Here is a 72,089-nt window from a genome sequence, read left to right on the forward strand (position 1 = left end):
TCGTTTCTAATTTCACTCCGGTGAAACATGGATTAAAATGTATGATGAGTAACAGAGTGTTACCCTAGGCCTAGACTGTGACGACGAGTCTTCTAAACCCATCACATCAAGCCTTTGAAAGACAGAGGTTTTCGGGACCGGTCGATTCTTTAATTAAAGATTCAATTGACTGACAACAGCAGGAATGATGAACTAAGAAATGTGACTATCGCATATTTTTTCTGCTATCGCATATTTGTTTTATGACCGATCACCACAACCCAGGTGTCCTCATTGATTACGTCTACATCCGAACTCAGATTGTTTGACACAATCATGCAAATCACTTTTACATTTTTAATACTGCTTCACAATACTGCTTCAATTTTTAATTACTGCTTCACAACAAGTGCCAGTCGAAAATGAGAGGGGAGATACATTAATTGACCAGTGTTAATAGAGCCATGATACAGTATTATTTCATAAGTGCATATTTAAACTCAAATTTAAAAGTTTAATCTACAAAAAAAAAATATCTGATCCCTCAAATAACATGACAAGACCACATTTCAAAAGTGAAAACTCTCTAATTATTCCCAACCCCCATTATCTCCAAACATAAAGCATACAAAACAGAAAGAAACAGAAGAGAATGAAGAGACACAAACACTCATAGTTTTCTTTTGGAAAACAGGATGTATTTGAATAATAGAGTAAAGAATGACATTATCTTAGTTGTTAGTAGGTATTAAAGTGTAGAGAAACTGGACCCATAAAGATCTTCCAACTTTCCAAGAAAGTGCATGTAACAGTCCGAAGGTTGTCAAACCTAATATATATTTATATTTATAAAAACACTATCATTTGTCCCCTAGCCAAGATGGGCTTTGTCTTATGAGCTTTATATGTACATTTTGTTGTGATGGAATTTCTAGTTCCAACGTCTCACATTATTTACATAGACGTCAACACATATGTTGCACTTGATGCCAATGAGGATGCTGAGGACATAGCAGCAATGTGGAAATCCAGCAGATGACCTATAGGAGAATCCCACCCACATGATTGGCTCTCTTCTCACTTCAAACCAGGAAGTGGACCTCTCCGAATTCATCATCTCCTCTAACAACACAACTGTTTTGTGTTAAACTTAACACCAAAAAGCAACAAAACAAAAAAAGATAAAGAAAAAAAATGGAACTATGGAAGAAAGAAAACAATACATAGAATAACATTAACGAACAGAACAGGTTAGGCCTACTGTAACTCTAAATAAACACTTGAAAAGCCTACTGTAACTCTAAATAAACACTTGAAATGCCTACTGTAACTCTAAATAAACACTTGAAATGCCTACTGTAACTCTAAATAAACACTTGAAATGCCTACTGTAACTCTAAATAAACACTTGAAAAGCCTACTGTAACTCTAAATAAACACTTGAAATGCTTGAATGCTTGCATTTTCCTTAAATAAAAGATCAACAGCGGTTGATAAGGAAATGACTACAGTGTAATCATAGTCCCTTGCCTGAAGTCTCAATGATTCTTTTCATGGGGGAACGTTAATACACATCTGTTAGACCATCTAGAGTAGATCAGTGTACATTATTTACAGCCATTCTGTTTCACTTATTACAGATCTAATGCATCACATGAACATCAACAGTTGTGTTAAAGCTATATACGACAGACCAAAATAACTTAATGCCAAGGTAAAGATATGCTAAAGTTTCAAAAGCTCACTTTTAGCTCATACCCATTGTGGCTGTAGAACAGAAAAAAATGAACTGTTAATGCTTCCACTTGGTTCCGAGCAAGGTTATAATCACTAATAAATAAGCTCCTTAAAACTATAACATGTTGTACATTGTACAAAAAAGCAACTTCTCTTCACACTCATGTTGGTAAAGTTTCAAAGGCAAGCCAAAGCCAAGTCATTCTTTGTCTTTGCCTGGTTCTCGTTCTCTTTTCAATCACTATGTGTGTGTGTGTGTGTGTGTGTGTGTGTGTGTGTGTGTGTGTGTGTGTGTGTGTGTGTGTGTGTGTGTGTGTGTGTGTGTGTGTGTGTGTGTGTGTGTGTGTGTGTGTGTGTGTGTGTGTGTGTGTGTACATATGAGAGGGAAAAAGTCTCTAGTTTGTGGCAATCTCTTTGTTGTCCTCCATGAAACGTGTGAATCGGAAGTGGGTCCCGTTCTCTGCGTTGGCCATTTTCTCCAGGCCAGCCAGAGCGGCATTGGATTCTGTATTGTGCAGCTTCTCCAGGTTGCCTGTGAATCCGCCCACAGGCGAGCTGCCCCCGTTCCCCATGCTCCCCGATAGAGATGGCAGGCCTCCGTTCTGGATGACAGAGATCTCATTGGTCTTCATGGCCAAGCCGCTGGAAAACGCTGCAGCGTACTGGTTCCAGAAGCTAGCTGGGTCTCCGTTGCCCAACCTAGATGCCATGTCCTTCTGGAAGATCTCTGGGAACTTGACAGGGTTGGTGCCCAGGAAGGCCATGGAGCCGTCTACAGAGAGCCGGCGGCCGCGTCTGGCAGGGGCGCTGTTCCACATGTGTGTCCCCATATGAACCTGGAAAGAGAAACAGAGATACAGAGAGAGGGAGAGATAGAGAGAGAGGGGACGCAAATCAGAAATATTTCAAACTTGGCCACGACAAAGGCACATAGTAACAGAGAAAATAATAAACAGCAAGTTAGTATTAAAAGAGTTCAGCACCCTGGGTGCAGCAGGAGGATTGGTGCAGTGAGCTGTGAACGGCGTGGGGACGTGGGCACGGTGTAACCATTTTATTATGGCTTGGATGAAATACTGCATTTAATCTGAAACCTTCATTCAAACGTCTCATGAGGGAGAGAGACCCTTGTGCTTTGTTTCAAATTGCCCTGGCCAGTATTACATCTGATGTTTACCCCTGCTATGCCCTTTGCCAACGAGGACAATGTATTTTTCTCCTTCTTTTGATCCTGAAAGGATGAGTGTTACAGATAATTCATGTTATTCTTTTTAAATCTGTAGAAACATGGAGGTGTCAGATACACAACTGAATGTGTTGTCTAGAGTGATAACATGTTTTAAAATATCACTTGCTAGAAATTATACATAATTTTAATAAAAACACACCACAAAATCATAGCATCAGCTAAATGTGAAATCTTACTACAAATAATAAGGGTATTGTTTTTTTTTATATCATCAAGGGTGTAAACTATAACTGGTGCTGATTACCCGGTAATTGCAATCTGGTTATATATTTGACAGTGCTTCCTAAATATTACACCTTTCTATGTTTCACCACCTTGATTTCACACAGTTGAGTGGTGTGATCACATTTGGCCCTTCAGTTCCTGTTTATCTCTGAGGTTTATCACCTTTTCCAAATGGTCAAAGGGAAACTGGGCTTTTCATGGGGTAAACTCTGGAAAACTGAGGATGGTTGCCTCTGGTTGCCCCTAGTAACTGTAGTTCATTCTGTTAACTGAACCATTCCCAGCTGTGCTCTGCTGATCATATTCTCAGGTTTCTACCCAATAATCATATTAATGGGGTGATTCAACCTTTCCGCTGAGCTGGTTCTTTCATCAATTATAGAACATTACTGCCTCCGAATGGCACTAACATAACACACTTCAATTTGTTGCTCAAAGTTATGGACCAAAGTTCTGGTGATTTTTATACTCCTCCTATAGATATTCATTAATAAATATGTGGACATTTTCCAATTACATTCATAATGTTTTTAAATATACAATTGCCCTGAGATATTGAATATGTGTGTATTTTACCTATTGCATTCATAATGTTTATAATCATACAATTACCTTGAGATTTCCTTTGGTGGTGAAAGCCCGACCACAGATGTGACAGGCGAAGGGCTTCTCCCCAGTGTGGGTCCTCTCGTGTATCTGCAGAGCGCTAGAGGAGGAGAAGGTCTTCCCACAAGTGTTGCAGTAGTGCTGCTTGGGTGTCCGGCGTAGAGGGGCAGAGGCTGAGAGCACCGGGGATGTAGAGTCCGAGGTGGTCACCAGGCCGTGGGGCATGTTACTTGCCATGTCCTTATGGTGATCCCGGTCCTGGTGGTCCCTGTGGTGTTCCCTGTGGTGTTCCCTGTGGTGTTCCCTGTGATGGTCGATATGGTGGTCCCTGTGGTGGTCCCTGTGGTGGTCCTGGTGGTGGTGGAGGCCATGGAGGAAGCCGTTGACCTCTGATTTGATCATGGAGGACAGGGAGTTCACAGAGAGGAGGGAGGGGGTCGGACTGGAGGAGAGGCTGGTGTTAGAGGGTTCGAAGAGCTGCGAGGGCAAGTCCCTCATCTGGTGGGTGAGCATGTGCTGCTTCAGGTTGCCCTTGGTCGAGAAGCCCCGGTTACAGGCCGTGCAAATGAACGGCCTTTCTTTGGTATGGCTTCGGTAGTGGATGTCCAAGGCACTCTGACATGCAAACGTCTTCCCACAGATGTCACAGGCTGTGTTCTTGAACGTGCCACGCTCACGGAATGGGAAGAGCATGCCCAGTGGGTCTTTAGACGGGTTGCAGGATGTCAGGTCCAGGGCCCCGATGCTAGAAGGGTGATGCTGCATGAGGCTGGCACTGATGTGATCCAGGGACATAGCCCTCTGGTGCCTCTCCTGTCTCTCCTGCCTCTCCTGTCTTTCCTCCAAGCTGGGGGATTTACGTTGATGTTGGGGGTGCCCATTGGTAGGGGATGGGGGCTGCATGGAAGAGGTAGATTCTGACACTGCTGGACTCCCGGCACTCGGGCTCTCGATGTCCCCACCCAGGGATGAGGAGTCGTTAGTGAGGCAGTCCCCTTCCATTGAACCTCTGTTCCCCATGGCCTTCATTCTGCTGGCCTGCAGCTCCTCTACCAGCCTCTGGTGGGGGTTATGGTGGCTGTTATGCTGATTGTCATGGTGGTTGTTAAGATGATTGTTATGGTGGTTGTCATGGTGGCTGTGATGTTGATTGTTATGGAGGTTGTTGTGGTGGATTCTATAGTCAATATCATGGTGGGTATTGTGGTAGGTGTTGTGATGGGCATGATGGTTTTTCTCTTGCCCGTCCTGGACGACCATCTCGGGGTGAGAGGGGGAATTGCACAGGCTGTCTTGGGAGGCATCGGCTGACTTAGGGGTGTCTGGGACGCTGCTATCAGGGCCGTCTTCCATCCCTTCCACTCCCTCCATCCCTTCCATATCATCATCATAAAAGTTGTCCAGATCATCAAAGTTCTCATCGAAGTTCCTCTCATCAAAGGAGCCAGTGTCGGAGCCCATGGACTCAGGGTAGCTGTCTGGCAGTGGGGTGTTTGGGATCTGCCCTCCCATGTGCATTCGGATGTGCTGCTGCAGGACCACTGCGTTGGTGAACTTCTTCTGGCAGATGGGGCAGGAGTGATGGACCCTGAGTGGAGGCATGGCCCGGTGGACGGTGTAGTGGGTCTTTAGGTTCCCTTTGGTGGTGAAGGCTCTGCCACACACTTTACACTTGAAGGGCCTCTCTCCAGTGTGAGTACGGTAGTGCATTTTCAGAGCGCTCTGACAGCTGAGTACACGGTGGCAGATGACACACTCATTGGGGTCCGTCAACTTCCTGTCGATGTTCTCCACCAGCTGCTGCAGCTTGGAGGTCTCTGACCCCTGGAGCGGGTCCAAGAGGCCCCCGAATGGGAACTTAGCCTTGAAATGTTCAGACATGAGGGGCATGAGAGGGTTGGTCATCATAGGCGGGCTGTTGGAGGTTGTGTATTCTGTGTTGCGCTCAGACTCAGAGCTCACACTCGGCATGAAGCTCGACGAGTGACTGCCCTCTTCAGTTTTCCCGTTTGATGTAGGCAGGGCTGCAGCTTCTTCAGACAGCCCGTCGTTGCTTTTCATTGATGGCTCAGCAGCGTCACGACCGGAGTCAGTCTTTGTGGAAAAGGAGGGGCTGGTTATGGCTACCGAATGATCTTCTTTTTTAATGAATGGTGGCAGGCTGGGCATGGTTGGTGGGAGCAGCATGCCCACTGCCGAGGTCAGAGTGGAGAGAACAGGTTTGCTGTCCAGCCAGCTGGTCACAGGCTTCTCTGGAGGCATTGACATACCATATGGAATGCCGGTGCTCGTTGGAATATTGTCTAAATGCTCGGGGACAGGGTATGGATTCATCTGAACATGTGGATACTTCTCTTTATGACGCTGGAAGTGGACCTTCAAGTTACCGCGGGTGGAGAAGCGATTGCCACAGATGTTACACTTGTACGGCCTCTCACCTGTGTGAGATCGCAGGTGGATCTGCAAGGCACTGTCACTCCCAAACACCTTGGCACAAAATCTGCACTTATGCTTGAAGAACGCTTCCTCAGAGCTGCTCTTGGGTTCAAATGAAGTTACGTTTGGTGGCTTGCCTTTCCTCTGGGCCAGTGCAGCCAGAGAGTTGAGGTCCTCCACTGTGGTGCCAATACTGGGCAGGGAGCTGGAAAATAGGTGGTTTCCAGACGAGGGCTGAGGTAGATGTGGATTAGTTACAGGGTTCAACAGGCTACCTATCCCAAAGGCTGGCATGGATGACTTAGTGTGTGATGGGTTACTGAGCTGAGAGTGGAGGTTGCTGCTGATCGCATGTATTGGCCTCTTGTCAGATGACGACTGGACGTTGTTGACTGTGGACGGTCCCAGTGAGCTGATGCTCTGAGATGATTCACCGCTGCTGGGGTTGTTGCTCTGAGGTAGCTGCGCCCTTTCAGCCAGCTGCTTCAGGCTGCTGATGCTGGCAGACTGGCTGGCCAGGCTCTGTGCTAAGCCTGCGGCTGCAGCCAGCTGCTGAGAGAGATGGGAGCTGAGCGTGGTCAGTGGGTTGGCTGACGGCCCCAATGAGCCTCCTGGTGTGGAGATGCTGGGGGGCACCTGAATTTCAGGGGACTGGGAGGCCAGTAGCAGGATCTGGTGACGGATCTGTTCAATGAGCTGCAGCTGGTGGATCTGTTGCTGCTGCAGGCCCAGGAGTTGCTCCATCAGGGCCGGCACTGCCACCCTCGGGCCCCCGGACCCAGACCCAGAGGAGCGCTGCATCTCCTGGGAGAACTGGGCCACAGCCACTTTGGTGCTCTGCAGGTTTTCGATGATGACGTTGCTGTTGATCATAGAGATGCTCCCCAGGTCAGTCAGGTTGCCGAGCGGAGGTAGCTGAGGGGCAGAGACGATCGAGGTGCCCGGTGCTGGTCCGGAGCTCTTCCTGCTGGAGCTGTGACCATTTCCCTCGCCCGTGTTCATGTTGATGTTACTGCCTCCCTCCATGTGGCTGCTGCCTCCATCATTGTCGTGACCAGGATGAGCGTTGATTTCGGAAACGTTGACGTCCATGGATTCTTCTTTGTCAAGAGCGTTATGCTCCAAAAGGTCACTGCACTCTGCTTGATCAGTGTTATTAACCATGTCATTCATCTGCTCATCAGGATTATGTGGAGGGGAGCCAGGCGAGAAGCTTCCGGAAGGAGAGGCAGGATTCTCATTCACTATCAGAACTAATTGATTCTTAGTGCAATTCTTCTGGTGTTGTTCAAGATCTGATAGTTCAAAGAACTCAGCACAACATCTGCTACAGACATGGGCATCTGACTCCTTACAGGGGGGGTCTTCCTCCGAGCAGGGCTCTTCTGTGTCCCCTGAAAAACACAGGAGGAGGAAACAGAGGATTAGTGATTAGAAATGTTTTGCAGCTGAAGAGGCAGCTTTATCTATTCAAATTCCTTTGTTGTTAATCTTAAATTAATCAGTTTTACACTTATCTGCTTGATAAGTTCACAAAAAACAACCATCAAAAAAGCAACAATAAACCAAAAAAATAGTGAAAAAGACTCCTTTTAATGTGGTGGCTCTGAGAAACAGGATAAGAAAAGAATGGAAATCAATCATACTTGTTCAAATATTGTCTAAAAGTGATCTTTGAAGATGTACATCTGGTTTCATCAAGCCAACCATCTTTTAAGTAATCATTTTCTATAGACAATCCATCAGCATATAAAATACTATGAAGTGAGGACATTGGGGCTTAATGACATTTCATAGAGAAGCATTGATTTCCAATATTTCATACTCCACCATGACTACTTGTCCATTGAGTGCAAAATCAACCATTTGAAGGACTTATTAGACTTTCAATTTGCTGTCAACTTTGCTCATTTTCAACTCAACTACAGGCGTCTTGGACAGGTTATCCCTGTCACTAAGCTAATTTGTATCCCGTCAGGCTGCAATCGGAATCTGACAGTCACAATAAACAGAACCTTTGGATTCCAGATTGTTCTCTCTAGCCACTCGGACACTCAACAAAGACAGTGCAAAATTATATATGCCATTACTGTACTGATATCACTAAGAATTATACATTTTGTTTTTACAAAAATATCTGTAATGTTTACATAACACATGTTTTTAAATAAATTACACAACATAAAATAAATAAAATAAATAAAATAAAATAAATAAAACACATAGTAAAACATAAAGTATAAAACTTTGAAACCAAAAACTGTTAATTTGTATTGATGTAAATCTGTAAGTATCACAGTGTATCACAGTATATATATATATATATATATATATATATATATATATATATATATATATATATATATATATATATATATATATATATATATATATATATATATATATATATATATATATATATACCTTCCAGGGAAAAATCAAACCAAAACATAACTACAAATGAGTCAATAAATGAGTCAAGACCTATGAGTGGAGCTGCTGTCATATATATTAGAATGAACAGCTTGCTGCCCAAAACCAAGCAACTGGCCACACCAGTTTAAGCAACAGGCAATTCAATACCAGACAATAAGAATACGCAAAATGAATAATTGTCTTTTAAATGTGCAAAGAAACTGGTCTTGGTTATGCAATTTCCATTCAACAAACACAGGGGTCAGTGTGAAAAGAACAAAAGGCGAGTCAACACCCCTGTGCCACTGCTGTGCTCCTGACTTTCCTCATTCTATCTTCTTTTTGTCAAACCAAAATCTCACTATTTAACATACAAGTTGATTTACAAATTGCAATTCTCTATGAATCCCTTTCACTGTGGGCCCCGGCGATCTACATTTTCATCATGGGTGGAAAGGGAGGAGGGTTCATTTGAAAATGAAACCCAGAGACAGAGACAGAGAGAGAGACAGAGAGACAGAGAGACAGAGAGAGAGAGAGAGAGAGAGAGAGAGAGAGAGATGAGTGCGGCCCTTCCCCACTGAGACAGGATGGCTTCCCATTGTTCACACAGCATGGGAGCGGCGGGCTCATCAGCACGGCCTGGCCTGGCCTGGTCTGCTCATCTTGGCCAACTCAAAGCAGATCCTGTTTAATTCAGGGATTATCTCCCTCAATGTTTCTCTGCTCTGGGACATCAGATAACGCAAAGTTGCCATGACAGTAAAACCCAGACTCACACCACTCTAACCATGCAAACGGAGAAGACTCGCTCGAACATTAATGGTAACTTTTTAATATCAACCATGCAGCCCCCCCTGAAAGCATCAGTAATGAAAAATGTGTTTGATTTACCTCGTGGGAAGGAAGAGTAGCTTTGTTTGGTATTGGTTGACCATGTGAACAAATGAAAGTGGATTTTATGTAAGAGGAATTACATCAATTTACACAATGTCCTGAATATATTGCTGTAGGAAACACTAATGTAGCTAAACAAAAATGTGAGAAAACTATCCAAAGTCAACAACAAAATAAAAGCGCTTGAACCGCCCTTCAAGAACTTAAAAAAGTTACCTAGAGGTTAGAGGAGCAAACTTTTACAAACATACAAAAGTGCACTATCAAAGCAAAAATGTAAACATCAAGTTCATAGCGTTAATTATTATTCTCTTGCTAGATTAAAGTGCACTGGAGTGTAGTGATGACACACATGTTGAAGCCGCAAGCTACTATTTCCACACATCACTAATAAAAAATGTAAAAAGGATTTAAGATTCCATACATCCAAACGTTTGTTTAAACTGTCCAATGGAATCTGTATGAAAACACTAAGAACAAGTGACTAGCTCAAGTTTCTTCAGAGACCTGTGGATAACTTATTTAGTTAGGCAGTCAGTAATAACTATCTTTAAATGTAACATTCTCTCATTCGTCAAGTGAATGGAAACTGGACATTGTGGATTGTATCACATTGTGGATTCTATCTAAACATGATCATGTTTAGCGACCAAAATAACTAGATCCAAAACCACAGAGAAAAATGAAACAAAGAGCATATGCCCAAATGTAACTCTGTTATCAACTCCTCATAACATTCACTGAAACCACAATATATATGTCCCTAATAATAACGTACTTGTAACAGGCTAGGATTTGACCGAACAAAGGGTAAATTGACTTTCTAAATCTCAAAGTGTGTTACTCTCAACACCCAGCACACCCCACCCCCTTCCTTCATAAATACTCTGTGATTGTAAAGCAAATAGTGGTCCAATTAAAACAATCAAATTATTCCATCTCAAATGTGCTCTTTCACAAGAAGCTATTTCCATACCACCACCTTGACTATTAACAAGTTAAAGCATCTCAGAAACATGGAGTATTTGAAAGTCTTAAATCTATAATCATGTACTGACATGTAATCATGTTTGCTTACATAAGTAGACATGCACTTAAAAAGAGATGATATTTAATATTTTGTTCATCTGATGTCTTTATGAATAAAGAAAATGAATACTATGAAAATAACACCAACAAATGAGAACAGCCACAATACACACAACACCCAAATGTCTACAGCAACAGTGCATAAATTAGTCAATGTTTAAAAAATAGCTGAGGATGATCTCTGAATAAAAATAATGCGTTACTCTGTATAAAAACTGTATAAAAATCATCATGCTACAAGGAGTCACCAGAGATCAGGGCCTTCAGGGAGGCAGAAGAGACACATGCCAAAACAGAGAGCTGTATAAAAAGGACAGAAGAGAGTAAATAATAAGTGATATAGAGATGTGGATTAGTAGAAAATATGACAGAGTAGCTTTTTGAGAGTTCCTACGTTACTTTGTAGGGACGCTGGCTTCAAGCCTCTTGACACTTGTGAATTCAGTAGGATGTCTGATGCCTGATGCATGCCTGAGCTAACCCACCTCCTCTCCAGCCCTCACACTGCTTGCCTCACTGGAAACATCCCAGTGAACACTAGATGGGGTTCCACTATAGCTGCCGTTTCCCGGATGGACAAGCCCCAGCCTTAGCAGCTCTGCCCTGGTGACATGATTAAAGCTTAAAGGGGAGGAGAAGGGAGAAAAGCAAGCAAGTCCTTCAGCCGGGATACATCTCAGCCTTCCACTTTATAAACATTGGCAAAATGACAAGTAACTGAATCCCTGTTGTTTGTCGGGTACAACAGTGCGAAGGGCTAGGGACCGCCCTGACGATCTCCCTCTGGGGGGGCTACTCTTGCAGGGTGGAAGTGGATGGCGGTCACACTGATAAGACCCCCCCCCCCCATCACAAATATAGGACAGGGTCCCTGCGAGGCCCCTGTGGTTCTGATCAGCGGGGTCAATGACGAGGTACAGGAGAACACACTGCAGCCTGAACTCTCATCAACTTCCCACAGGGAGACACAGGGGGACCCTGGCAAAGGTTAAAACAGCTGAACATCCCACCCGAGAACTCTCTCTCTCTCTCTCTCTCTCTCTCTCTCTCAGAGGGACGAGATGAGAGACAGACAGCCTTCACTTTCAACCTCATACACTAACTACCCAGTGGCAAAATGCCCTCAGCATCTCCTTAAAATGTATTAGGAATGTTAGCCTCCCTCTTTTTAATTTTGCATACAGAGACTCCTGAGGACTTTCCAGTTCCACACAAACAGGAGATCTCTCAGCCATGAGCATACATTCTAGAATGATCAACCCATTACCAGAAATGCAAGTATTCCATGTCCCTAACCCATAATTACAGGTATTGCATTTTCAGCTTGTTTAATGCATGATGCATTTGGGTTATTTATTGTGAAACTCAGTAGGCACCAGTCTGCTGACTGAGAATGACTAAAGTTACTATTCACTACTTTATTACATTTTAGGGAAAATGCAGCAGTCAAGGAAAAACAAGTATGATTCTAGGTATAGACTATGTTTTGCATTGATCCTTAGTTCCAACCAAATCATGCAACCTTTGGTAGCAGTAAATGCTTCTTATGCAAGGTTTAAGTTGGGTGAAACAGAGCATTATTTCCAGCTAGCATAACATGTTTTTTAAAGGATACTGCAAACAACATAGTTGTACACACACTGAAAGAGATTAAAACATGGACAATGTCAAATCTGTCCAAAAATATAGATTAGTTATATATGAAAAATAAGTCAAACTAAATTGACTGTCTCGATGAAAATATATTTCCATACAACTCCTCAGAAGGAAAATACATAGACAATGTGTATGGAAAAATCAGCCATTTGGGGACAATTAAAGAGCCTCTAGAGTTACCTTTCTGTAGGCTATGTCATGGCAAACACTTCTATTAAACAGATATTAATAGTAATAATAGAGGAATATGGGATACTATAGAGCAGTAACTACAAACAAGTCAAATGTAATCTGTATCAGAGATAGGAGCTTATGATTTCCTTTGAAAAAAGCTAGTGCAATGACAATATAGTCTGCAAAAAGACAAAGCCTAATCTAACTTCCATTTAAACTAATGAACAGAGAAAACGCAACACTTAAATCTACTATATATGTGAGACTTTTTAAAATACATTTACAATTCTAGAATGTTAGATAGAAACTACGACCATTCAACCATTTTGAAAATAGTTATTTCAGTAAATTGTACGTTTGAGGCAATATATCCTATACAAACCTTAATAATCTGCAAATTGCTTGATATTTTTAAGATAGTGAAACTTAAACTTTGCTGCATCAAAATACCTTACAAACACTATAGGGTGAAAGTTATGGCTATGGGTGTTGTAGGCCTATAGAAAATACTTCCATAACCTGGTTTTCACAGCAGGTCTAAAGCACATTTTTAGCAATAGAAAATTAAATCCCAGCTTGTTATAGGTCTTTTTGGAAAACATAATTTTCTCAAATGTATCAGCATAAGAGGAAACGTGACTGTTGGTGGACTTAAAAGAGATGGTCAGCTGGTCACTCCGGAGTAGTGGAAACTCGCAGGGTGACAAAGCGTTCCTAAAGCAACCAAGGTAGTTGCATAATAAAATTCATTCAACCACTGTCGCCATCTTTTTGATGGTCTCAACCACAACTTGACATATTATTTATACTCGCTAATTTTCATCACGTGAGGTAATTTGGTGCTGAGCTTTTGTTAAAGTAAATTAACATAAACCTTTTACATATTTTTGAAAATTATAGGTAGAAGTTTCAGGGAGAAGTTAACTTCTATCGTAAAATAACAGGCCCTTACTATTTCTTTCTCTCTCGTTTTCTCTCAGTGTGTGTGTGTGTGTGAGAGAGAGAGAGAGAGAGAGAGAGAGAGAGAGAGAGAGGGGGGTGCGAAAGAGAGAGAATCGGAAGCAGTATGTCATCTATTCTAACATTTAAGCTTCTAAATATTTAGAAAATTATGGTTTAGGAATATACACCGGCAGGTAGCCTAGTGGTTGAGCGTTGGACTAGTAACCGAAAGGTTGCAAGCTCGAATTCCCGAGCTGACAAGGTAAAAATATGTATTTCTGCCCCTGAACAAGGCACTGTTACTAGGCTGTCATTGAAAATACGAATTTGTTCTTAACTGACTTGCCAGGTTAAATAAAGGTTCAAAAAATACACAAGGGAAATGTAGGAAGTAAATAAAAAGTGTGCATGCGACTAAGCGTAAAACCATTATAATGTATTAACATTAAATAAGAATATACATAATAACTATAAGGTGGCGACAGGTAGCCTAGTGGTTGGGCCAGTAACCGAAAGGTTTCTAGATCGAATCCTGAGCTAACAAGGAAAATAATATGTCGTTCTGCCCCTGAACAGGCAGCTAACCCACTGTTCCTAGACCGTCCTTGTAAATAAGAAGTTGTTCTTAACTGATTTGCCTAGTTAAAAATACATTTTTAAAAAACGTCATTTTGGTTTCAGTGTGCTGGTGCATCACATTGAGATTGGGGTTTAAAAGTCATATAATTTGTAAACCGAATGTTTACCATCCGCCATTAAGACCACAAGATGTCAACAAACTGAAAATCGATAATTCAAGCAAATGTTTATATTTTCTTCTCATTTTATTTTCATCCAGCCAAGGCTTGGCAGAGAAATACCGACTTTGTAGACTAGCCTATGTACAGGACAGTCAGAAACAGTAGAAACTTTACGCGAGTATGCAAATGATTATTTATTTTCTATATAGGCCTAAACCCAAAATAGAGGGCAAACATTTAAGAAAATACTGGTTATTTCGACGCACAAGTACTTGTCCGTGCATAGAGTACAGTTGGGCAACGATTGGAGTGAAACTAAATCGACTACAAAAGCAGAAGCTTAAACGAGCCTTTCGCTGCAGCAACTTTGCTTGCAGCAGCAATAGAGGAAACTTGCTTCAAAGTGTGTAAGACAACAATGTTGATTAAAAAATCATTCTTCGTAGCCTACCACACAAAGTGTTCTAAAAGTGAATACTAAAAGTGTAGGCTACATAGAAGCCTATGTCGAAGTAAAGGTAGGCTAAGCAGCCTAATAACAAAACTATAACGCATGCACTTTTACACGGTTATATTTTGTAACATAAAGTTGAATTCTAAAGTAATATGAACAACAAAACGCAATAATATTATATTTTCAAGTATAAAAGTATTTGACTGTGTCTTAGAGCGATATAGAAAAGGCACGGGTTCGATCATAAAGTACATAGTCTATATATATATAACAAATGTGTCTTGTTATGATAAGATGCTTTTGAGACTGTAAATTGCATGAATTCATTTTTTTTTTGCCTAACTTAGAAAAGAAAGGGGGAAGAGTTCCTATCCAAAAAGAAACGATCATAAAAAGACAAAAACATCTGAAAACCAGCTATTAAAAGATAGTAGCTTGGATAAGAGCGATCCATTGCCCGAACTTACCATTGTGCTTGGATAAGGTCAGATGAGGGTCCGATTGGAAATGTTGCGGCTTTGCTTGTTTCCTCCGCGACATGCTGGCTCACACATCAGCCAAGAAAGAATAAAAAATTACTAAAAAATCTGCTGAAAATTACAAAAATCGAGTCCATCCACAGCGCATTTGTCCTATTATGATTATCAATAATGCTTTGCGATTAATCATAAGAGGGTTCTTTGAAAGGCGATTGGCACCTCGCCAGCCCCCTATTCAAATTAAGTCTCTTTAATCAATTAAGTCCTGATTTGCTGGGGACTCTTGTCTCTCTCTCAGCTCCCACCCAATGAGTTGATCCGTGTGGAAGAAAAGGCTGGGTTTTCCAACTCCCTTTAGATACAGTTTAACCCTTCTTAGCAACCAGCTGGTAGCTACGTAAAGCTTATTTTGGCTACTAGTGGAATGTCAGAGTCTTCAGTCCATGCGCGGAACCGTATCTTTCCTATTGACCAAGCAGCGATCTAACCCAGCAGAGTTAGGTCAATTTGAACTGACGAGACGCTCACCGTGAAACCTCCGTGATCTCACATACAAATACTTTCCACAACTCTGGTCGCTGTTGCTGTGCATATCCTCCTTTCAGATTTGCATCGAGGTCGTTGTAATTCAGATCTTGTATGTTGAAACACCAATACCTAATCGTTGGTTGGTGGTGCCTCAAGGCAGCGAGGAAAACGTTTATCGACTATAAGAGGTTCGTGCGTAACGGCACCGTAGGTGTCTCGGAACTCCAAGATATGTATCGAATATCCAAATCAGATTCATTTGATTATCGCCGAACGGTGTTAGTAACACGTTTTCATCACACTTCGCATTCCGCGAACAAACAAACTTTAAGGGCCCATGTAGGACTGTGAGAAATGTTGAGCCCAGCCCACCTATGACGTGATTGGTCACTGGGCTATTCTATCATAAACCGACGGAGGTGCAATCTCTCTCTCCCCTCTCTCTCTCGCTAATTCTCATACGCATGGTTCGCGAGCGAGCGAGTGTGTGTGTGAGCGTGAACGACTGGCTGACCAGTAGAGGGGACAGTAAAGAGTGTATGATTCTGTTTCGAAGGCATGGACATGTTTGTGTTGTTTATAGATGTTTACTATACATAGGCTACTTCAACACATCATGCATACATTTCACGAACTTGCGCGTCATTGAAACATGGAGTTGCTTTAATTTCATAAATTGATTGGCTTGTTTAGGGAAACTCGCTACAATCAGCGTCTTGTCCAAATTGTAGCCTACAGTAGCCCAGCATGTCACGGGTAGCCTATGTATGTTTATTTTGCTGTACGTCAAGTTTATAATTTCATCAGTTCTGTAACAAAAATGAGAACCTTATTGCGCAGTTGTAATGCAAGACAAATCCGTTGCTATTCAAGAAGTGGATTTAAATAGAATAATACTAGTAGAATAGTAGACATTTAAAACTATAGAGGTTACACTGTATAAACGTTGATCTTTGCTCCAAACACAACGATAAATGTGTACTTTTTCAACATAGAGAACTTCTGGCATATACAACCGGGAGGAGAATAGGGCCAGACAAGATCTTTATTGGTAAAGCATTATAATACAATATAGGTCACATAATAAGTGTTGAAAAATATAATTGAATTGTAACACATTTTTTTGAATATGTGAAGCCAATAGCTAAGTCCATTTTATAACCTACTGTATATACGTTAGTAATTTTATAATAATAATAATAATACAAATCATAATATACAAATTATAAGAATCATAGTTCTAAAATTATACACTATTCGTGATGATCCCTGGAGTCATCCTTGGGAATGTTTGAAGAGAGCAGGAGTTCCCATAGGAGCTGCTCTGTGTCGAGTAGATTTATTGTGTGGAAAAGATAAACGAAGCTATCAGTCGGGCTGATTTTGAGAAATGAAGATAATAATGTTACTATAGGTGATGTCTTGGATGCCATTATTTTTCCCTGAATATTTAAAGAGCTGCTGCAGGCTAGATGGATCTAGTCCTCTCTTGTTTCAGCTATCTTTTAGGACGAGTCCTATTTACTTATTAATGGCCGAGGAAGGGACAGGGGAAAAATATTGGTGATAGCTACTTTTGTTTGGTGGACACTGAAAGGTCAATACAGAATATCAATAAGTAATACATATTTTTAAAATTTTTATAAAATTATTGTCGTATTGGAAGTGCGATTTTCAGTATAGTCTATAGAATAAAGTTGTATGTTTACAATCCCTCAAGGTAGAATGAATCAAATAAAAATAACCCAACAAAAATAAAGCCTATTCATACAGAGATGATAAGGAAACTGGAATACAATTACATACCTGTACGTCATACAGGGTAATAATAGGCCTACTCTTATTGATACCCATGGGAAAGAAACTTTGCTGAAAATTATATCGGCGGTTAAACTAAGAGGGACAAGAAAATAGGTCTGCAATATTGTAATGTCCCGGGCTGAAAAATCAATGGGCAGTTAATTGATGTGAGTGTTGGTGTGAGATTGTATACAGGGTGATTTGCAGCCCAGCCGAGCGAGAGACATTTTAAATGAGATTCACCCCAGACGGTCGGACTATACTGTGTTAACAATCACGGGATGAATGACACAAACGGCAAGAATTTTGGGGGTCTGAATTGAAATAAGTGGAGGAATGAAAGCGAGGGATGGGGGTAGGGGTTAAATAAAAGCTGTCCGAAACTCACTCCCACCCACATTGAGAGGGGCAATTAATTGGCAGCACTGGAAACAAATGTATAGGGGGACATCTCTCGCTTATAATGAAAATATGACAAAGTTATTAACAATTATATTATATTCATAAAGCGGGTACTACTAGAGTAAGACATAGACTATACATTAAGATTGAGTCAAAAAAAATAATATGTTGGTTGTTTCACTCAAGAAAAAAGTATTTATTATTTTGAGTTTGGGAGAATATTTTTGCAACGCAGGAAAAGTGACTGACGCTGTGCTGTATTTTGCGCACACATACTCAGTGCGCGCTCACTCTCTCTGTCATGCGCAATCGATACGCAGCATATAAGAGTGGGAGATGCGTGGGCCAATCATTCACTATTATCACTGACATACGATAATTGATCATTGCTCTGAAAACACAGAGCGTTTGACCGCATAATTGAATAGCATAAGCAAAATGGGCATTTCTACCGCACCCCGAGACCTGTGTTGTTGGTGGATCCCATATATCAGTCTCTTGCAAATACCCCCCCCCGCGCGCTCTCTGTAATAGAGGGCTTTTGTGTAACACCGCATTCAACATGTAGTATTCACACACAGTTCTGTCGGTTTCTAAACACGATGCCCAAAGAATTACAACTAGTTGGATCACACTTTGAACTAGGTCAGATGCATTAGTGGGCTGGAGGCTAAAACAGAATTATATAAGCTCTAAACAGCTCGAAAATATTTCATTAATGTAAAGAAACTAGACAAGTTGTTTCACGGATACATTTATGGGGGTTTTCAATCTGTAAAAAACGGATAACGGTCTGTCGTCTTCCCGGTATAGGCTACCGCTCATTACACTCCTCAAGGCATTTACTTACCCAGTAGGCCTACATTGTATCGGCCTAATTTACATGCGAACAGTTGAAGAACACGGGACTATTTTAAGATCCGGAATTTATCCAGATTCACTTGTGCGCCTCATGAGGATAAAGAAGGCTTTCAATAGGAGATAAACGAGCAAATAACACATCATCAACTGACATGGGACAAGACAATTCCCAGCTGAAAGTATGAATATTGCTTTACTAGAATGTTTACATTTCAGTTGAGTTTCTGTGCTTTACATGACATGCACGACATGGTAGGCCTACTTCTAAACACGATATAATCAATTAGTCAGTGTTTTAATTTCACAAGCATTTCACAATAATCATGATCAAGATGAATACTGGACAAGCAGAGGATGGCCTCAATCATGACACTGCCGTCCTTGATGCGGATTAAAGTCTTGATTAAAGGGATTTCATGCAGAGACCAGCCTGCTACACAAAGCCATAGTCATTTATTTTCCATGTGCTAACTTGCTAGAATAAAAAGTAGGCCTATGTTACTTCTAAAGGTTTAGAGTATTATACAACTATAACTAAGCTATTCGATACAAAACCCCCAAGATAACATAACTGTGGATATTGCATATTATATTGTGTCCTTAGTTATTAAAATTATTTCAATACATATTTTGACAAAATAATATTATGACAACATTTATTCACAAGTAAGTTTACATCCTGTCAATCACCTTGATTTTGTGATGTATCAAGTTTCCATCAGCAATAACAGCAAGAGAACTGACAACCCACTTAAAAATAAAAATACAATCATATTTTCTGTCAAACTCTCCCATGTTTAAAACTCTATATAAGACAACACAATATGCCATTTGGCAGGGATCCCTTTGAAAAATGGCCTGCATTAAAATTCAGTACCTGCCTCATGCAGCAGAGAATGATGTCCATGAATTAAGAGATCAGACCTCTTCTATTGTCCTCTAGCAGCCCTGCCACACTTGTCCCACAGATTGTGTCTCCCCATTGTTGCCCTCCACAACTTCCTGGAGCATTACTCCATATCAATAGGAACTTGTTTGTATTTACATGACCTTAGTTGGAGTTAAAGTCTCTCCTTTCAGGTCTGGCTTGTTTGAGAAAAACAAAACAAGCAAACATTCACAAGTGTCACAGTGGTGCCAGAGGTCATCACTCTCCAGCACCCTGTTTCTCCATTTTGTGTGTGTGTGTTGTCAGGTGAGCTGTTGTCCAGGTACTAGTGCTGAGAGCTGTGGGTAGATGAATAAGTATCTGACCTAAAGGCTTACTACCAATCAGAAGGAGTCAGGTGTGAGAGCAGAGAGCCAACAGTTGATCTTGTATTTACAGCCATGAGACACTTAGCTAGAGTATACATGCAGGCTTCAGGATGTTAGTGGGGGAGTGAGAGCTCCTTTCAGCACCAAAAAAAGCAGGACACTGTGGGTTGGGGTTTGTCAAATTGTTCATATCCCAGGTTGGGTTTAATAACACATAAGGCTATTTGAATGGAATTATTTGCTTCTTTTGATTGAAGTGAGATTTAGAGTATTGTTGCACACACAGGGTGTTGTGTGTTATTTTGCAGGAAGTGGTATTTGTGTGCTCAACACTTGATAAGTGGGTTTTGCTCTATTTAACAATCTTATGTGATAAATACATTCAGGATATTAGAAATTTTGATTTTAAAAGTATTTGTGTCACATCCATACACTGGACCTCAATGTCTGTTTCTCATTAGTTCAATCAAACCCCTAAGAGACCCAGAGCGTTTTCTCAATAGATAAACAGTCATTCCCAGAGATGCAATCATCAAATACTCTCCATAGTTATGATACAAATTCACTTGATTTTATTTGATGAAACCCACTCGCTTGAGTTGGAATAATGATAAACACCTTGACACTCTGAATACCACCAAGATTCTAATTCCGGAATCTTTCATATTCTTTTAAAACAGATTCTGCTTTCATATGACTTTGACAAATTATACTTGGAAACAGAGATGCTTAGTTTGTTAAATGTTTCACTGGAGTCAGAATTACACGGACACACATCCCTTCAGACATGGGAGTTAGAGGAGGACAAAACACTTTAAACATCTTGAAGAAATCACAGACATCACCAAAAAAGCTGAGTGTTTATGTATTTTTAAGACACTGGAAGAAAAAAAATCTAAATTACACTTGAAATGATCCCTACAACACCACATACACTCGCAAACATTAAACATGACGTTTCTTCGGGTGAACCAACCAGACAGGCAGTGTAACTTACTACCCCACAAAAGGCCATGCATGCAGGTAACAAAATGGAGGGAGAGCGAGCGAGTCAGAGAACACCACGAAAACCATACCATCCTCGTAATAAATAACCCTGAAAAGTTCAAACATATCAAGTGGTTTATTTGTAGCAGTCCTGGTCACAAGATGTTTATCAGCCACTGTCAGACAGCCATGCTGGTTGGCCAGCGCTTTAACTCTGTCTCAGACAGACCCTTATTGCTATTGATAGTTAGCATCAGTGTCCCGGCTGAGAAATGGAGATGCTGCGGGCAAACAGGGGCTATTGATCTCACGCTTGTCCCTGACTTGCCTGGAGCCGAAGTTGAGGGATGGCAGGGGAGGTCGGGTGTACCACTACACAATCCCCCCCCTGCCTGGCACTCCTGGGGAAGTAGGGCTGGTGTAGTGGTACACCCGGGGACTACTGTATATATGTGACAGATAGCTGCCTTCAGTACATTTACTCTAGACACCTTGAGGAGTTATGAGGTTTGAGGGTCCTATGAGGTATGAGGCATGAGGCTTTAAGTATATCACAAGATAGCAACAAAGAGAACTGCAAATCTCCCGTCACATAATTTTGCCCTGTCTTCAATTGTGTTCTTATTCTAGTTCAAATGGTGTCATCTTATAGCTGCACTGTAATTGGTTGCCTATTGTAATAACGTTTAACAGTATTAATATATTACAGGTTCAGAGTCTTATTTCTCGTGGTTGGCATAATGATCCCAATTTACTTGGGTGGACAACAGTTGCCATGCTATCTCCATGCTGGGCCAAAGTGGCGTGAGATATATCAGATGAGTATTTCAAGATGTTCTCTACATCATTCATGTTTCCCCCTCTGCCCCTATAAAGAAAATAATGCCTTATTTTGAACGCCTTTCCATTTTTAATTGTTCTTTAAAACAAGCACAAACACACATTATACTGAACTGAGGTCATGGTGGTTGAAATGTGTCACTGTCTGGAAAAGTAAAGTGAGGAGTAGTAGAGGTCCTTCTTTGTAAAGCCGTCTGTTATTTTATTTCATAGGGACCACACCGTAAAGCACTGAGTGTAGACTACACTAAGGAAATGTCTGCAGAGCAATAACAACTAGCAGACAAGGTTGGGGTCAATTCCATTTCAATTCAGTCAATTCAGGAAGTAAACAAAAAATTACAATTGAAATGGAACTGACCCCAACTCTGCTGGCAGATCATCTCTGACAAACGCATTCAGGAAAATGTGTTATGATTAGAATTGAGCATTTAATTCCTCATCATGTCTACAGTATTTCTGTATTTGGCACTGTGAGAGAAGGAGATGATGCCCAGGGGTTAATGTGTCATACTCATTTAGCCCACTAGCTGAAGCACAGTCGGATGTGGGACTTCAGAGAGCTCCCTCTCTTTCCCAATGACTACCACACTCACTACCTAGAGGGGTGTGTGAGTTTATTCAGTGATACTACAGCAGTGCCATCTCCCTCTCTCTCCATCTCTCTTCCTCACTCTCTTTCACTCTCTCTCTCTCTCTCCCTTCTTTTTCTGCCTCTCTCATTCTCTCTCTCCTCAGCCCTACTCAGGCAGTGTGTCAGACAGAGCAGAGCTGCAGTCTGCAGACTCTCTCTCTCTCTCATTGAACAGAACTACACTGCCCTCTAATCCGAGTCACCTCCCAGTTTTTTGGCCTGGCTGTCTTGTCTGTCTGTGTTCCTTTCTATTCCCCTCAGTGTATGGCAAAGAGCATAGCGTGAATCTCCTTACCTTTTCATGACCAGGGTGATTCACCCTCCACTTTTATGATGTCATAGTTAGCTACGTTAATTCTGTCTAGCTCTAATGTCTGAAAACCGAAAACCTTCTCTTACAACAACAACGACATACGCACATGCACAAAAGTACACTCACACAGGTCTCTTTTCAAAGAAGTTCGCTTTTTTATGACTTCCTCTCCCATTCAGTGTCCCTCCCCTCTCTCCCAGAGTGCCCTGGGTTCTGCTGTGAAAGAGCCTGGGCTATTATCCCACTAAAACTCAAAACCCAGCTTTGTTTTGTCCAGATAGCTCTGCTTTTCTCTGCTCTACTCTCTCGTTAATATTCACAGAAAGAGCCCTGGCTTTCACAAGACGGCTGCTCTCACAGTTTAGCTTCCCCTCAGCCAGCCCAGTAACAGCCCTGTGAGTGTAAACATGCTGGAGGGAGGGACATCTCCTGACAAACATCTCCCAGGACGTGCCAGCTTGGCACCCCCTCGGATCTCCCTGGCCCCCCTCGGATTCCCCTGGCCCCGTCATTCACAGCCTCCAGCCTGGCACTGGAGCTAAACGGGAACGTGAGAGTACCTACTAGACATCACTGCCAGAGGGTTGTGGGCACACACACACACACACACACACACACACACACACACACACACACACACACACACACACACACACACACACACACACACACACACACACACACACACACACACACACACACACACACACACACACACACACACACACACACACACCTCCTGACTAGTGACACTCTCAAGTCTGCTTTCTGCAGCGGAAAATTGGGAGTGGATGCAGCCTACATTGAGATTAATTACATTGAAATAAGTATTACATTTAATGTAACTATCATAAGCACATTCATATTTCGTAGAATCATCTAAGAATTATAAATAATGAATAGTACCATTTCAAATGATCATTTAACTAAGCATAGCTACCATGGAAAACAACATAACACTACTATTGTTTTTAATTAGATTTTATAATGTAGCCTTTATTCAACCAGGTGGCTCAGCTGAGAACCAACTGACTATCAAGGTACTATCTTAACCTTGCAGCCTTACACTCCTCCAACCCCACCATGGTAAAAAAAAACACACACCATGTGTTAAGTACAGGCCCTATATTTAAGAGCCAAGCGCATCACTCCACTCCAAACATTGATAATGCAGCAGACCATGTGGCAGTCAGACCCCTGGTGATGTTAACAGCACACTGCTATTATCGCAGGTGTGATAGCTAGCTCCACACTGTCTCCCTCACCAGCCACCATCCAGCCCACAGTCACATTTACATCTTAATTACCTGCACAATCAATGGGGCTGCACTTTGGTTTCATTTGTGACATTCATGAAACCTCATTTAATGTGTAAGAATAGCCTCCATAAGTATCAGTGGCGAAAGAAAAGTACCATTCTTCAACAATGTGTAAAAGGTAGTAAAGGGACAAAGCAGTGCATTCTTATAGGTGTAGAGAACACATGGCACTGAACAACAGTCATAGTGAGGTTAGGTATTTATGATGATAGCTGGGAGTAGCAGCCTCCTCCCCAAAATAACAAAGAAAATAGTTGGAACATGTGCATTGTATGACAGAAAACAGATGGCTCATTGGGGGTGATGCGGGTGATTTAAATGGCAAGTGACTGAACAACAAACTCGCATTAAGACTGTATTGATCAGTTCACTGTTTCATTTGTGATCAATAAGACAATAGGTAGGGGCTGAATCCAATACAGGCAGGGCCAGGGAACAGACTGGACTGGAAGTGTATCGAACCCTCTTTACTGTGGTATGGAGGAGGGAATAGCCCGGGACTAGATAACAGGCGAAGTAGCAGAGGACTGTTTCTATATGGCAGATGGTCTGAAATAAATATCTTGAAAGCTTATCCAACTTTATCCAAAACCTTCACCTATTTGTAGGAGAGGAGGGAAAAGAGATGATGCCAGAATCCATGAAAGTTTATTGAGATCCACCCGTTGAATCTACAGAGGGTTTTATACAGAGCATTACACTCCTGAGTCTGACGTGCTCATAACGGCCACAGTGCAGACTGAGCCCCTGGCACCAAACAACTCTACTTCTGCTGTAAACCAAGTGAACATGACTCTCCCCTGTGTCATCACTATCCCCCTACAGCGTGATTGATGTGAAATACGCACATTTCATTTTCAGCCACACAGTGAGACACGCTGCTCTTCTGACAGAGATGAACGGAGGACTCCATGATGAATTATAGCACTTTCATGTATCACGACAGGCCGATCTGAATAATACAAATGAACAATTAGCAAATGTGCTCTTAATTAGCTGTTTCCAGACATTACAAAGAGCTTGTACACTAATGTACATGAACATGTCTCATCTCTAATCTTTAGGTAGTTACATGAATATTACTGTGACTTAATTAGGGTTAATTGTATAATTTCCTTCCAGTTATCACCGATCCTGGACGTCAAGTACAAAAGGAAAAGCTACACGTATCTTAATGAATTGTTCATGAATTCATCACCAAGCGCACCAAATAGAGGCTGCATGACTTGGTGAAAACAAAATCTGGGCTCAATTGGTTGGTCTATTCAAAATAGACTAAAACAGAAGGAGATACAGAAGGAGTACAGGAAACAGTTTGGGACCAGGCCTTGTTAGGGTGTACTAGGTTGGAGACGAGGAGCTTGTTACACTTCATATTCCCACACCTCAACACTGATGTTACTCACACCCTGTCTGTCTCATAATTACATTTCATCAAATTCAATTGCAATCAGGAAAATTGAATTTGTCCAAACCTATTCCCCAAATAATAAATTGGTTAGAGTAGACTCTCTAAAAATATCAATGGTAGGCCTAAACTTATGTAAACAGTGCATTGTTTCTGTTTAGGACATGGTACAAATCGATGGAAGAACAATGAATTAGCAAATTAAGGAAGGCATCTTAATGCCTTACATAATGCAGGTACAGAAATAGCGTTTGGATTATACCAACATAACAGACATGATAATTGGATTGACACTGAATGGTTTCTAACTTCACATGAAGTAAACCCATTTTTTTATTTGAAAACCTCTCATGGTGAAATGTGTCTACACACATTAATGTGCTTAACCGTTATTGTGGGAGCATTCTGTTTATTTGTCAAATTGTGTGAGAAGATTCATTCTTTAATTGAATGATGAAAGGCGTAAACACAAACATAATCTGTGAACATACAGTGGTGAATGAGGTGAGTTTCCCCCTACTACTGTAAAGCTCTTTGTGTACCTCAGTTGGTAGAAAAGCCCTATATGAATCCAATCAATTATTCTGAAATGACATGCATGTACATTCTTAACAAGATCAGAAGATCACCTCAGATTTGTCAATTTGGGAAAAATAAAGAAGGATCAAAGGTTGACACGTGTAAAAGTCAGGAGAAGCACAGTTCTGTATCAAATCAAATCTGTGTGTTAAAGAGAAATCAGGACCTCAGCCAGAGAGCTGATAGTAAATATCAGCCGTATAAATGATCATGTGAATACATGGGGCTCATAAGATCATAAATCAGACTCCTCATCTGCAAAGTAATGTAGTTCACAGCTGACATGAGGTAGGCACAAATCATAAATACTGTTTGGCATATTAATATTACATCAAAAGTCAAGAGGATTGTGTTATAACATACTCACGCTGAAGCTAGGTCCCTGGAGCCAGATCCCAGCCTTCCAGCTCTCTGGGGAGAGAAAGTGTTAAATGGTTTGGCTACTACAGTGTATTGTATCATGGTTAACATTTGTCAATAATTTCTCACTAGATAATGTTATCAGAAGTGCTAGTGTGCGGACATACACAATATATACAAAAGTATGTGGACACTCATTCAAATTAGTTGATTCGGCTATTTCAGCCACACCCATTGCTGACAGGTGTATAATCGAGCACACAGCCATGCAATCCCCATAGACAAACATTGTCAGTAAAATGGCTTTACTGAAGAGCTCAGTGACTTTCAAAATGGCATGGTCAAACGATGCCACCTTTCCAAGAAGCCAGTTCGTCAAATCTCTGCCATGCTAGAGCTGCTGTAAGTGCTGATATAGAGAAGTGTAGGAGTAACAACGACTCAGCCGCGAAGTGGTAGGAGGTTGGGAAAAGTTTGACAAAAAAAGATGGAATGAAAGTGAGAGAAAGAGGGAGAGAAAGGGAAATAAAGAGAAAGAGCAAAAGACAGTCGGGGGAGAGAGAGAAAGAGCAAAAGACAGTCGGGGGAGAGAGAGAAAGAGCAAAAGACAGTCGGGGGAGAGAGAGAAAGAGCAAAAGACAGTCGGGGGAGAGAGAGAAAGAGCAAAAGACAGTCGGGATAGAGAGAGAAAGAGCAAAAGACAGTCGGGATAGAGAGAGAAAGAGCAAAAGACAGTCGGGGGAGAGAGAGAAAGAGCAAAAGACAGTCGGGATAGAGAGAGAAAGAGCAAAAGACAGTCGGGATAGAGAGAGAAAGAGCAAAAGACAGTCGGGGGAGAGAGAGAAAGAGCAAAAGACAGTCGGGAGAGAGAGAAAGAGCAAAAGACAGTCGGGATAGAGAGAGAAAGAGCAAAAGACAGTCGGGGTAGAGAGAGAAAGAGCAAAAGACAGTCAGGGAGAGAGAGAGAAAGAGCAAAAGACAGTCAGGGGAGAGAGAGAAAGAGCAAAAGACAGTCGGGATAGAGAGAGAAAGAGCAAAAGACAGTCGGGGTAGAGAGAGAAAGAGCAAAAGACAGTCAGGGGAGAGAGAGAGAAAGAGGGAGAGAAAGGGAAATAAAGAGAAAGAGCAAAAGACAGTCGGGGGAGAGAGAGAAAGAGCAAAAGACAGTCGGGATAGAGAGAGAAAGAGCAAAAGACAGTCGGGATAGAGAGAGAAAGAGCAAAAGACAGTCGGGGGAGAGAGAGAATGAGCAAAAGACAGTCGGGATAGAGAGAGAAAGAGCAAAAGACAGTCAGGGTAGAGAGAGAAAGAGCAAAAGACAGTCATGGGAGAGAGAGAGAAAGAGGGAGAGAAAGGGAAATAAAGAGAAAGAGCAAAAGACAGTCGGGGATAGAGAGAGAAAGAGCAAAAGGATAGAGAGAGAAAGAGCAAAAGACAGTCGGGATAGAGAGAGAAAGAGCAAAAGACAGTCGGGATAGAGAGAGAAAGAGCAAAAGACAGTGGGATAGAGAGAGAGAAAGAGGACAGTCGGGGGAGAGAGAGAAAGAGCAAAAGACAGTCGGGATAGAGAGAGAAAGAGCAAAAGACAGTCAGGATAGAGAGAGAAAGAGCAAAAGACAGTCGGGATAGAGAGAGAAAGAGCAAAAGACAGTCGGGGGAGAGAGAGAAAGAGCAAAAGACAGTCAGGATAGAGAGAGAAAGAGCAAAAGACAGTCAGGGGAGAGAGAGAAAGAGCAAAAGACAGTCAGGATAGAGAGAGAAAGAGCAAAAGACAGTCGGGATAGAGAGAGAAAGAGCAAAAGACAGTCGGGGGAGAGAGAGAAAGAGCAAAAGACAGTTGGGATAGAGAGAGAAAGAGCAAAAGACAGTCAGGGGAGAGAGAGAAAGAGCAAAAGACAGTCAGAGGAGAGAGAGAAAGAGCAAAAGACAGTCGGGGTAGAGAGAGAAAGAGCAAAAGACAGTCAGGGGAGAGAGAGAAAGAGCAAAAGACAGTCAGGATAGAGAGAGAAAGAGCAAAAGACAGTCGGGGTAGAGAGAGAAAGAGCAAAAGACAGTCAGAGGAGAGAGAGAAAGAGCAAAAGACAGTCAGGTAGAGAGAGAAAGAGCAAAAGACAGTCAGAGGAGAGGGAGAAAGAGCAAAAGACAGTCAGAGGAGAGAGAAAGAGCAAAAGACAGTCAGGTAGAGAGAGAAAGAGCAAAAGACAGTCGGGGTAGAGAGAGAAAGAGCAAAAGACAGTCAGGAGAGAGAGAGAGAAAGAGCGATACAGAGAGAGATCAGAAAATGTGTTCCGAAATCAGAGACTGTGAATGTGAATGTGGGGGCTAATGGTAGTGGCGGCGGATGGGGGTAACTGAGGTTGCAAGGCAATTTCTCTTTGTTATCAAGTGAAATGACTCTGCAAATATGACAATAAATCACGTGGGAAATCAATCTGAGAGGAGGCGACTGTGAGCCACTGATAATGCATCAATCAATATTTAATGTTTGGGCCTTAATTAATCCACTGACGCCAAGCATTCTTTAAGTGACAAAGAGGAGAGAGGAAAAACGAGCAGAGAGTGCTTTAGCATAGAACAGCTCTTATATCAAACTGGGGACATTGAACTGAGAGGCCTCATCAGTCGATTCCCTTTTTTGTGGTTTATTAGTCTTCCCTACGTCATTTACAGAACCAAGATGAGCATAAGAGATGCTGTGTGGCATGGGATCTATCAAAATCATGCTTTATGCGACTGGTGATGAAAAAGATACTGAACTGAATGTGTTAATATACAATAATTAAAAAAGTCTCAAATTAAGTAAAATCTTCCTCTATACATCCTACACTGACATAGTCAATTTTTTTTACAAGTGACATCACAGTAATTTCATTTGAAATGTTTTAAAACTATCAGCTAATTCTCTTTTCTGTACCAAGCCGTGTGAATGTACATTTAGAACTCCATTTCCAGGCTGTGAGAACACTGAGACCCTCCCTAATGCATCAGCTGCCCCTGCCTCCATACCTGTGCACCGATGACACCTCCATGTTTGATCCATGCGAGGTGAATGCAAGGCCTCTCTCACAGTCGCACAGACGATCCAAGCCTGAACGCTGCAACTGCAGAGCCGTAATGGAGGCCATGCTTACCCTGAGCCCTCTGATCACACAGACAACGTCCCACAGGTACTAATTACTGCATCCACAATGCAGAGATACAGTAGCACAAAGAAATAACACAGGGGACGGCTGACATTTGGATACCTGCAGTGAGATTCAGCCGGATAATTGGACCACAATCTCCCACAGAGAGGGAGTGTTTAAAGGAGCTGATGGATAAAATGGTCTCTGGATGAATATAGAAACAGTTGAACTAGGCCAGGTCACCAGAAACATCCCCTCAGTGGAGTTACAGACCAAGTTAGTGAAGCTGTAGAGAAGCACAGCAGTAGTACTTCAAGTTACTAAAGACTCCTGAATAAAGAATCACTTAAAGAGCTTCTTGAGATGTGGATAATGTGGTTATCTATAAGGTCTTGGGTATTGTTGACTGAACATATTGATAGCAGCATTTTATCTGTTGTGTTATTGTCCTCAGATTTACAGCTCTTCTTTCATCTTCAAAGAGACATACATCTTTGTTTTACCTTTATTTAACTTGGCAAGTCAGCTAAGAACAAATTCTTATTTTCAATCATGGCCTAGGAACAGTGGGTTAACTGCCTTGTTCAGGGGCAGAATGACAGATTTTTACCTTGTCAGCTTGGGGATTCGATCTTGCAACCTTTTGGTTACTAGTCCAACACTCTAAACAATGCTACTCCCCCACAATACATCTGGAGCAAGCTTGAAATATGCTCATTTAAAAAAAAATGCAACACACTTCTTGCGTTAATTTGTAAACCCCAACTTATTTTTCACATTTCACACAAACCTGAATACAGGTCAAACACACCTGTCTCAAACAAAGGATTTGTTTTACTCAGTGACATTTTTGTCACCTCAAAGATACAGTAGCTTTATATTCCTGATGCCTATCTCAGATACTGAAAATGCTCTGAGGCACGAACAGAAACACCTTGGCAAGTTCACTATTAAGCCAGAGGGTAGCCCCAACACATTTCACATCAATATTACATGTACATCCTCAACATTTCAAAAACCAGAGAAAACAACAAACATAATATTCCACTGAAATGAATGACAGTTCTTATGCCATTTCCTGCTGGTGGTGTGTCTGATTGCAATAACCTCCATGGGTGATGTAACAAGACTGTATAGGATACTTCCTCCCTGCTGAACGGTAACATAAAACGTATTCTACATTCGCTTGGCTGTGTAAGCACACATACACACTGACACCTTATGCACATATAATCACATACACTGTACAGAACATACAGTACACATGACATGACATAAGACACAGTTCATACACTTGACATAGGGCTACATATGACGCCACAGGCTGATAGGGAGCCACATGAACCATATTTACAGAACGTCACACATACTAAAAACTAGAAATCTGGAGACAGTCCATGCATCCCTTTCCTGGTCCCCTGCTACTCTAGTGCACAATGGCTCGCTGTACTGGAGGAGCTATGCAGTTGCCAATAGCACATATCCAATTGGTCATGCTCATTAAAAGCGAGAGGGCTAAAACAAGCAGGACTGAAAGTAAGTTGTTGGGCAGACAGAGGAGCCATTTGGTGATTTATTGGGATGTGCTGCTGTGTAACGCAAAGTGAGAAATGAAATAAGCCAAAGTGTGAAGCAGAAACACTGAGCTGCAGACAGACAGAGCGAGGTCGTAAATACCATGAGGTTAAATAAGACATCAGCCCAAATGGCAGTAAAGTGTCTTAATTCCCCCAGACATATGTGAACATGTGTAACTATATCATCAAATCCCCAAATGCCATGGGTGGACATGTTCCCCGCCATGCAGACTGTGTCTGGGTGATGTAAGAGTCGCCTCCTGTCAGGACCTATCAGAGCAGAATACATGAACATGTCTGTGGAGAAGACAGGCTCATATGAACTGAGTGACTGGAGAGATACTGTACTTCCTACTGAAGTGTACTATAGGATGGACAATGGTGGTGTCTAAAATATGACAAAAGCTAAAGATGTAGTATTTAAATATGTAATCATAATTATTCATAACACATTTTGAAACATTCTTTGATGAAAAAAATATATATGTTTTTAGGAAACTAATAAATATACTTTGTGGAAATTAAGAAATACTTTTCTAGGGAAGTTAGAAATACTCTTTGAGGAAACTGAGAAATATGATTTGTGGCATCTAACAGCAAGTAAAAGACAACGGTTTTACCATGAATACATAAACACCAAACAAAGAAGTATCACTCCACTGATGCCCTTCTAAACTAAGTTCTCAAAGTCTCTCGTGACTCTCCCCTCCCTCCCTCCAACCTCCTCCTTGGCCCAAGTGTAGACCACTCTCCCCGACTGCCCCCACACTCCTCCCAGTCCCATCTTTAGTGTTTATTACAGGTGACCTGCATCTTCAGTCAGAAGCTAAGTGGTGGCAGGCTGGAGGCTGGAAACAGGCCTGACAAACAGAATTTAATGAATCTCCTGACGTGGCTAATCTCATCCACAAGATGCCTTTAATATAGCGGTCTGTCACTAGAGCTGGATTCAAATGCCATTTGCGCTTAATTAAGCTTACCTAGTGCAATGGGACCAATGGAATAGTGCCAAAAATGCAAACCCTGACTACTTGGCACTCCAGACAGGCTCAATCGAACATTTTAAGTATTTGAAGGAAAACAAATACTATTTGAACCCAGGCCTGGTGTCGGATGCCTCTAATGCAAGCTCTCAAAGCATCTCTGTCCCCTGATGAGGACCACTGCCACAAGATGCCAAGAGACAATGGGGTCCAGAGGGGCACCTGACATTCCATTCCTGCCTCATAAAAAAACTAACAACAGGGGACGAAAAAACCCAGGCAAGGAGGCGATCTATCTCCTATGTCCCCGACCGACGAAGGAAGGAAGGCTTTCCAGCTGGATCAAGGCTACGTCTGATGATGTCACCCCTTTTATCATCCCTTTGATTAATTCCTCTGTCAATTTGAGACGCAAATTTGTTGCTGTGGTTTTTAGAATGCATCCAAGCAATATACAAGCTGATTGCATATAAAGTCATAGGCTCGGGTAATGGAAATGGGGTGGAGGGAGTGGGATGGTGGAGGGGTCTGGGTCAAGGAACTTTAAGAATGTAGTGTTGTTCTGTCCTTTTGTGTAACCATGCTCCTGTGCCAGGGTGGGGGCTTTCTATCTAATCCACGCTGATTTGGTAAACACTCGCGCTAATACCGCAGCCAGGGCCCTAATTCTGTTGTTTTCTCCCTACTAAAGAAAATTTGTATTTCTTGGGAGATGTCTTGAAGCAGATGGATGGATGGAAAATGTGGGGATAGATTTAATCTCACGAAGGCTCATGCTCAGATTGGACCCACAGATTAGGATTGCAGCCAAGTATTTTCAATAATTATTCTCTGGTTGAATTAAACATATCCTCTTAACACAAAAACATACACTTGCCATGCATGTGGGACTGATGGAACATCTGTAAGGATCACTGCTGTTATTGAGTGGAGAGAATCTATCCACACCACATGCCATAGGCTTTAGTTGTATCCATTTGCAGTAGAAATGTACAGATTGTAGATATAATTTTGATTAATTCTAAATGTAAATATAATGTACAAATATATACAAAGTTATTATATTGTATATACAGCAGAAATCAGATTTTTAATGAAACAATCACATACACTGAGCATGTTGGCAAGCAACATCCATTTGAACACGGACTATGTCCTATGACACTGGGGACAGCATAATCGCACACCAGCATCATTTGAAACAGGGTCAATTGATTGAATTCACCCAGAGTCCGACCTGTTCCTTCCTCCCCCTTGTCGCCTGAACAATGACCTGGAAACTTATCTCTCTGCTCACCTGCTCCTCTGATTGTCCCGTATCAAATGCATTTTATTTTTCTTCCCTCAGAGACAATCAAACAATTGGGCTTGTTTGCTAATTGATGGCAAAGTGGCGGGAGCATTCATTTTAGAGATCCATCTATATGTTGGTATGGAGCCATGGATAAAGACAGCTCATTGAATTAGATACCTCTCCCCTGTCTGGCCCAGGGACCATTGTTATTTTATCACTCCCCATTTTCATAAATCTCAGGTGGTAACCAGCCAGCCCAGTGTGGCCCACCCCAGATGACACCATGTAAAACAGTTACCTGCTGGCCTCTCCTGATGATTTTATCTGGGGGATGTTGACAATGAAAGCAGCTGCTCTGTAGACTACCTTGGGCCAGGCCCCCTCCTTTTCTGCTACCTCCTTCCACCTCTCCTCTCATTCCCTGGGGGGTGGAGGTGGTGGAGGTGGTGGGGGGGGGGGGGGTCACTCAGGCTCCTTTCCCAGATTTTATCAGGTCAGTGGAGGACCTGCTCCCCTCTAATCACTGGCCTCTCTGGATATGACACAGTGTAATACAGTAATTCAGGCTGTTCCATGTGTATGTGAGTGTGTATGTGTATGTGACTGTGTATTTGAGTGTGTATGTGTGCATGTTTGACTGCGTATATACCGCTCGTGCTTGTGCGTGTGTGCATGTATGTGCATGTGTGTATGGTTTAATAAAGGGAAAAAAGCCCAGAGCTGCAGCAGTGGAAGCAGGCAAAAAAAAAAATGTTTTAGAAGTCATTAAGACGGACTCAGCAAAGAGCCTGCTGTGGACTTGATTTAACACGCCAGGCAAGTAAGTCAGTGGTGGGTGTAAATAATGTATTAATTTTTAAAGAGATTTTTCTCTCCTTACAAAGATAAAAAACAACATCTCCATCTGGTCAAGTGTGAACTGGGACAGAGCTAGATTAAAGAATGTTCTGTTATCTTCTGTGTGGCTCCACTGGCTTAATGTCCTCAAAATCAATGCCCTTCCAACAGTGGTTCATTAAAACAGAATGGCAATGTTTAATTCTGTGTATTACAAACATGTACTGGCACTCATTCCAGACCTGCCAGTGGTGCTATAGACTAGAGGAATTAAAAACAAGACAGAAATCAAAGCACAAGCAGGGAGATTCTTCCAATTACTATATTGTAACGAAACAAATATGACCAATCTAAAAAAAAGTTTGGCAATATATCATATACACTGTAGGAAACATTAAAAACACTGCTATTTCCATGACATAGACTGACCAGATGAATCCCTTATTGATGTCACCTGTTAAATCAACTTCAATCAGTGTAGATGAAGGGGAGGAGACTGGTTAAAGAAGGATGTTTAAGCCTTGAGACAATTGAGACATGGATTGTGTTTGTGCAATTCAGATGGTGAATAGGCAAGACAGAATAATGAATTGCCTTTCCATGGCATATGGTAGTAGGTGCCAGGCATACCCGTTTGTGTCAAGAACTGCAACACTCAACAGCTTCCAGTGTGTACCACCCAAAGGACATCCAGTCAATTTGACCCGACTGTGGGTGTCCATCCCCCTCCAGGTGTCGCACATCTTCCCCAGTATCCCCTGTGTATTTATACCTGTGTTCTCGTTTTGTCTGTTGCCAGTTCGTTTTGTTCGTAGAATTTACCAGCAGTTTTCCCCTTGCGCCTGTCTTGTCTAAGTTCCTGTTTTCTAGTTTTTCCCAGCTTTGACCCGTCGGCCTCCCCTGAGCCTGCCTGCAGTCCTGTACCTTTGCCCACTACTCTGGATTACTGACTTCGGCCTCCCCTGAGCCTGCCTGCAGTCCTGTACCTTTGCCCACTACTCTGGATTACTGACTTCGGCCTCCCCTGAGCCTGCCTGCCGTCCTGTACCTTTGCCCACTACTCTGGATTACTGACTTCGGCCTCCCCTGAGCCTGCCTGCCGTCCTGTACCTTTGCCCACTACTCTGGCTTACTGACTTCGGCCTCCCCTGAGCCTGCCTGCCGTCCTGTACCTTTGCCCACTACTCTGGCTTACTGACTTCGGCCTCCCCTGAGCCTGCCTGCCGTCCTGTACCTTTGCCCACTACTCTGGCTTACTGACTTCGGCCTCCCCTGAGCCTGCCTGCCGTCCTGTACCTTTGCCCACTACTCTGGATTACTGACTTCGGCCTCCCCTGAGCCTGCCTGCCGTCCTGTACCTTTGCCCACTACTCTGGCTTACTGACTTCGGCCTCCCCTGAGCCTGCCTGCCGTCCTGTACCTTTGCCCACTACTCTGGATTACTGACTTCGGCCTCCCCTGAGCCTGCCTGCCGTCCTGTACCTTTGCCCACTACTCTGGCTTACTGACTTCGGCCTCCCCTGAGCCTGCCTGCCGTCCTGTACCTTTGCCCACTACTCTGGATTACTGACTTCGGCCTCCCCTGAGCCTGCCTGCCGTCCTGTACCTTTGCCCACTACTCTGGATTACTGACTTCGGCCTCCCCTGAGCCTGCCTGCCGTCCTGTACCTTTGCCCACTACTCTGGATTACTGACTTCGGCCTGCCCTGAGCCTGCCTGCCGTCCTGTACTTTTGCTCCACTACTCTGGATTACCGACCTCTGCCTGACCTGACCCTATGCCTGCCTGCCATCCTGTAACTTTGTCCCTGTTGTTGCAATAAACATTGTTACTTCGACACAGTCTGCATCTGGGTCTTACCTTAAACGTGATAGTGGGAAGCATTGGAGTCAACATGGGCCAGCATTGTAGAATCAAGTCAATATTAGGAATGTGTTCTTAATGTTTTGGACACTCAGTGTATATCCTAATACAAACAGCATTTTTTCCCTAAGGAATAAAGGATTTCACTTAGATGAAAATAAATAATTGTATCAAGTTAAAACCATTGTTAAAGGCTATGCAGTACTATGAATTCTGCATTCTGATAGGTTTCGCTGTATGGCCAATATTGAAACGTTTGTAGAAAAGTGAAGTTTGGTCTTATAGACAAAATAGATGTGGACTAACCTGAAGAGCTAAAGCTAACCCAAACAGTGGGTTAAACCAGAATTATAACTCTAGTAAAACCAGTAACCAGACCCACATTAACCAAAACACTACAGCCCCTCCCACACCATGTCTGTTAGCCAACCAGCTCTGCCCAAATAACTCATCACCGCTTCAGCCGCCTTCACCACCCGTGGCTTTGTCTTTTACTGCCAATGAACTGCACCAACACAGACACCAAACCAAATAGAGAGACGCTGTTTTATTCCAGCTTCTGATCATTAATGTACATAAACATGAGCAGGAGAGGACAGCAGTGTGTCAGCTAGCTAGCTCTTCTCTCCCTTGTCTGTTGTCTCTGTCTGTATGGCCATGCACAGGCCCAATCACTCAGTCATACATATAATTCATGAACCCCCCCTCTGTCTTCTCTCCCACGCCCTGTCCAGCCTCGGAACAGCCACAGCCAGCCCTATAAAGGACTGTATTGTGGGGGTATAAACTTGTTTGGTGCCAATATCTCGTCATGCTCAGAATCACAATGGCTTGATCCTGCCTCCATCCATCACGGCAGAGCAGAACGGGCCTACCATGATATTAGCCAAATATTATTACAACTTTGAACCCCTTGCCCATAAATTAGGAGCTAAATCTCCCCGGTGCGGTTACGTGTGGAGAATGTATGGGCATCCGTCCCCTTCAAAGTAATTACACACTAAACGGGAAGCGTGGCTGGGCATTCTGCAACCAGGGAAGTGGCGGAGAAGAGGAGGAGTGGGGGTGAAAAGGGAGGGAAGGTGAAAGAGGAAAAGAGCAAAGGATTTGCGATCGGCGTTATGAGCTTGTTACAGTTTCAGTTTTTTGTGCAGAACATTATTCATTCATCAGGTCAGGCCAACCTGAGTATGGAGCCATTACCCAGCCCAGAGAGACCTAACATCTGCTGTTAAGTGCAAGCAGGCGATACTGTGACATGTTTGCAATCTTGTCCTCTTCAGATGTTTGGCCTACAGTGATACACTTCAAACACTTGGCCAGCGCTACTTTCTTTCACCCACTCTCTCTTTTCCTTCTCTCTCTCCTTCTCTCGCTTTCCCCTTCTCTCTCTCAGCTGAGCTACTGATACCCTCTTCTCCTTGACTTCTTCATTATTTTCACTGGTCTCTCTCTCTCTCTCTCTCTCTCTCTCTCTCTCTCTCTCTCTCTCTCTCTCTCTCTCTCTCTCTCTCTCTCTCTCTCTCTCTCTCTCTCTCTCTCTCTCTCTCTCTCTCTCTCTCTCTCTCTCTCTCTCTCTCTCTCTCCTCTCTCTCTCTCTCTCTCTCTCTCTCTCTCTCTCTCTCTCTCTCTCTCTCTCTCTCTCTCTCTCTCTCTCTCTCTCTCTCTCTCTCTCTCTCTCTCTCTCTCTCTCTCTCTCTCTCTCTCTCTCTCTGCGTGCTAAACAACGATCAGATTTGACCTCCTTGCATTGGATCATGCAAGGTAGATCTTTAATCAGGTTAGCATCTCACCCTCTCACAGGTGGAAAGAACACCATGTTTACTCTCTCCCTCTTTGACCTGGACACTGTAGAAGGCAGCCGATGTCATTAACAGGTAAGGACTGGTAATGTACTCTGTGTTGAGTTGTAGGGTCATTGTCAGTACTTAGATACATGATAGGTGGGAGATAAGAAGCAGGTGTATTTTGGTGGCTGATGCCTCAGTTATCCCCACCCACCTGACAGGCTAGGCCTACATGGGTACTGGGACTGGTGGGGGCTGGAGCTGGGGCTGGGGATGGGGCATCTGCTGAGCTGCAGGTGTCTCCTCCTCCTTCTCCTATCACTGTGTTAACTGATGATCTCACCCTGCTACATCGCTGTACTGATCATAGCCGCCCTCCCTCTCCACTAAACAAGTGACTGTGACACACACGTCCCTGGAGCATAACAAATGACACATAGTGTACGTGTACCTGTAGGCCCAAACTGACTTGAGGACACAGCCATAGCTCATCTCACCAACCAACAGCGTGATGTCCCATGCAGACATGACTTCAGAATAAAGGCATTGACACTGCATTAGAATGATCCTCGCTCACCACAGCTTTATTTGTCTTAGGAAGATGAAGACATATTTTTTTTTGCAAATACAGCTGGCAGGTAACTTAAAAGTTCCATTAGACTAGGTCTTGTAATTGTTGAAAGATAAGAGAGCAGAGGACAGGGAAAACTGCACACAAGACAGAGGCGGGGGAAGCGGGGTCTGGGCCCACTCTTCAAAGAGATATCAATTTTGTCATTAGTTCAATTTGAATTGATCTCCCCCCACTCAAATACTAAGAAACAGATGCCAAGATGCTTTTGTTACAGTGCCCCCAAACACCAAGCAGCGGATAAAGCAAAAAGAAAGAAAAAGAGAGAGAGAGAGAGTGTGTGTGTGGAATTCAGCATCTTTGAGCCCTTTGATTGCTATCTTGGGGCTATACAGAGCAATTACTGGCTGGAACCATTAAAGAGGCTGATTACAGGCAGGCCAGTCTGTAGAGGGAGCAGCAGACACAGACAGGACAGGCAGAATCCAGGTACCACTCAGCTAGCACTTCTGTCTGCTGGGCATGTCACTCCCCAAACTTGGCCCTCAGCGCAACACCTGACCAGCGTACGCTCACACTAATGAGGCCACAGACAGCCCCTCACACCTACAGGCCGAAAGGCACAACTCCTATTACACCTATACCAGTGGGGCTCAGCTCTGTGATCAATGGGGCTCTATCATGTATGTTCAGTACTAGACACCACAGCAGAGGATACGAGGAGTCAGAGGACAAAGTCTTTTCAATACGACTGACTGTGTTTCCTAAGACCAGCTCATATATCCAGGCTACCGTCCTGTCCTGTCTGTCCACAGTCATACTATATCATGTTGTTTTATTTCCTCTTAATAAACATGCTATCATTTCATACAAATCTGCCCAATCTGCTATCGTTCCATCTCCTGAGTGACCTAGTTATGTGATATAGGATGAATCCCAAATGGCACCCCAAAATCCTACACAGTGCACTACTTTTGAACAGAGCTCTATGTAGTGCACTATATAGGCAATAGGGTGCCATTTGGAATGTGACAATGGAGTGTAAATATAGTGTTGGCCAGGGTCACTGTACTCCGGTGTCTCTGGCTGCTGGTCTCATATAACGCTTTGAGGTGTTCAGTTGGACAACAGCCCCCCCCCCCACACACACACACTTTCTCCCCATCGCTCTGTCCCCGTGTTCCTGCATGTCGCTGGAAGATGAGGGGGTAGGCTGAAGGATAGATGGATGGAGGGAGCAATAGCATGGAAGAAGGGAGGGAGGAGAGGAGGGGTAGACAATTTGTTTCCAGTTTTCTCACAGCTCCAGGCCTGGCGTCTCCCACTTGTGTTGATTTACAGCCTTTCTCGACACAACCACATCTAAGAGAGGAATAATTAGAAGCCTCTAAAACTGGGCAGTTTAAGGCTGTTATAATGAAATTTGTTGGCCTGCAGTCGGATGTGTTAAGGGTGGGGATGGGGGTGAGAGGGGTGGAAGGAGGGTGGGAGGAGTGGCTGGGCAGGGGAGGTAGTGCTAGGGGTGTGGATCGAGGGAGGGAGGCAGGGAGGAGGGTGGCTGGGCAAGGGAAGCATGGGAGGTAGGTGGACTGCACATACACAACTCTCCTCCACCCCTGCCCATAAGCTGTGATCCAGCTCATTCAGAGAGCTTCACAGAGAGCGAGACTTTACAAGGTCATTTATTCCTACCAACTCCTTGTTATGGTGATTAAATATATCCCAAGTCCAAGGCTTCAATTACTGGGCAGTGGAGCACCACAATGGGGCCTGGCTGAGGGGGCTGGCGGACTGCTGTCCTGGCTGCGATGTGAGGAAGAGTTCCAGGCCCAGAACCTGTCCCCAGCTCCAGGAGGGGTGTGGAGCAGTGCCGTGGGGCCTGGCTGAGGGGAGGCCTGGCTGGGTTAGCCCTGGCTGGGGAGCCCTGGCTGGGGAGCCCTGGCTGGGAGAGGAGGTAGCTGGGGCTGCCTCCCTGGCTCCAGTGAAGGGAGGAGCTCCAGGGGGAAGGCTGCTGAGTGATTCAGTCTTTTAGCTCCGAGGTCAGCAGCTCTGACGTAAAGCGTTCTAAACAACACAACACATGCAGGCTACCTACAAACAACGGCTATAGCTCTACAGCCCCTCTACAGCCCCTTCCTGTTCTGTCGCTGGCGAGGGAACAGCAAAATTACAGCAGTAACTATAAGGAGCGTTTTTTAAACTGCGGGATGTTTTTTTGTTTTCTAACTATGTTGTTTTATTGCAGGGATTTATAAACCTATCCTCACCACTGAAATGACTGTCACACTTCTCCATGAAAGATAAGAGAGGAGAAAAACACAAAAAATAACAGTTATTACCACTATCATCCACAAACAAGTATACTCTTACCCTATGCCATTGCCCATAGCCGAAAAACCTATTTCCATTTATCTTTGGTTTATAGTTTTCCTAAACAAGAACAATGTCACTACTCTTCTGATCATTAAAGTGAACTCATACATCACATCAGTGAGTTCTCCACCTTCTACAGGCAGCGCGGTCAACTACATCTACACATCCAGTCCCTCTGTGCATGGTGAGCCACGGTGGGCTCAGCCAGGTAACCTCATCCCCATCACCAGCACCGGCAGGAACCCAGCAGGAATGGCAGCTGTTCAGGCTGCTCTGCTTTGATGGCACCCCGCCTCTTATTTACCACGCTGGGACCACGCATCATTTACTCTGAATCAACCAGGCTTTGTCCACCTGTTACCTGACCCCTTCCGCCACTGTGGGGGGATCATGTGGAGGAACGGGAGGAAGCACCGCCAATAGGCTGCTTCACAGCTTGGTCTCACGGTGGTGGATTGGACAAGAACACCTAGAGTAAAGGTAATGAAGGAGTGAGTGAGGAGGGGAGACAGAGAGTAAGAGAGATAGTGAGAAGAGGGGCAATAAAGAGAGAGAAAGAGGGGAGAGACAGAGAGAGAGGGGGAAGGAAAGGGAGAGCGAGAGAGAGAGAGAGAGAGAGAGAGAGAGAGAGAGAGAGAGAGAGAGAGAGAGGGAAGGAAAGGGAGAGCGAGAGAGAGAGACAGAGAGAGAGAGGGAAGGAAAGGAAGAGCGAGAGAGAGAGAGACAGAGAGAGAGAGGGAAGGAAAGGGAGAGCGAGAGCGAGAGCGAGAGAGACAGGGAGAGAGAGAGAGAGAGAGAGGAGGGATAAAGAGTCCTGTTTTTTAAAGAAAATCTAATTTTTTGTCCATTAAAATAACATCAAATTGATCAGAAATATTTATAAAGCCCTTCTTACATCAGCAGCTGTACAGAAACCCAGCCTAAAACCCCAAACAGCAAGCAACGCAGGTGTAGAAGCACAGTGGCTAGGAAAAACTCCCTAGAAAGGCCAAAACCTAAGAAGAAACCTAGAGAGGAACTAGGCTATGTGGGGTGGCCAGTCCTCTTCTGGCTGTGCCGGGTGGAGATTATAACAGAACATGGCCAAGATGTTCAAAGGTTGATAGATGACCAGCAGGGTCAAATAATAATAATCACAGTGATCTGGGACAAGGTAGCACGTCCGGGGAACAGGTCGGGGTTCCATAGCCACAGGCAGAACAGTTGAAACTGGAGCAGCAGCATGGTCAGGTGGATTTGGGACAGCAAGGAGTCATCAGGCCAGGTAGTCCTGAGGCATGGTCCTAAGGCTCAGGTCCTCCGAGAGAGAGAGAGAGAGAGAGAGAGAGAGAGAGAGAGAGAGAGAGAGAGAGAGAGAGAGAGAGAGAGAGAGAGAGAGAGAGAGAGAGAGAGAGAGAGAGAGAGAGAGAGAGAGAGAGAGAGAGAGAGAGAGAGAGAGAGAGAGAGAATTCGAGAGAGCATACTTAAATTCACACAGGACACCGGATAAGACAGGAGAAATACTCCAGATATAACAGACTGACCATAGCCCCCGACACAAAGTGTGACAGCACATAAAATGGAGGCTGAGACAGGAGGGGTCAGGAGACACTGTGGCCCCGTCTGACGATCGATACCCCTGGACAGGGCCAAACAGGCAGGATATAACCCCACCCACTTTGCCAAAGCACAGCCCCTCCGCCAATAGAGGAATATCTTCAACCATCAACTTACTATCCTGAGACAAGGCCGAGTATAGCCCACAAAGATCTCCCCCATGGCACGAACCCAATCTGAATCTATCGTGTACTGAATCCTGAGTACACGATCGACCTTCTGTAGAGACTGGCCCCTCTGTCAGTCTACTCCATCCAACTGTGAACAGTCCATTGGTTCTTGTGTGGACCCTCTCTCTGAACAGGGGAGGGGAGGGTTAAGGGGCGGCCTGTGGAGGGGAATGAAGAATTTTACTAGGATGTAATCCCATCCAAGTGCCTCTGGCTCTTTCTTCTCTCTTGTTGGAACTCCCTTTGTGAGGAGGTGTTGGCTGGAAGGGAGTGGATGTGTAGTGTGTAGTGGCTGGCTCGTTAGCTGTTGCAGTGGGGCCTGGGGATGCAGAGAGGGGTCCAGGCCTGTGCCAGTAAGGCCTGTGGGTGCAGTCCGAGATATAGGCAGGGGTGGAGGGCCTGAGGGACTTGGGGGTGCATGCAGGTGTGTAGCAGAGGTACAGAAGGTGGTGCAAGCAGGCATTGGTAGACTTCCAGTGTCAGTAGGGCCTGGGGGTAGAGGCAGGGGTGCAGGTCCTGGGACCGCCTGGCTGACCGGAGGGTAAACGAAAATATCACGCCCCTCAGTGACATTATCAGTGACATTAACTAACACAACGCTGCTGTGCCGTCATCTGGATCTCATCTGGAACCCCGAAGATCTATGACAAATGGTTATGTATCCTGTTCAAATAAACACATTGAATCCAAAGTCCATATACATGCACTTTTTTACCCCCGCACATCTGTTGAGGCCTCACATGAAACACTGTGTGTGATGTGTGTATCCGTCTCTCAATATCTATGTCTATGTTATGTATCCACACCTGTACAGGAATATATCGCTTTTATTGTACCTTGTTGGCATAAGACTAGTGTCACTGTGCCTTCTGTGCACCCCTCTACCCGCACCCTTCCATCTCTCTCTCTCCAAAGTGAGCCTTGCCAGTTAGGCAGGCAGGGGAGGGTGGGAGGGGGGCACACTGCAGGAATGCGGGCCTGTGTATTGTTTGTAAAAATAAACCATCTGGACAAAGATATTCACAGAGAATTTATATTAAACAGCTGCGAAAGCAAGCTTCTGAATGTGGACAGGGTGACTGGTGATGCAACAGGACCACACCACTAGTATTACTCTGGCAGTCCTCAAGGAGAGGAGAGGAGGAGTTTGGCTAGTTCTAACATGAGCTCTTCCTGCCTTAATGAGAGCAGCCAATCTGAGCACAGCATATTGAAAAACACTCCACGTTTGTTGACTTCATCCTGTTATTTCTATTATATCATGCATGTCATCATACATTAATTCTACATTTATATGACACATGGGCCTAAGGCAAAAACAAAGCGTTGCTTATACTTTGTAAGTATCTCTATTATATCGACTACAGCCAAGCTCATCCCAGGGGAAAAGCTATGTCCCTGGGCCTATGGGGTAATAATGTTTCTCAACTCCATGGTTGTGCTCACTTTACAGTCAGTCAGTCAGTCAGTCAGTCAGTCAGTCAGTCAGTCAGTCCACTATTCAGTCAGTGTTGGAGGGCTCATCCCATCCCATCCCATGTTTGACTACCTCAGAGCACAGGAAACACCTCACACACAAACGCAAAGAGACGGACGGACACTCGCTGGCTGACTGTCAAATCACAAGCAGCAGATGTGGAGAGGGCTATGAAGCCTGCCTGGCCCTGCATGCTCTCTCTGGCCATCTGGCCAAGCCAAATATTGCCTCAGCGCACGGCACCCCCCTGTCTATTTGTCTTTGGCGCTGCTGCAGCATTGTCTGTGGTCACACCTAGGTACTCTCCAGTCACTCAAGTCACTGCCCCCCCGACCAAGAGACTGACAGCAGACAGTTAGCTTAGGTTTATAGAGGTGTCATCAGGGTGATTAGTTCTATTGGTAAACAATGTCCTCTTCCTGCTCATCCTGCTCTGATTGGAGGGTATATGTAAGAGGAGTAGTCCTCAGACCTGGGTTTCTTCCAAATACTATAGCTGTGCTTGATAGAGCGTGTCTGGAGCAATGAAACCAATGGAATAGTGACAAAAGTACAACCCCTGGTCATCAGGCACTCCAGGCTGCCTGAAGCAAACGCTCAAAGTATTTGAAAGATTTAAAATGGTGTTTGAACCCAGGTCTGGTTGGAGTCTCCCTCCCCGGTCATAGGGAAGCTTGAACACAGATCAGTGCTTGCTGTACTCAATAAATAGTCTCTCTTTCTCTCTCTTTGTCTCTAAATTCACGTCAAACAAACACAGCAAACAAAGAGGCTGCGAAACAAGAGGCGACCAAATCAAGGTCTGGCAACTGCAGAAAGCCATGATGATCTCCAAGATGTCTTCTGTTAAGAAGAATATTTAGTGGTGTTGGATAGTAATTTTAAGCAAGAAAGTGTTTTTTGAAAAGGAATATTCATACTTGTTGCAAATCATCAAGGAGACATAAAGCACCCTGAGAGTCGCCAGAGGATTGTTAGTATATTAGCACGTCAGTATGCAGGACGGCAGTATGCAGTATGACTCTTTAAACATTGGGAGCTGTTGTTGTCATCCTTCCTCTCCTCTCACACTCTCTGGGAGCAGCGGGTCACAACCTCCTCTGTAGTATCCACACTTACTGTATCTAACAATATAAAATAATGCATCCTTCCTTCATTAGCCTTACCTTGGTCTGGTTGCATCACAGCACAGGAATTCACATCATCCCAGAACCAATATCCTGCAATTAGTTCACTCACACACACACACACACACACACACACACACACACACACACACACACACACACACACACACACACACACACACACACACACACACACACACACACACACACACACACACACACACACACACACACACACACACACACACACACACACACACACACACACACACACACACACACACACACACTTATATGCATGCACACAAACGCACACACACACAAACACAGATGCAAGTACATGCCTGCGCACACACACAGAGACACACACACATACTGCCTTGGGGTTCTGCTCTGTTCTGTTCGGCCTGCCTGGGAAATGGGATCCAGACTCCCTCTAAGCCTGCTACTACCCTGGTGCCAGAGAGCAGGACTGTACCTTCACATACAGAGAGATACTGCAGGCCAGGACACACGGTTGTTGTTATTGACTTGTTTGCGTGGAGAGAATGTGTAACATGCGACGTGGAATAGGACAAGCAGGGTGTAGTGATGTTTTGCTGTTGTGTCTGAGTGAGTTGGGATGAGTTGGCCCTGAAATGATCCGACCACAACACAGAGCCTCACTGTCCTATGGTTGACCGTTAGAGAAACGGGGTCGGCACACTGTGCTTACTAACAGTAAGGGTATGATAAGAAGTGTGCACATCGGCTAGGGCCCCTGCTTATTCAATCAGAGCAAGTTAATAATAGCAGAGAATAATGCACTTTAGAATGTTATTTTAATTGGTTTATAAATTATGCCAATTATGCACCGGAATTCCCCCTCTAAATCACCTTCACTAATCTACTTGAAGAGTCAGAGGAATCAAATGGAGCGGTGACACTGAGTCAAACACTGACGTGAGTCACACAGAGGCCAGGAGACTGACAGCACGAGTGTGTTTGTGGTGTGTGTGTGTTCCTGTGAGTGTGTATGTAAATGTGTGTTCCTGTGTGTGTCTTATTGTGTGTGTGAGAGTTTCTGTGTGGGTGTATGTGTGTTCCTGTGAGTGTGTATGTACGTGTGTGTGCCTGTGTGTGTGTTCCTGTGTGATTGTAAGTGTGTGTTCCTGAGTGTGTGTATGTAAGTGTGTGTTTCTGTGTGGCTGTGGGTGTGTTCCTGTGTGTGTGTGTGTGTTCCTGCACTGCAGATCATGTGAATACGGCAGCCCAATTGGATTATCAGATTAGCACCAGATTTGCCCCCTGACCTCTGAAGCAGGCAGTCAGACACTGGAAGTCTTTGCCTGGTTGACAGTGACGTTGTTTATGGCATGTCGTCCTGTCGGCAGCCCCCCCCAGGGTAGTCACACCCTTTACCTGTAAGAAGGGCACTGTAGTCAGACAAACAACCAAATGTTGGATTAGAATTATGTAGAGGATTAGCCTAGCTCACCCACTGCAACAATAATCTGGACATAACAGATTACGGCCTATGTTTAATCCCTATCCTCTTCATTGTAATGCAATGGAAATGGATAAGTCTATTTTTCAAATCATTATAATGTCATGGTAATGCTTATTAATACGAGTGACCATATTGGGACCGAGAGATTGAAAAACAGCTTCTCTCTCAAGGCCATCAGACAGTTAAATAGCCATCACTAGCACATTAGAGGGTGCTGCCTACAGTGGGGAAAAAAGTATTTAGTCAGCCACCAATTGTGCAAGTTCTCCCACATAATTTTCAAATAAATTCATAAAAAATCTGGATTCTGGATTTTTTTCCCTCATTTTGTCTGTCATAGTTGAAGTGTACCTGTGATGAAAATTACAGGCCTCTCATCTTTTTAAGTGGGAGAATTTGCACAATTGGTGGCTGACTAAATACTTTTTTGCCCCACTGTATATACATAGACTTGAAATCACTGGCCACTTTAATAAATGGAACACTAGTCACTTTAATAATGTTTACATATATTTTGCATTACTCATCTCATACGTATATACTGTATTCTATTCTACTGTATCTTAGTCTATGCCGCTCTGACATTGCTCGTTCATATATTTATATAGTTCAGTTCTCAGGTTAGACCCAGCGTTCTTTATTGTGGTACATTCTGATTGTTGTCAGACACTAGTCTGTTGAAAAATAAAATAACAAATAAAAGTGGGAGGATGAACGCAATGATTTGTCAACTCCAACACCTACCATCTTACATGGAGTCCAAAAACAAGAGTATCCAACCGTGGCGGGACTACATGAAATTAGTGGACCTAGTGCGGGAGATGCCCCCTACAGTAGCGTCCAGACCCTCTCAGATCACCTGAGCGCAAGTTCTGCAGCTTCTGCAAACACAACGGTGAGTCTGAGTCTGTGTTTGTGTCCAACAGCCTCAAGGACCAGAATGGGGACGTGATGTGCCCGTACCTGAAGCTGCATGTCTGCCCTCTCTGCAGGGGCCCAAGCCCACACCAAGCGTCATTGTCCCTGGTTCGAAACCTCGACGGCCCTGAAAGAACTTCATTGGACTCTATGTAACCTGGAAACCACATAGGCTCGTTACATAGAGCCACGAGGCTGCATTTATTGTAGCTGTGGATTTTAACAAGGCTAATCTGAAAACAAGCCTCCATAAATTTTATCAGCATATCGAATGAGCGACCCAGGCTGGCAAAATGCTGGATCATAGTTACTCTAACTTCCGCGACGCATACAAAGCCCTCCCTCGCCCTCCTTTCGGCAAATCTGACCACAACTAAATTTTGTTACTCCCAGCCTATAGACAGAAACTAAAACAGGAAACGCCCATGCTGAGGTCTGTTCAACGCTGGTCCGACCAATCTGATTCCACGCTTTAAGATTGCTTCGATCACGTGGACTGGGATATGTTCCAGATAGCGTCGAACAACAACATTGATGTATACGCTGATTCGGTGAGCGAGTTTATTAGCAAGTGCATCGGTGATGTTGTACCCACGGCGAATATTAACACCTTCCCCAACCAGAAACCATGGATTGATTGCAGCATTCGCGCCAAACTGAAAGCATGAACCACTGGTTTTAATCAGGGCCAGGAACCGGAAACATGACTGAATAAAAACAGCTTAGCTAGTCCCTCTGCAAGGCAATCAAACAAGCTAAGCATCAGTATAGGGACAAAGTAGAGTCGCAATTCAACGGCTCAGACATAAGAGGTATGTGGCAGGGTCTACAGTCAATCACAGACTACAAAAAGAAAACCAGCCCCATCATGGACCCCGACGTCTTGCTCCCAGACAAACTAAACAACTTCTTTGCTCGCTTTGAGGACAATAAAGTGCCACCGACACGGCCCGCTACCAAAACCTGCAGGCTCTCCTTCACCGCAGCCAACGTGAGTAAAACAGCTGGCTGGTGTGTTTACAGACATATTCAATCAATCCCTATCCCAGTCTGCTGTTCCCACATGCTACAAGAGGGCCACCATTGTTCCTGTTCCCAAGAAAGCTAAGGTAACTGAGCTAAATGACTATCGCCCCTTACTTCCGTCATCATGAAGTGCTTTGAGAGACTAGTCAAGGATCATATAACCTCCCTAGACCCTCTCCAATTTGCTTACCTCTCCAATAGGTCCACAGACGACACAATTGCAATCACACTGCACACTACCCCTACCCATCTGGACAAGAGGAATACCTATGTAAGAATGCTGTTCCAAACTCGTTATTAAGCTCGGGACCCTGGGTCTCAACCCCACCCTGTGCAACTGGGTCCTGGACTTTGACGGGACGCCCCCAGGTGGCCATGGTAGGAAACAATATCTCCACCCCGCTGATTCTCAACACTGGGGCCCCACAAGTGTGCGTTCTCAGCCCTCTCCTGTACCCCCTGTTCACCCATGACTACGTGGCCATGCACGCTTCGAACTCAATCATCAAGTTTGCAGATGACACTACAGTCGTAGGCTTGATTACCAACAACGATGAGACGGCCTACAGGGAGGAGGTGAGGGCCCTCGGAGTGTGGTGTCAGGAAAATAACCTCACACTCAATGTCAACAAAATAAAGGAGACGATCATGGACTTCAGGAAACAGCAGAGGGAGCACCCTCCTATCCACATAGACGGGACAGTAATGGAGAAGATGGATAGTTTTAAGTTCCTCGGCGTACACATCACGGACAAACTGAAATGGTCCACCCACACAGACAGCGTGGTGAAGAAGGTGCAACAGCACCTCTTCAACCTCAGGAGGCTGAAGAAATTTGTCTTGTCACCCAAAACGCTCACAAACTTTTACAGATGCACAATCAAGAGCACCCTGTCGGGCTGTATCACAGCCTGGTATGGCAACTGCTCCGCCCACAACCGTAAGGCTCTCCAGAAGGTAGTGAGGTCTGCACAACGCATTACCAGGGGCAAACTACCTGCCCTCCAGGACACCTCCACCACCCGATGTCACAGGAAGGCCAAAAGATCATCAAGGACAACAACCACTGCCTGTCATCCAGAAGGCGAGGTCAGTACAGGTGCATCAAAGCTGGGAAAGAGAAACAGCTTCTATCTCAAGGACATCAGACTGTTAAAAAGCCATTACTAACATTGAGTGGCTGCTGCCAACATACTGACTCAAATCTCTAGCCACTTAATAATAAAAATGTGGATGTAATAAACGTATCACTAGTCACTTTAAACAATGCCACATTATATAATGTTTACATACCCTACATTACTCATCTCATATGTATATACTGTACTCTATACCATCTGCTGCATCTTGCCAACGTTCGGCCACCGCTCATCCATACATGTATATGTACATATTCTTATTCATTCCTTTGTTGTTGTGAAATTGTTAGATTACTAGTTAGATATTACTGCATGGTCGGAACTAGAAGCACAAGCATTTCGCTACACTCGCATTAACATCTGCTAACCATGTGTATGTGACCAATCAGATTTGATTTGATTTGATTTGACCTACAGCTATGTCTATGTCTATGTCTTGTCCAGTGGTGTAAAGTACTTCAGTAAAATACTTGAAAGTAGTAAAGTACTACTTAAGTAGTTTTTGGGAGTATCTGTACGTTACTTGGGCTCCCAAGTGGCACAGCGGTCTAAGGCACTGCATCTCAGTGCTTGTGGCGTCACTACAGACACCTTGGTTGGAATCCAGGCTGTATCACAACTGGCCGTGATTGGGAGTCCCATAGGGCAGAATTGGCCCAGCGTCGTCCGGGTTTGGCCGGTGTAGGCCGTCATTGTAAATAAGAATTTGTTCTCATACAGGTTTTTACTTTTTTACTTTATATATTCTTAATTATATTCCTTTACTTAGATTTGTGTGTATTTGGTATATGTTGTGATATTGTTAGATATAACTGCACTATCAGAGATAGAAACAAGCATTTTGCTACACTCGTAATAACATCTGCTGAACATGTGTATGTGACCAATACAATTTGATTTGATTTGTAGAACAACTATGAAAAAACTGTAATACAAGTTAATAATATTTCTCATAAAAGTTTCCTTTCGACTTTGTTTCTGTTGATAATAAGGTGTTGTTCTGGTTGTGTTTCGACCACCGGGCAGTGGATGATTTATCCTGGTGTGAAGCAGCAGCAGAGCCACCTTTGAGAATAACGCTGGATTGTTTTTAATGGCTTGCAGTAATGTGTCGACACATTTTCTCCAGGTCAGCGAGTGACAGCCGTCTAACTAACCTGCTGACGGCCACCAGAACCCACACTCACTTTATGATTCATTTAATAACCTCTGTGTGTGTGTGTGTGTGTGTGTGTGTGTGTGTGTGTGTGTGTGTGTGTGTGTGTGTGTGTGTGTGTGTGTGTGTGTGTGTGTGTGTGTGTGTCCATATCAGCCACTGTGTGTATGTGTTCTTGTGTGTGTCTGTGTTTCTGGCCGAGCGACAAATGCAGGTTATTTACAGGTGGCTGCTGCTGTTGTTGTTACTAATCCATTAGAACAACTCACAGGACCAGGTTCACCAGTAGCTGTTACTTAAACAAGCATAAAGACAGAGCACACTACTGTTGCCAAAAGTCTTTGAACAAAATGACTTCCTTTCCTCAAGCACATCACAGGTTTAATTATGTGTTGCAGAACATATAACAGAACCGACCATTTGTAGTGGGAAATCATATTTCCATTGGAAAGGGATTAGGACCTAACCAGTGATTTATAAAGAGGAATGTCATAATTGTATTTTTCACAGAGCTTCGAGGATTGTGTTTCAGCTAATGGGTGTCGGGCTGAAAGCACTAATTAGTTTTTGTAGTCGACTGTCACCGGCAGAGAAAGAAAAGGTGCCACAATAAATATGTTCCCACCGTGGGCTCTAAAGCCTGTAATTTGAATCAACGCTTCTGTATTAGGTTGTGGGAATTCTAAACGTCTCAACCACATGCAGAGATGTAATTGCGTGGTTGTCTCACCCACACCTTGGCTTGAGTAGAGGGACTCTGACAACAACGATTACTAGGATACCCCCCTCTATTACAAATCACATTGTAGGCTTTATGAAATTATAAACACCCATGACCTGAGAATTCTATTGTTATTGTTGGAAAAAACTGCCACGAGGCAGGGGCAAAAGCAACTGAACCAACGTCATCATTTTTAAATGTGTATTTGTTTTGTGACAGAAGCCATATTATATCTGAAGAGGGAACTACATATGATATGCTAAAGCAGCACATTAAATCTTTGGTTGAGGCACATACTCCCCTCAGAGCAATAATACTGATATTTTCAAAGAGATTAAAAATGCTTGAGAAGCAAGATCTAACATACTTGTCCAAACACAAAATAAATCACTGACACACACACACACACACACACACACACACACACACACACACACACACACACACACACACACACACACACACACACACACACACACACACACACACACACACACACACACACACACACACACACACACACACACACACACACCTTTTTACTATCCTTGTGGGGACCAAACAATTGATTCCCATTCAAAATCCTATTTTCCCTAACCCCTTCACCATAATCTTTACCCTAATCTTAACACCAACCTTAACCCCAAACCCTAAACAAAATCCTAACCCTAAACCTAACCCCGAAGCCTAAAATAGTATTTTTCCTTGTAAGGATAGTAAAACCAAACACACACAAAACCAAGTGTTGTTTTTCCTTTTTGCTCTTGCAGAAAGAAATATGTTGTATTTGTTTACATAAAATTATGTAAACATATCCTGTTACCTTTTTCAGTTTTGCCTTGAGCAGATAAAGGGGTCTGGTGGCCTGAGCTGAAAAACCTTCTGTTTGAAGGGGCTTAAACATGACAATTAGGGAGGGTCACATGGTCCCTTTATTCATGGATTATTCAGTGGTGGGTGAAAACATAAAGATACAGAGGCTCTACCTTCTCTGAGAGAGCTGAGGTAGCTAGGCTGGCGGAGTGGGGCAGCGCCAGGTGCTCTTCTCTTCTAGTCTACACCCCGCTTTTCTAGTCTACACCCCACTCACATGTCGTCATTTAAGTCACACTCCACTGGCCCCCGGCCCTTAGCAACAGACACTCTGCCAAATGACACCTTCCTGTCAACAAACAACAGACAGCAGTAGAAGCCTCTCCACTCCTTGACACTGATAGCTCCTCCTCCTCTACTCTCCTCTCCCTGTCTCTGACCCAACTGGACCACACTGACTCCTGCTGCCTGGAACACTCCCACTAGCCCCCCAACTGGACCACACTGACTCCTGCTGCCTGGAACACCCCCACTAACCCCCCACTGGACCACACTGACTCTTGCTGCCTGGAACACTCCCACTAACCCCCCAACTGAACCACACTGACTCCTGCTGCCTGGAACACCCCCACTAACCCCCCAACTGGACCACACTGACTCCTGCTGCCTGGAACACACCCACTAACCCCCCACTGGACCACACTGACTCCTGCTGCCTGGAACACTCCCACTAACCCCCCAACTGGACCACACTGACTCCTGCTGCCTGGAACACCCCCACTAACCCCCCAACTGGACCACACTGACTCCTGCTGCCTGGAACACTCCCACTAACTCCCCAACTGGACCACACTGACTCCTGCTGCCTGGAACACACCCACTAACCCCCACTGGACCACACTGACTCCTGCTGCCTGGAACACCCCCACTAACCCCCCAACTGGACCACACTGACTCCTGCTGCCTGGAACACCCCCACTAACCCCCCAACTGGACCACACTGACTCCTGCTGCCTGGAACACTCCCACTAACCCCCCAACTGGACCACACTGACTCCTGCTGCTTGGAACACTCCCACTAACCCCCCAACTGGACCACACTGACTCCTGCTGCCTGGAACACTCCCACTAACCCCCCAACTGTACCACACTGACTCCTGCTGCCTGGAACACCCCCACTAACCCCCCAACTGGACCACACTGACTCCTGCTGCCTGGAACACTCCCACTAACCCCCCAACTGGACCACACTGACTCCTGCTGCTTGGAACACTCCCACTAACCCCCCAACTGGACCACACTGACTCCTGCTGCCTGGAACACTCCCACTAACCCCCCAACTGTACCACACTGACTCCTGCTGCCTGGAACACCCCCACTAACCCCCCAACTGGACCACACTGACTCCTGCTGCCTGGAACACTCCCACTAACCCCCCAACTGGACCAGACTGACTCCTGCTGCCTGGAACACCCCCACTAAATCCCCACTGGACCACACTGACTCCTGCTGTGTGGAACACCCCCACTAACTGCCCAACTTGACCACACTGACTCCTGCTGCCTGGAACACCCCCACTAAATCCCCACTGGACCACACTGACTCCTGCTGCCTGGAACACCCCCACTAAATCCCCACTGGACCACACTGACTCCTGCTGCGTGGAACACCCCACTAACCCCCAACTGGAGCACACTGACTCCTGCTGCCTGGAACACCCCCACTAAATCCCCACTGGACCACACTGACTCCTGCTGCGTGGAACACCCCCACTAAATCCCCACTGGACCACACTGACTCCTGCTGAGTGGAACACCCCCACTAAATCCCCACTGGACCACACTGACTCCTGCTGCCTGGAACACCCCCACTAAATCCCCACTGGACCACACTGACTCCTGCTGCGTGGAACACCCCCACTAAATCCCCACTGGACCACACTGACTCCTGCTGCGTGGAACACCCCCACTAAATCCCCACTGGACCACACTGACTCCTGCTGCATGGAACACCCCCACTAAATCCCCACTGGACCACACTGACTCCTGCTGCGTGGAACACCCCCACTAAATCACACTGACTCCTGCTGCCTGGAACACCCCCACTAAATCCCCACTGGACCACACTGACTCCTGCTGCGTGGAACACCCCCACTAAATCCCCACTGGAGCACACTGACTCCTGCTGCCTGGAACACCCGCACTAAATCCCCACTGGACCACACTGACTCCTGCTGTGTGGAACACCCCCACTAAATCCCCACTGGACCACACTGACTCCTGCTGCGTGGAACACCCCCACTAAATCCCCACTGGACCACACTGACTCCTGCTGCGTGGAACACCCCCACTAAATCCCCACTGGACCACACTGACTCCTGCTGCGTGGAACACCCCCACTAAATCCCCACTGGACCACACTGACTCCTGCTGCATGGAACACCCGCACTAAATCCCCACTGGACCACTCTCTGACCACTGAGACCACCATAGATCATCTCTGTGATAGACAAAAAAAACTGTGTTTGAGGGCTGACTTGTGATTACTAATATGAATAAACCAGTTTTGGAGAAGCTACTGTGAATACAGAAATTACAATAAAAATAGGAAATGAATGAATCATAAAGAAACATTATTTACCTGCCTCACCATCTAAATCATTGGAATTTCATTACCGGTGTGTAAACAGTTTTTGATATTTACAAAAATGTTACTTCACAAGCAATTGAATGTTCTGAATGAAAACACAGCATTATGTATAAATACTCACAGACAACGAAGCATACCATAATAAAACAGACTAGAGGATGACCAATTATACAGTCACCATATTACCCTGCATTACCACACTCTACTCTCCATTCAGTTGTACATACACACTTCCACACTGTCAGTAACACACACACACACACTTCCACACTGTCAGTAACACACACACACACACACACACACACACACACACACACACACACACACACACACACACACACACACACACACACACACACACACACACACACACACACACACACACACACACACACACACACACACACACACACACACACACACACAGTGACCTGCCTCTGTCTGGTCAGATAGCAGCGGAGGCCCTGGCCCCTATCACTCATTAGTTTACAAAAGCCGTCTGTGGCAGACATGAGGTCACTGCGGCTGTACAGTGTGGCTTTGAAGGCAGGAAACACAGACAGTGTATTAGAAGGTAAAGCACATCTGACTGGGACCAAGACAGAATACTTATTAACCCAATGGGAGAGTGCTGCTATAGTGTCTGTCTCCACACCCCTCTGGTTAGGAGTTAGGACGAGACACAGATCAAGACGCTGGGTGTGTGTAGCTAATGTTCAGGTCAGACAGTCTCCCACATACTGTTCCACTATGCCACCTCATCTCTCATCTGATTCTAGGGTCAGGGCAGATTATTTATTAATTCATTCTGGTATTGGGCTAATATGACCAGTGTTCTCAACCATTCTAGGAAAGCCTTTCAGCAATAACTAGAACGAACATTACATGTATTTCAGAATGTGCAAGCATGCACTGTTGGAGCTAGAAAACACAAGTATTTCGATACACCCGTAATACACCAATAAAATTGCATTTGATTTGATTTGGCACAATGTGCTGAGTTAGTGTGTGAGGTTGTTGGTGTTTGAAATGAAGGGAGATGTTTTCATTTTCTCCTCTCCCCTGGCTGGCCGGGTCGGGGGGTTCGGGGCACGGAATGTACCCCCCCTGGCCCTCTGGCCTCGTTCAGAGTGTCACAGGCAGTGACTCACAGCCAAGAGAGCAAACAGGAAGGATGTTAACCACTACCACCACCAGCGCAGCATTTCACCACCCTCCCCTCCGACCCCCAGCTCCACTCCACACAAAAGACCCTAACTTAATGAAGCCTGGATGAGTGCACGGCACGGCGATGACATCAGAGTTAGAGGGAAAACACACACACACAGCAGGAACAATGAGCAGCTCCAGAGGAGAGGATCAAAGTGAGCTGTTGAGGACTCTGAGCTCCTGTAGTGTCCAGACAGGAACACAGGACCTAGCCTGGACAAAGATCTGTTAGTGCCAACCAGGGTACACAGCACAAACAGGCCTGGGACCAGGTTACATAGAGCGCATACCTTCTGTCAAAGTCTGTGAAAAAAGAGGAAGAGATGGCGGGGTAGTGGTTAAAAATCAAATCAAATCAAATGTTATTTGTCACATACACATGGTTAGCAGATGTTAATGCGAGTGTAGCGAAATGCTTGTGCTTCTAGTTCCGACAATGCAGTAATAACCAACAAGTAATCTACCTAACAATTCCAAAACTACTGTCTTATACACACAAGTGTAGGGGGATAAAGAATATGTACATAAAGATATATGAATGAGTGATGGTACAGCGCGGCATAGGCAAGATACAGTAGATGGTATCGAGTACAGTATATACATATGAGATGAGTATGTAAACAAAGTGGCATAGTTAAAGTGGCTAGTGATACATGTATTACATAAAGATGCAGTAGATGATATAGAGTACAGTATATGCGTATACATATGAGATGAATAATGTAGGGTATGTAAACATTATATTAGGTAGCATTGTTTAAAGTGGCTAGTGATATATTTTACATCATTTCCCATCAATTCCCATTATTAAAGTGGCTGGAGTTGAGTCAGTGTGTTGGCAGCAGCCACTCAATGTTAGTGGTGGCTGTTTAACAGTCTGATGGCCTTGAGATAGAAGCTGTTTTTCAGTCTCTCGGTCCCAGCTTTGATGCACCTGTACTGACCTCGCCTTCTGGATGATAGCGGGGTGAACAGGCAGTGGCTTGGGTGGTTGTTGTCCTTGATGATCTTTATGGCCTTTCTGTAACATCAGGTGGTGTAGGTGTCCTGGAGGGCAGGTAGTTTGCCCCCGGTGATGCATTGTGCAGACCTCACTACCCACTGGAGAGCCTTACGGTTGTGGGCGGAGCAGTTGCCGTACCAGGCGGTGATACAGCCCGCCAGGATGCTCTCGATTGTGCATCTGTAGAAGTTTGTGAGTGCTTTTGGTGACATGCCGAATTTCTTCAGCCTCCTTCTTCACGATGCTGTCTATGTGGGTGGACCAATTCAGTTGGTCTGTGATGTGTATGCCGAGGAACTTAAAACTTACTACCCTCTCCACTACTGTTCCATCGACGTGGATAGGGGGGTGTTCCCTCTGCTGTTTCCTGAAGTCCACAATCATCTCCTTAGTTTTGTTGACGTTGAGTGTGAGGTTATTTTCCTGACACCACACTCCGAGGGCCCTCACCTCCTCCCTGTAGGCCGTCTCGTCGTTGTTGGTAAGTAAGCCTACCACTGTTGTGTCATCCGCAAACTTGATGATTGAGTTGGAGGCGTGCGTGGCCACGCAGTCGTGGGTGAACGGGGAGTACAGGAGAGGGCTCAGAACGCACCCTTGTGGGGCCCCAGTGTTGAGGATCAGCGGGGTGGAGATGTTGTTGCCTACCCTCACCACCTTTGGGTGGCCCGTCAGGAAGTCCAGTACCCAGTTGCACAGGGCGGGGTCGAGACCCTTCATGATGACGGAAGTGAGTGCTACGGGGCGGTAGTCGTTTAGCTCATGAAGCATGTGGGAACAGCAAACTGGGATAGGGATTGATTGAATATGTCCGTAAACACACCAGCCAGCTGGTCTGCGCATGCTCTGGGGGCGCGGCTGGGGATGCCGTCTGGGCCTGCAGCCTTGCGAGGGTTAACACGTTTAAATGTTTTACTCACCTCGGCTGCAGTGAAGGAGAGGCCGCATGTTTTGGTTGCAGGCCTTGTCAGTGGCACTGTATTGTCCTCAAAGCGGGCAAAAAAGTTATTTAGTCTGCCTGGGAGCAAGACATCCTGGTCCGTGACGGGGCTGATTTTCTTTTTGTAATCCGTGATTGACTGTAGACCCTGCCACATACCTCTTGTGTCTGAGCCGTTGAATTGAGATTCTACTTTGTCTCTATACTGACGCTTAGCTTGTTTGATTGCCTTGCGGAGGGAATAGCTACACTGTTTGTATTCGGTCATGTTTCCGGTCACCTTGCCCTGATTAAAAGCAGTGGTTCACGCTTTCAGTTTCACGCGAATGCTGCCATCAATCCACGGTTTCTGGTTTGGGAATGTTTTAATTGTTGCTATGGGAACGACATCTTCAACGCACGTTCTAATGAACTCGCACACCGAATCAGCGTATTCGTCAATGTTGTTGTCTGACGCAATACGAAACATTTCCCAGTCCACGTGATGGAAGCAGTTTTGGAGTGTGGAATCAGATTGGTCGGACCAGCGTTGGACAGACCTCAGCGTGGGAGCTTCTTGTTTTAGTTTCTGTCTGTAGGCAGGGATCAACAAAATGGAGTCGTGGTCAGATTATCCGAAAGGAGGGTGGGGCAGGGCCTTATATGCATCACGGAAGTTAGAATAGCAATGATCCAAGGTTTTGCCAGCCCTGGTTGCGCAATCGATATGCTGATACAATTTAGGGAGTCTTGTTTTCAGATTAGCCTTGTTAAAATCCCCAGCTACAATGAATGCAGCCTCAGGATGTATGGATTCCCGTTTGCAAAGAGTCAAATAAAGTTTGCTCAGAGCCATCGATGTGTCTGCTTGGGGGAGAATATATACGGCTGTGATTATAATTGAAGAGAATTCCCTTGGTAGATAATGCGGTCGACATTTGATTGTGAGGAATTCTAAATCAGGTGAACAGAAGGACTTGAGTTCCTGTATGTTTTTGTGAACACACCACGTCTCGTTAGCCATAAGGCATACGCCCCCGCCCCTCTTCTTACCAGAAAGATGTTTGTTTCTGTCGGCGCGATGCGTGGAGAAACCAGCTGGTTGCACCGACTCCGATAGCGTCTCTCCAGTGAGCCATGTTTCTGTGAAGCAAAGAATGTTACAGTCTCTGATGTCCCTCTGGAATGCTACCCTTGCTCGGATTTCATCAACCTTGTTGTCAAGAGACTGGACATTGGCGAGAAGTATACTAGGGAGTGGTGCACGATGTGCCCGTCTCCAGAGTCTGACCAGAAGACCGCTTCGTGTCCCTCTTTTACGAAGTCGTTTTTTTGGGTCGCCGGCTGGGATCCATTCCGTTGTCCTGGGTGAAAGGCAGAACACAGGATCCGCTTCGCGAAAGTCATATTCTTGGTCGTACTGATGGTGAGTTGACGCTGCTCTTATATTCAGTAGTTCTTCTCGACTGTATGTAATGAAACCTAAGATGACCTGGGGTACTAATGTAAGAAATAACACGTAAAAAAAAAAAAACTGCATAGTTTCCCAGGTACGCAAAGCGAGGCGGCCATCAGAGGGTGAGTGAGGGTGAGTGAGGGAGATAGAGAGAATGACAGAAAAAGAGACAGAGATAAAGAGAGAAGGTGAGAATTGGGTGTGTTGGTCAGTTGCCATCACTCCCCTATGTCCTCACCAGAGAGTTTCTCTGTCACCCCGTGCCAGCACCTTGTCACCCTGCATCCCCGCCACCCTGTCACTCTGTCCCCCTAGCTTGTGTCTCTGTCACCCCGTTGTCATGTTATCAGGCTCACCCCTGACCGTGTGTGTCCCAGGTTTAGAAAAATAAAGAAGGTAGAGAAAGAGGGGGGGGGTTTGTGCCTGGACATGTCTGTCTCCTTAGATCACAAGCCCCGGACATAAAGTGCTAATACTATGTGTCCATAGATTTATGAGGGTGTGTTAGGGGTTAGAATGTGTGTGCCTGCATGTTTGTATGTGTGTGAGGTTGTGAGTGCATGTGTGTGTTGGGGGGTATGGGCAGAGGAGCACACACTGGGGCTGCCACTGAGCCACACACACACTACCCTGGGGGTAGCGCCTCTGTTCTGGTCACACACATGATCTCACTGTCGTAGACTTTATGGATGACGGAGACTACAATTATGACTACATACATATGTGTATGTATCTCTATCTGTATGCTCATCACAAAAACAAAGAGAGTCAAACTCATTCTGAGAAGATCCTATTCTTCCAGATTCCATGAAGTGCTGTTGAGCTACGGAAACAGGCTTCAAGACATTTCACACTCTCTGGGAGTGAATCATAAAAGATGTGCTTCTAAAGTTCAGCTTTTTGAGAAAGGAGCCGGGCTGGTGGCGTCACATAGCACATTATTATGCCGTGAGCCAAGGAATACGTCCCGAAAAGCACACGTCGACCAATCAGATGCCTGGGATACCATGGAACACTACGCATAATACATGTATCTAATACCATAACAACCCTCCACCAACACGCCAGAGACGCCAGAGTCAGGCCAAGAGGAGTGTGACGCATCCGTAGCAACACACCATAATTAACACAAGTGCCAGGATAGACTCTAAGTTTAGAAGACCCAGCAAGCTACCCCCCATCCTCCCCTCCCCTTCAACCCTCCTCCTCTCCTTCTTCACATGCCCCCACACTGATATTTAACAAAACATTCATCTTCTTGCCAGCTCTTCTAAAGAATCCTGTGATGTAGCTGTGAGCTCCAGACGAGACTGGCTAATAGTAATTCCATTGTTCTGGTCGTTATTTATGCCTTGGCTGTACCAGGCATGATGAGGTAAGTTTTCTTTATGTTATTATTCACAACTGGTGATACATAAAGCCAGATTACACAAATGTCTCTCTGTTTCATAGCGCCGCTACCTCACACCCTCCTCCTCCATCCCTCCACTGCCTTTCAATAGCACATTTCCCCTTTTCTCCCCTCTTTCTAAATCACCCACAGCATTTGCATGTGAATCGCTTGTATATCTTCTTTTATATGATGCCCCCCCAACTCAACCCAACCCCCATCACCAAAAAATGTAATGTTACTCTCCCATTCCCAGCCTGGCATGGCAGACGTTTTAATAAAAGAAGACAGGGTTTATGAAATCAAGACGAAACGTTGTTTTTCTGCCCTGAAAGATAAGCCATCGTCTGCTGATGTTACTGGGGTGATAATCCATGTGGAATTTCTCCAGAGCACTTTTATTGACATTTCCAATTATCACTCTGCCAGGTCTTAGTGATCGGCAGTGGAGCGGGAGTTGGGAGGCATATCACTACAATAGTGAACCAATAGTGAATCAGACACAGGGGCCTGTTGGACTGTTCTGTTTTCCTGTTTGTGTGTGTGTGTGTGTGTGTGTGTGTGTGTGTGTGTGTGTGTGTGTGTGTGTGTGTGTGTGTGTGTGTGTGTGTGTGTGTGTGTGTGTGTGTGTGTGTGTGTGTGTGTGTGTGTGTGTGTGTGTGTGTGTGTGTGTGTGTGTGTGTGTGTGTGAGCCTGGTTCACAGGAGACCAGTATGCCCCCATAACACACACATAGACACAGACACACACACAGGTCTCTCCTCTCTGGGCCAGGGTTATTTACAACACCAGTGTAGTCCAGACCATTTCAGAGAAAGCACATGGTAAGGACCCAGAAAGCCAAACAGACAGGATGACCTCTTACATGCCCAGTGCACAGGGTCATACTTGTTTTCCCTGCACTCTGATTGGATCCATTTACACAGACTCAAAAGCACTCCAGACCTCTACCCCTGGCTAAGGTTACATACTTAGATCCCTGTAATAATTCAGACATGTATTGGAAGGTGGCTTTTTTTCTCTTGCTTTTTCTTTCTCTTTTGGTGCTTTCTGCTGAGTTCTGCTTTGTTTCAAAAGCAGATAAACTTCAAAGCATTGAAACGGACAGATTAATAGATGAACAGAAATGTTATTTCATAAGCTATTGAGTTTCGGTGCTATCACTGAAGACTTTTTGTCTGACTGTGTGAGGAGGTGTGTGTGTGTGTGTGAGAGAGAGTGCATGCCTGTGTGTGCTTGTGCATATGTATGTATGTGTGTGTATGCCTGTGTGTTTATGATTGTATGTGTGTGTGTGTGGTGTGCGTGCGTGCGTGCTTGTGTGTGTGTGCGTGTGTGTATCCGTGCGTGCGCATGTGTGTGCGTGTGTGTGAGGAGGTGTAGTCAGGGCACAAAGGATACCAGTTCAACCATAACAGCTGTTTACCCATGGCATGTATGAGTGCTCTCTTCCTCCCTCGCTCACCCTGTTGACATCATCCACTACATCTCTCCTTCCTGTCTCTCTCCCTCTCTTTTCTTTTGGATGGATTCTGTTATGACAAGTTTAATTGAGGGTTGTCAACCTATAGCAGTTTTGTAAATATTAGACTTGTGAAGAGCGCCGAATAGAGGATGTGGCCATGCAGTATGGCGTTCTTCACTGAAGCACAATGTCTGTCTTTGTGAAGTGGATCGCTAGAAGCCATTTTGATACTTTTTTTTGTTGTCTCAATGACCCTTCATGCACTATAGATTCTATCTCATCCTGGCCTAGGAGTTGTATATCTATGTAATATACATCTTTAATTAGGAAACAATCTCATCCAACTACAAGGACAGCTTTTCTTTGCTCTTTGTTTATTAATCATTGACCTGAGAGAACATTGAGTAACCATGGGCATCAAGCCTACTCTTTTGAATATGAGCTGCTTATTATAACCACCATTTTCTACCTTTTAATAAATGAGTCACAGCTTTATAATGTTTATGGAAGTACCCTTCTCATTAGTGTGGGTATTGAGGGGGAGCTGAACCAGGGCTGACACATCCCCTATGATCTCTGATCTGTCCATGAAGCAGCTTCCTCTTTGATCAGTCTCAAAACAACGCTTTAGTTCTCCTGATGACTATTAATGTGTGAGTTTAACTGTCTCTTTCACACTGTGCCAAACAGGTCAGGTCTTGCGTTATCCATTGGATGTTATTTTTAGCTAAAGGTGGAGGAGTGGGTGGTGTTTCAATTTTAGTCCACTGTTTGATTCATTAGTCAGAGCACTGTGTGTGTGCTTGTGTGTGTGTTGTCTCCATTGTGTCGTGGTGGTGTGTGTGTAGTCTCCATTGTGTCGTGGTGGTGTGTGTGTAGTCTCCATTGTGTTGTGGTGTGTGTGTGTAGTCTCCATTGTGTCGTGGTGGTGTGTGTGTAGTCTCCATTGTGTCGCGGTGGTGTGTGTGTGGTCTCCATTGTGTCGTGGTGGTGTGTGTGTATTCTCCATTGTGTTGTGGTGGTGTGTGTTCCAGTAAGTGACGTTGCTGTGCGTTATTCACCTGGGGGCGGGCTGAGGCCAGTGAGTCAGTGCCGTGTAATCAGCCATCACCAGGCAGTCTGGGCCAGAGCTTTTTCTCAGTAGCACACTGGGCCCTCCTCTCCTCTCAGACCCTTACTCTCTCCCCAGTGAAAACATGCAGCAGTAATGTGCCCTCCATAATTGCCCCTCATCTCCCACCATGTCGGCCTGAGAGACAGAGAGAGTGAGACAGAGAGAGTGAGTGAGAGAGAAAGAGAGAGAGAGAGAGAAAGAGACCAAAAGACAGACAGATGTAGTGGGAGAGAGGGGGAGGGGTAAGAGGAAACAAGAGACAAGATTTTAAAAAATGATAATAATTATTAAACCCTAAAACTTAACTATTACACTATTACAAATCTAAACAGAGCCTTACATCTAGGCTTGGCATAGAACAACTAAATAAACAGATGATACTGTATATCTTGAGTGATGACATGAACTGAATTTCTAGTCTCTCTTTCTTTTTGTATCTTTCTCCCACTCTTTCTCTCGCAGGGAGGTCTTAACAAGAGTTTCCCAGAGACATAACTCAGCACTCTCCACTCCAATAACCGCTGAAAAATTAAAATTGACAGCGGTGTCACGGCAACTATGCCACATGTTTACAAGAGGCTGTCTTTACTGGCCTCAGCCTCAGTGATATAAGTCATACACAGTAACAGTCTGCTCATCATAGAGCTGGATTTATAGGCCCAGTGTAGCGCCACATGACCTGCCATCCGCCAGCCCAGACCATAGACCAGGAATCATTATCTAGATCCACTAACTATAACCTTCATAGACTGTTCCTCTATTCAAATAGGCTCAGTCTGGATCAGACTGTCAACTCAACATATGCTGACAGACACAGGTCTAGTCTAGGAAGGTGTACAGTGCCTTGCAAAAGTATTCAACCCCCTTGGCGTTTTTCCTATTTTGTTGCATTGCAACTTGTAATTTAAAATGATTTTTATTTGGATATCATGTAATGGACATACACTAAATAGTCCAAATTGGTGAAGTGAAATGGATGTGTATTCACCACCCTTTGTTATGAAGCCCCTAAATAAGATCTGGTTCAACCAATAACCTTCATAATTAGTTAAATAAAGTCCACCTGTGTGCAATCTAAGTGTCAAATGATCTCAGTATATATACACCTGTTCTGAAAGGCCCCAGAATCTGCAACACCACCAAGCAAGCGGCACCATGAAGACCAAGGAGCTCTCCAAACAGGTCAGGGACAAAGTTGTGGAGAAGTACAGATCAGGGTTGGGTTATAAAAAATATCAGAAACTTTGAACATCCCAAAGAGCACCATAAAATCCATTATTAAAAATTGAAAGAATATGGCACCACAACAAACCTGCCAAGAGAGGGCCGTCCACCAAAACTCGCGGACCAGGCAAAGAGGGCATTAATCAGAGAGGCAACACAGATAACAAAGATACCCCTGAAGGAGTTGCAAAGCTCCACAGCGGAGATTGGAGTATCTGCCCATAGGACCATTTTAAGCCGTACATTCCACAGAGCTGGGCTTTATGGAAGAGTGGCCAGAAAAAAAGCCATTGCTTATGGAAAAAAATAAGCAAACACGTTTGGAGTTCGCCAAAAGGCATGTGGGGGACTCCCCAAACACATGGAAGAAGGCACTCTGGTCAGATGAGACTAAAATTGAGCTTTTTGGCCATCAAGGAAAACTCAATATATGGCGCAAACCCAAAACCTCTCATCACCCCGAGAACAACATCCCCACAGTGAAGCATGGTGGTGGCAGCATCATGCTGTGGGGATGTTTTTCATTGGACTGGAAAATTGGTCAGAATTGAAGGAATGATGGATGGTGCTAAATACAGGGAAATTCGAGGGAAACCTGTTTCAGTATTCCAGAGATTTGATACTGGGATGGAGGTTCACCTTCCAGAAGGACAATGACCCTAAGCATACTGGTAAAGCAACACTTGAGTGGTTTAAGGGGAAACATTTAAATGTCTTGGATTGGCCTAGTCAAATCCCAGACCTCAATTATCTTGAGAATCTGTAGTATGACTTAAAGATTGCTGTACACCAGCAGAACCCATCCAACTTGAAGGAGCTGGAGCAGTTTTGCCTTGAAGATTGGACATAAATCCCAGTGGATAGATGTGCCAAACTTATAGAGACATACCCCAAGAGACTTGCAGCTGTAATTGCTGCAAAAGGTGGCTGAACAAAGTATTTACTTTGTGGGGTGAATAGTTAAGCACACTCAAGTTTTCCTTTAAAAAAAAAGTTTGTTTGTTTCACAATAAAACATATTTTGCATTTTCAAAGTGGTAGGCATGCTGTGTAAATCAAATGATACAACCCCCCCCAAAATCAATTTTAATTCCATTGTAAGGCAACAAAATAGGAAAAATGCCAAGGGGAGGAATAATTGCGCAAGCCATTGTAGAAGCAGAGGAGTTTGAGTCAAAGTAGATTGTGGGGAAAGTATGTTTTTCTTTCGATTTCAGTGATGCTTTTTTATTTAACCCTTATTTTCGCTGAGAACATGTTCTCATTTACAGCAACGTCCTGAGGAATAGTTACAGTGGAGAGGACACGAATGAGACAATCAGAAGTTGGGAATGATTAGGTGGCCAGGACACCAGGGTTAACACCACTACTCTTACAATTGTTTTATTTTTATTTTCACCTTTATTTAACCAGGTAGGCTAGTTGAGAACAAGTTCTCATTTACAACTGCGACCTGGCCAAGATAAAGCATAGCAGTGTGTACACAATAAGTGCCATGGGGTCTTTAGTGACCACAGCGAGTCAGGAGACCCCTTTAATGTCCCAACCCGAAAGTCGCCACCCTACACAGGGCGATGTCTCCAATCACTGCGATGTGGCATTTTTTTTAGACCAGAAGAAAGAGTACCTCCTACCAGCCCTCCAACACTACTTCCAGCAGCATCTGGTCTCCCATCCAGGGACTGACCAGGACCAACCCTACTGAGCTTCAGAGGCAAGCCAGCAGTGGGATGCAGGGTGCTATGCTGCTGGTTGCTGTTGTTCTACAGAGGTCATGATGTGAGTTACTTTATTGATTTGTATCTGTGTGGATGGTTATGGTTAGGTGAACAACGCTGGTACACGGTCTTCTCTCTCTGTTTCTCACTGGAGCACACAGAGTTCTGTTCTCTGGATGTTTGCATACTTGCTCTGGGAATGTGGCATCAGAGAAGCTGGGCAAGGGAATCACTTATAGCACACTGCCAGGGAGACAAGGGCTGTTATCACAGGGAGTTCCAATGTTTTCTACTGGTCGCCCTGGCCTGCCTTGAGCCTGGCTGGTAGGGCACCATAACCTGGGGGAGAGATTCTCACAGCCTGGCTGGTTCATTCACCTACTGCTTAGAGAGAGAGGGAGAGAGAGAGGGAGAGAGAGAGGGAGGGAGAGAGAGAGAGAGAAAGAGAGAAAGATAGAAAGAGAGAGGGAACCCTGGTGAATCTAGATGGGCAGGATATAACGTTTTTAGTTGAGGCTTACACAAGGAGACATCAAATTATGTGATTAAATAATAGTTGCTCCAGGTCTAAAGAAGGTAGACTGACTCCTGCAACAGCCTTCTGAACAAGCTGAGCCTGGTGCTGGTCTGGGACACAGGCAGGATGCTGCTAATGAATGGTGCTTTGAACACAAGCACAGTTAGAGCCTGTACAGCTGTCGGTCACTGAGATTGACACCCATGCAAATCATAGCAGAGATGACAGGCTGTGCGACACCAGCCCCCCACCATTCAACCACCCAGCCACCCCGCCCTTCCTGCCAACCCCATGCCTGTGCACACAGAGCGGAGACAAATTGGCGGGTCTCTCCCCTCTGCAGCTCTGCGCTCCAGCGGCCTCTGCTCAGGGGGCTAATTCCAAGTTCAGATCACCATTTGTACTTATTATGCTGACATAATTAATCCCCTGTTGTGATCAGCGGGGGTGGGAGGGCCTCAACGCTCCACTGCTCTGCCTGGCTGGACCTGTCGCTCTGCATTGAACTGCTCCTCTCCTCTCTTCTCCTCTTCCACTCCTCTACTCTTCCTTGCCTGCCTCTCCTCTCCCCCTGCACACAGCCCTGTCTGTCTGTCATTCTGTCTGCTGGTCAGTCATTCTGTCATTCTATCTGTGTGTGGCTGTCTGTCGTAACATATATGTCACTAGACTGTCTTGGTCTGTCCCGTCCTTCTCTTCTCTAACCCAGCGGTGGATACACACTCTGACAAGACTGACAAACACAGTCACACTAGTTCATGTTTGTGTTCTATCACCAAAGTGTGGCAAAAGGCTACATAAGGAACGCAATGTAAAGCAGGTAGTTTAGAGAGTTGCCAATGCCATCCCCTGCATTACACAGAGGCCTGTACACATCCCAGCCTATGGAACAGCAGAATACCTGCTGCCTCCCACTGCTCTCAGGTCAGCTGAGAGTCGTGAATGATAAATCCCTCTGCTTATTGCAATCATGGACAAAGAGACTAGCTTTGGGGATGGAGTTGGAGGAGTAGGAAGAGGGAGGACTAGGAGGAGTAGGAGGAGGTTGAGTAGGAGGAGGGAGGAGTAGGAGGAGGGAGGAGTAGGAGGAGTAGGAGGGAGGAGTAGGAGGAGGGAGGCCTGGGATGAGTAGGAGGGAGGAGTAGGAGGAGGGAGGACTAGGAGGAGTAGGAGGAGGGGGAGTATGAGGAGGGAGGCCTGGGAGGAGTAGGAGGGAGGAGTGGGAGGGAGGAGTAGGAGGGAGGAGTAGGAGGAGGGAGGCTTGGGAGGAGTAGGAGGGAGGAGTGGGTGGGAGGAGTAGGAGGGAGGAGTAGGAGGAGGGGGAGTAGGAGGAGGGTAGAGTAGGAGGAGGGAGGCCTAGGAGGAGGGAAGAGTAGGAGGAGGGAGGCCTAGGAGGAGTAGGGGGAGGAGGAGGGAGTAGTAGGAGGAGGAGGAGGGAGGAGTAGGAGGAGGGAGGCCTAGGAGGAGTAGGAGTAGGAGGAGGGAGGCCTAGGTGGAGGAGGAGGAGGGAGGCCTAGGAGGAGTAGGAGTAGGAGGAGGGAGGCCTAGGTGGAGGAGGAGGAGGGAGGCCTAGGTGGAGGAGGAGGAGGGAGGCCTAGGAGGAGTAGGAGTAGGAGGAGGGAGGCCTAGGTGGAGGAGGAGGAGGGAGGCCTAGGTGGAGGAGGAGGAGGGAGGCCTAGGAGGAGTAGGAGTAGGAGGAGGGAGGCCTAGGAGGAGTAGGAGGAGGAGGAGGGAGGCCTAGGAGGAGTAGGAGTAGGAGGAGGGAGGCCTAGGAGGAGTAGGAGGAGGAGGAGGAGGCCTAGGAGGAGTAGGAGTAGGGGAGGAGGAGGAGGGAGGCCTAGGAGGAGTAGGAGTAGGAGGAGGAGGCCTAGGAGGAGGAGGAGTAGGAGGAGGAGGAGGGAGGCCTAGGAGGAGTAGGGAGGAGGAGGAGGAGGAGGCCTAGGAGGAGTAGGAGGAGGAGGAGGGAGGCCTAGGAGGAGTAGGAGTAGGAGGAGGGAGGCCTAGGAGGAGTAGGAGTAGGAGGAGGGAGGCCTAGGAGGAGTAGGAGTAGGAGGAGGGAGGCCTAGGAGGAGTAGGAGTAGGAGGAGGGAGGCCTAGGAGGAGTAGGAGTAGGAGGAGGGAGGCCTAGGAGGAGTAGGAGTAGGAGGAGGGAGGCCTAGGAGGAGTAGGAGTAGGAGGAGGGAGGCCTAGGAGGAGTAGGAGGAGGGAGGCCTAGGAGGAGTAGGAGGAGGGAGGCCTAGGAGGAGTAGGAGGAGGGAGGCCTAGGAGGAGTAGGAGGAGGGAGGCCTAGGAGGAGTAGGAGTAGGAGGAGGGAGGCCTAGGTGGAGTAGGAGGAGGAGGAGGGAGGCCTAGGAGGAGTAGGAGGAGGAGGAGGGAGGCCTAGGAGGAGTAGGAGGAGGAGGAGGGAGGCCTAGGAGGAGTAGGAGTAGGAGGAGGGAGGCCTAGGTGGAAGAGGAGGAGGAGGAGGGAGGCCTAGGAGGAGTAGGAGTAGGAGGAGGGAGGCCTAGGAGGAGGAGGAGGAGGGAGGCCTAGGTGGGAGGAGGAGGAGGAGGAGGGAGGCCTAGGTGGAGGAGGAGGAGGGAGGCCTAGGAGGAGTAGGAGGAGGAGGAGGGAGGCCTAGGAGGAGGAGGAGGAGGGAGGCCTAGGAGGAGTAGGAGTAGGAGGAGGGAGGCCTAGGAGGAGTAGGAGGAGGAGGAGGGAGGCCTAGGAGGAGTAGGAGTAGGAGGAGGGAGGCCTAGGAGGAGTAGGAGGAGGAGGAGGGAGGCCTAGGAGGAGTAGGAGTAGGAGGAGGGAGGCCTAGGAGGAGTAGGAGTAGGAGGAGGGAGGCCTAGGAGGAGTAGGAGTAGGAGGAGGGAGGCCTAGGAGGAGTAGGAGTAGGAGGAGGGAGGCCTAGGAGGAGTAGGAGTAGGAGGAGGGAGGCCTAGGAGGAGTAGGAGTAGGAGGAGGGAGGCCTAGGAGGAGTAGGAGGAGGAGGAGGGAGGCCTAGGAGGAGTAGGAGTAGGAGGAGGGAGGCCTAGGAGGAGTAGGAGGAGGAGGAGGGAGGCCTAGGAGGAGTAGGAGTAGGAGGAGGGAGGCCTAGGAGGAGTAGGAGTAGGAGGAGGGAGGCCTAGGAGGAGTAGGAGTAGGAGGAGGAGGAGGGAGGCCTAGGAGGAGTAGGAGTAGGAGGAGGGAGGCCTAGGAGGAGTAGGAGTAGGAGGAGGAGGAGGGAGGCCTAGGAGGAGTAGGAGGAGGAGGAGGAGGCCTAGGAGGAGTAGGAGGAGGAGGAGGGAGGCCTAGGAGGAGTAGGAGTAGGAGGAGGGAGGCCTAGGAGGAGTAGGAGTAGGAGGAGGGAGGCCTAGGAGGAGTAGGAGTAGGAGGAGGGAGGCCTAGGAGGAGTAGGAGTAGGAGGAGGGAGGCCTAGGAGGAGTAGGAGTAGGAGGAGGGAGGCCTAGGAGGAGTAGGAGTAGGAGGAGGAGGCCTAGGAGGAGTAGGAGTAGGAGGAGGGAGGCCTAGGAGGAGTAGGAGTAGGAGGAGGAGGCCTAGGAGGAGTAGGAGTAGGAGGAGGGAGGCCTAGGAGGAGTAGGAGTAGGAGGAGGGAGGCCTAGGTGGAGTAGGAGGAGGAGGAGGGAGGCCTAGGAGGAGTAGGAGGAGGAGGAGGGAGGCCTAGGAGGAGTAGGAGGAGGAGGAGGGAGGCCTAGGAGGAGTAGGAGTAGGAGGAGGGAGGCCTAGGTGGAAGAGGAGGAGGAGGAGGGAGGCCTAGGAGGAGTAGGAGTAGGAGGAGGGAGGCCTAGGAGGAGGAGGAGGAGGGAGGCCTAGGTGGAGGAGGAGGAGGAGGAGGGAGGCCTAGGTGGAGGAGGAGGAGGGAGGCCTAGGAGGAGTAGGAGGAGGAGGAGGGAGGCCTAGGAGGAGGAGGAGGAGGGAGGCCTAGGAGGAGTAGGAGGAGGAGGAGGGAGGCCTAGGAGGAGTAGGAGGAGGAGGAGGGAGGCCTAGGAGGAGTAGGAGTAGGAGGAGGGAGGCCTAGGAGGAGTAGGAGGAGGAGGAGGGAGGCCTAGGAGGAGTAGGAGTAGGAGGAGGGAGGCCTAGGAGGAGTAGGAGTAGGAGGAGGGAGGCCTAGGAGGAGTAGGAGTAGGAGGAGGGAGGCCTAGGAGGAGTAGGAGTAGGAGGAGGGAGGCCTAGGAGGAGTAGGAGTAGGAGGAGGGAGGCCTAGGAGGAGTAGGAGTAGGAGGAGGGAGGCCTAGGAGGAGTAGGAGTAGGAGGAGGGAGGCCTAGGAGGAGTAGGAGGAGGAGGAGGGAGGCCTAGGAGGAGTAGGAGTAGGAGGAGGGAGGCCTAGGAGGAGTAGGAGTAGGAGGAGGGAGGCCTAGGAGGAGTAGGAGTAGGAGGGAGGCCTAGGAGGAGGAGGAGGAGGGAGGCCTAGGAGGAGTAGGAGTAGGAGGAGGGAGGCCTAGGAGGAGTAGGAGTAGGAGGAGGGAGGCCTAGGAGGAGGAGGAGGAGGGAGGCCTAGGAGGAGTAGGAGTAGGAGTAGGAGTAGGAGGGAGGCCTAGGAGGAGTAGGAGGGGAGGGGAACAACATCTCATCAGAAACACCGGCTGGATTAATAAAGCTGAACGGTGACTGTGTCAACATCTTAAACAGTTCAAGAGATTAAAATAAAACATATGTCAGCAAGGCTGTGCAAACAAGGCCAGAATAATGACAGTCAGAGATGAACACCGCTGTCACCAAACACACTGACACTATACCCTGTGATACTAATCTGAGTAGAGACAGTCAGAATCAATCGTTCCCAGAAATAAAACATCCCATATTGGACCTTGATTCTTCTGAGCATAGCGTGGGCATACTGTAATTGTATAAGCAGGTGCAAATTTCCCCCCCAAAAAATAATTTTGGGAATTGGAACTTTGATTGGTTTATCTGTGGCTAAGTTTATTTGGGTCAATTGAGGGCATTTTCTGACATCAAAGTAAGATGATTCAATATTTGCCATTCACTGAGGTTGTAAATAATTCAATGTCCCCATTACCTAAACTATAACTG

General features: G+C 45.4%; 1 protein-coding gene across 3 annotated transcripts; it reads right to left on the minus strand.

Annotated features, from left to right (window-relative positions):
* Positions 1-1,970: 1,970 nt before the first annotated feature.
* Positions 1,971-15,947, minus strand: LOC127913172 (sal-like protein 1). 3 transcript variants are annotated; one of them, XM_052484751.1, is made up of 3 exons: positions 15,067-15,947; positions 3,803-7,626; positions 1,971-2,552 (listed from the first exon to the last, which is right to left on the minus strand). In XM_052484751.1, exons 1-3 carry the CDS (start codon positions 15,137-15,139, stop codon positions 2,112-2,114), a joined length of 4,338 nt encoding a protein of 1,445 aa, XP_052340711.1. In that variant the 5' UTR covers positions 15,140-15,947; the 3' UTR covers positions 1,971-2,111. The 3 variants fall into 3 exon arrangements, with proteins under 3 accessions (XP_052340711.1, XP_052340714.1, XP_052340712.1); XM_052484754.1 differs by lacking the exon at positions 15,067-15,947 and adding an exon at positions 11,028-11,152; XM_052484752.1 differs by lacking the exon at positions 15,067-15,947 and adding an exon at positions 11,033-11,141.
* Positions 15,948-72,089: the final 56,142 nt, after the last annotated feature.

The sequence above is a fragment of the Oncorhynchus keta genome, chromosome 2 (assembly GCF_023373465.1).
Source record: "Oncorhynchus keta strain PuntledgeMale-10-30-2019 chromosome 2, Oket_V2, whole genome shotgun sequence".
NCBI lineage: Eukaryota > Metazoa > Chordata > Actinopteri > Salmoniformes > Salmonidae > Oncorhynchus > Oncorhynchus keta.

Coding starts and splice junctions, on each gene's coding strand:
- LOC127913172 (XM_052484751.1), bottom strand. CDS start 15,139: ATGTCGCGGAGGAAACAAGCAAAGCCGCAACATTTCCAATCGGACCCT. Junction 7,627..15,066: donor GACCTTATCCAAGCACAATG/GTAAGTTCGGGC, acceptor TGTGTTTTTCAG/GGGACACAGAAGAGCCCTGC. Junction 2,553..3,802: donor CCACCAAAGGAAATCTCAAG/GTAATTGTATGA, acceptor TTCTCTTTCCAG/GTTCATATGGGGACACACAT.